The sequence below is a fragment of the Sorghum bicolor genome, chromosome 1, assembly GCF_000003195.3.
Source record: "Sorghum bicolor cultivar BTx623 chromosome 1, Sorghum_bicolor_NCBIv3, whole genome shotgun sequence".
Classification (NCBI taxonomy): Eukaryota; Viridiplantae; Streptophyta; class Magnoliopsida; order Poales; family Poaceae; genus Sorghum; species Sorghum bicolor.
In genome coordinates this window covers 80,353,207-80,423,137 of record NC_012870.2, presented here as the reverse complement: position 1 = coordinate 80,423,137, position 69,931 = coordinate 80,353,207, and the positions used below count along the sequence as shown (strand labels likewise).

Genomic DNA, 69,931 nt, shown 5'->3' with positions numbered 1-69,931 from the left:
GAAATCACCTTGAGAAGAAATAGAAAAAAATGACGTCCCATAAAAAAAAATCAGAAATCTTCATATACAGTGGAGGGAAAAGAGTAAAAAATGATATACAAATATGTATAGAAATTAAAAGGGGAAAAATATTACGTAAAGAAAGCATAAAAGCATCACATGAGGGAACAAATCCATTAAACAGCACGTCAGATCAGTCCACTTTTATTGTCGCTCAGTGCAATCCAAAGCAAAACCAGCGGCGCAGTTAGTGACAAAAGCCACAGCCACAACCGCCACATAATAATACAATTAATAGGTAACAGTTCTCAACATCCTTTCATCACAGCATTTGTTCGAGACATACATGAACAAAGCATATGTAATTCCGTATGATTAAGAGGAAGTACCTTGTGGCCAGCATTGATGCACCACAAGAGAAGGAACAGCCGATGAGAGGGCGATCATCTCCAATCTCGCTACACTCTAGGACAAACTCCCCAGCTTGCTTCACGACGAGTTCGGCCTCCGCCTATAGGTCTTCATCGGAATCCTCGTGGCAGTGCTTGGCCATCTCAATCCTGGCCTTGGCACGGGGCAGCGAGTACTGTGCAATGTCGACACGCGCCTTGAGAAGCTCCTGCGTGCCCTTGGTGAAGAAGGGGTACTGAATCTGCTCCTCCTTGCCGGTGCATGCAGCGTGGTCGTCCTCCTGCGCGCGGAGGAGACGGTCGACCTAGCCATCGGCCTCGAGCCGGACCATGAGGGCTCGGAGGCGGTCGTGGCGCTCCATTTCACGCTCGTCGAGGCGGCAGAGGCAGGCCCACACGGCCATGGCGTAGGCGCGGCGCTGCTAGAGGAGCTCCTGCACTGATTGCTCGTGACGCTCCCACGCGGCACGGTGGTCGTCGGAGACCTCGTAGTCGGCCTCGCCTCCGCCCTTGACGGAGGAAGTGGCGGCGGCGGGACGGAGATGGGAGCGATTGGCGGGTGGACGGGGACGGGGAGCGGAGCCATGGGAGGAGTGGGGGCCGGGGGCCACAAATTTTTTTTTTTAAAAAAATTGCTTTTCCTCAATTTGGTAATATTGCAACGGAAGAAAAACATCAAATAACCCTATAAAGTGATGACATAATGCTACATATCTATTTATATTTATCCTTTTTATAAAATTTAAAGTCCATAATTTATTTTATTGATAACCATAACATCTATGGTATTAGATAGTTAATATTTACAATAATATGTAGCTTAAAACATATTTATTTAATAATAAAAATAGAAAATAGTTAAATTTTATCTCACTCTAATATTACCTCTTAATATGCCTCAGTATTATATTAAAACATGAGAAGTTTGATGCTAGCATTATTTTTTAATTTAGATTAGGATTGCTATGAAATATGAATCAAGCATCACATTAAATAGGCTACCATTAAATTTTTATAATAATTGAAGCAAGATAACTATAATTTTAATTTTACAGTAAAAAGCATAGGCAAGCATTTCCAAAAAAAAGTGTACTAAAATTTGTGATAATTTTTGTTTACTGCATGGATCTACATATGTGGAGCTGAACAAAATTTGTTTTATAATTTTTAGATTTTTCTATGAATTACTATGTATTTATTAATTTTCAGCCGATTTAAAAAATAAAAGAAAAATAAATTGGAGATTTTACATTGGGAATTCTAGAAATTTTTTATTTTTTTCTCTCTTCCATCGTAACGATTGTAAGTAATATGAGATTTTGCATTAGGAACCCTAGAATGTTTTTTATTTTGTTTTTGGCTTCTAGAAACCTTGGAGGGAGGAGGCGATCGTAACCGAACACGCACAGGAGGCGATCCTAACCGGACAGGATTATGGGCAGAAGAAAGTATTTGGCAAACTGAAATTTTGGCTCTTTATAGATAGGTATAGATATATATATATCGTAAAATTTGATATGACAAAAAATCTTAATTTTTTTTTGGATTTTGAGGTGATCTATGAACCATGAATGGCCCATGCTGTAATAATGCGCAAGGGAGACGTGCATGCATGAGGTGGGCCGGGCAGTAACAAACCAGCAATGAAAAGTCTCATGCATGACGAAATCGAAGAGAGCGCCCAGTTGAAAGTACTGCATGCATGCTCTTACAAGCAGTACTACTGAAAATTGCTGGTCATCTCGTTCCAATAGTCCTACAATTAAGGGTCCAACTTATATTAGAAAATAAATATTGTTCCTAAACTTATTAGCTATAGGTATATCTATATCATCGTCATTGTTCACTAGCTATTCGATTCATGCATGCCAATTAAAAGACGACAAACTGAAAAGCTATGTAGGGCAAAGTTTATTTTGCCCTTAAAGATATGTACCATCACTCTCCCACCTATTGAATTCACTTTGATAAATGTATAAATATACATCTCAATGTGAAAATGCTTTGAGATGTGTATTTGCATACTTCTCAAAGCGAATCCAATGGACGAGAGAGTTAGAGCATGTGACCTTATGAAGAGCAAAAAAACCACCTTTATTTATGTAGAGAGAGAGAGAGAGAGCAGAGGCACAGCACACAGACACAGGTTCCTGCTCCAACACTCAACGAAAGCGAGGTAGCTGTTACTCCAAAAAAAATGAGCACAGGTTCCTGCTCCAACACCTTGTTTAGTTTCAAAAAAAATTGTAAAATAAATACGGTAGCATTTTGTTTGTATTTGATAAATATTGTCCAATCATAAACTAACTAGACATAAAAGATTCGTCTCGTAAATTATAGGTAAATTGTGCAATTAGTTATTTCTTTTATCTATATTTAATGCTTGATGTATATGCCGCAAAATTCAATGTAACGGAGAATCTAAAAAATTTTATAAATTTTTTTGGAAACTAAAAGACCCGAATATTATTACTTTTTGCGTGCCATGTAACGTCGTCACCCGTGACCTAATACGACCCATCATCGAGGGCTGAGGACGACGGAGGCCACATGCATGCATGACAATTGCCAAATCTGACCGACATATAGGGAGCGAGTACATAACATAGAGGAGGGGCCATGCATCATCCAAGCACCCCAGTACACGTACTACGTACGTACTCGCTAGGTGCCTATCGCTGCAAAATTGTTGGACTATAGTCTCACTGGCGATTTAACATAAGTTTCATAAACATTAAATAAACTGATACAACAGTAATAATATAGATGAAGAAAGAGATGACAAATTTTTTATGAATTACAGATTGAAAATTAGTTTTATGCGGAACAAAAATTTTCTATATTATTTCTAACACATGAAAATTTTAAATTTGAGAGATAAAGGTCAAGGCTGGTCTGAAAACTTTTCTATATTATTTCTAACACATGAAAGTTTTAAATTTGAGAGACTAAAATCAAGGCTGAAATTACTGTTGGCTAATTTATTGTGAGAGAAAAACACTACTGGCTGACAGAAAAAGTTCGACTGAAAAAGAAAAGGGAACAGGAAAGCGTAGCGTTGGTTGGCTGGTTTGCTACAGCTCCGTTCACAGCTTCTCCAAAGCAGATTTTGTAGAGCCCTATTTACATGCATCTGAATTCTAGTGGAAAGATGACAAGAATCAATTCTCCATAGAGCTGGTTTGGTAAGCTTCGCTCTTAGGTTTTTTTATAGTGGATTCTGTAGAGTCCTATCTACCAAATAAATAGTTAAAATGCATCCAAATTTTGGTGGAAAGCTGACAAAAATCACTGTTTTGTTACGTACAACTCCAAACAACAACAAAATAAATAAATAGTGGTCCGTCGTCGTCCTTGTACGACGACCTAGCTAGCTACCACCAATATATGCAAGCAAGGTCAGCCATTCAGCCAGCCTGCCCTATAGGGTGATTCACTTTTGGCATATACTCACTCTTTATCGGAGTCATTTTAGGATCTTGCGCTATGACCAAAGAGAAATTATTTTAACTAGTGAAAAGAGTTGTATGCAGATGATTGAATTAGACGAGTGAGAAGAGCCGCATGTGTTTAGGAAAATGTGAAAATAGTGATCTCTAGTTTAGATGTAAGGATGGGGAGGTGCTCCAAACTGATACTCGCGTTTCTTCTATAGTATAACTAGATGATCTAAATAAAAAAAATAAGAAAAGTAATTATCTATTTAGTTCATAAAATTACATTAGAGAAGAATCGCGGGTATCTATTTGAAAGACCACCCCCCATCCTTACTTGTCTCTGATTTTCGGAGGGTTTTGTTTCAGTAAGATGACTCTGATAAATGGATTAAGTGGCCGAGGGAATATATGCAAGGGCCAGTACATATATCACAGTAGTAGTACACTTAAGACTCCGTCAGTTTGCGTACAACACGCCTATCAGAAGCAGCTGGCAGATTTTCTCAAACTAATTGGTTGCACCTATCTATGCGAACGACATATAGATAAAAACAGCCAAGTTGTTTGTTATTACACTAACCAGCTGGGTAGGGTATTATGCCAGCAAAAGAGGCCAAAGTGTTGAGAAAGACTGCGATATGATGATCTTTTCTCGGCCGGAATTGCGCGCTATCATCATCACGTTCATCGCATACATACAAACAACACAAGCAAGTGTACTACTGGTGGTAACAACAACCGTGCCGCGCGCGGAATCAAAAAGATGACAGCCCATGTGACCCGACAGATGGATGACAGAGACGTCTTGCTTGCTGCATTATTTGTTCATTTTGTTGTATTTATTTATCTGCAGTACACATTGGCTATGAACCCATCGTTCCTAAGTCCTAACACGCACTCTCACAAACCATAATCAATATACTACCCCCTCCCATACCATCCCAAGAAAATCTAATTAATTTGAGGTTTTCCCTGAGTCAATCAATACACAATCTCGAGTTTAACCTAATCTATTAAAAAATAACATTTATCATACCAAACAAGTATTGTTGGATTAGTTATTTGCACAATAAGCTCATTTGCCATAGCTCTAGCTCTAAGAAATCCTTGGAATTTTTAGAGCTAGGTATTTGTAGCTCCAAGAAAATCGTAGATTTAGAGCAATAAAATAGACCGATTTGACATAGATGAATTATTCTATTACATATAAATATTTAAACCGCTTAATTTAAAACATGGACCTCAGAGTTAGAGCTTTGCTAATTAGATCGTAAACCTTTTTTCCAACGCCATTTTCTCATTTCATTGCACCTCCATGTGTGTTCAATCCACAATCTTTGAGTTTTTTTTTTAAAAAAAAACACTCTCATGTGTTTAGAATCTAATAGAATACTCTCTCCCCCTCCTCTATGTCACACACGCACATTCTTATTTGTATCTGTTTGTGATAGACTTTAGTAAATTTTATATATCTTTTCATCCTCATTCCTATTTATCATACTATTTTTTTTTCATGAGAACATGACTTCATACGTATTTCATTAAAAAGGAGAATTGAAAGAATGGCTTACACAATGCAACTACGGATGTACGTATAGTGCTGTTTATACATAACCACAGTGAAAGTGATTAAGAACGTAAATGACAAACATAACAGAGAAGAAGGACGGAAGGGGAGACCCACATTTGCATCATATACCTTCATGTGCGCTCAGTATATGTTTAGAAAAACCTTAGCTATAATCAGTGGCGGACCCAGGATTTAGTGAAGACTAGGGCCAAATTCTAGCGGTCAAAATCCAAAAGCTATAAATAAAGTATAGTCTATTGAACAACACTCTGTATGTGTTCATACTTGTTGATCGATTTGAATATATTTATATACTCATATTCTAGATCTTACCACACGAATTTTTTTCAAAGAAATCCATATTTTTTTTAAAAAATATTACTAAAATGCCATTAATGTAGTATATATAATAAGTATAACCACATACTCTATGTATGTATGCATACTTAATATACATATCATCCTAAATGGTCTAGTATAATCACATACTTCGTCTACATACATTTCGTCCGGTCATATGCACCCTAAATATACAAATATAGACATAGGAGTAACTACACGCTATATCACATATTAATAGTTCGCGAATTTTTTTGGTTTTTGCTACTATAGCATTTTCGTTTGTATTTGACAATTATTGTCCAAACACGAACTAACTAGGCTCAAAAGATTCATCTCGCAAATTACAGGTAATCTGTGCAATTAGTTTTTGTTTTTGTCTATATTTAATACTTCAAATATGTGTTCAAAGATTCGATATGACGGGAAATCTTGAACAATTTTAAAAAATAAACTAGGCCTCAAGAGTTGCTCCCAAAATTTTTGTCACGACTAGGGCCATGGCCCTAGTGGCCTTAGTCTTACGCCCGCCCCTGGCTATAATTAAATATATGGGCTTGGAAATCGACATGCTCTACTTCATGCATTTCATGAGTAACTACACGTACGTGTACAAAGGAATTTACGTATATATATATATATGCTTTGTTTAGTTCCAAAAAAATTTGCAAAATTTTCAGATTCTCCGTCACATCAAATCTTTAAATGTATGCATGAAGTATTAAATATATATATGAAAATAAAAACTAATTACACAGTTTGGTCGAAATTGACGAGACAAATCTTTTAGGCCTAGTTAGTCCATGATTGGACAATATTTATCAAATATAAACGAAAGTGCTACAGTGTCTATTTCTTAAAAAAAAATTTAGAACTAAACAAGGCCACCCTAACAATCGTCCCAAAAAGTTTGATTGGTCCAGCTCAGGCGCACGTCACCTCCTCCATCGATCTCCATTGGTAACCTCAGCCACTCATTCTTGTGGAAAATTAATATCTCCCTCCTGTAGACCGCAAAGTCCTCGTTGCGGCAGCGGCTCCCTCTCCCTCCGTCTCGTTGTGCGGCGGCGGTGCAGCACGGGCAATACACCTTCATTGCTGCTACTCGGATCCGATGGAGGAATTGTACTAAGGTCAAACGTAGTCGGATTTACATCAATCCGTATGTATTGAGGTGGATTGAAATGAAATTTGAACTAAATTTCATCTCAATCTACACCAACACACATGGATTAAAGTGAATCCGATAACATCCAAACAAGGTAAAGTACACAACACAACACAACAGGTCGACAGCACGAGGCCATCGTTTGGTCCGACTCGACTCCGCTCCACCTCAGCAGGCCCACATGCTTTATTGGAAGGCCCAGACTGGATTGGATTCGTTCCTGCGTGCTCTTCTCCTCCTCACGGCCCAGACCACCTGCCAACAAAATTAAATGGGCCTCCTCGTCCGACAATCCAGCTCAGCTAGCTACATTGTTTGGTTCTTTGTCACACCTATATAACACATTACACTTTTCTAGCACCCTTCCCATATGTCATGCTTATTTTCGTGCCAAACCTTGCCACAAGTGTTACTTCAATCTCAGTCACCACATTTTCTTTGGCACTCATAGTTTATCAAAGGTTAGGTATGGCAAGTTTTGATCACCAACCAAACAGGCCCAGGACAATTCAAAATTTGTACAAGCTCCGTCCGCCTCTTTGCTTTAGTACCCCCCTCTCTCTCTCTCTTTGAATAAATAGATAGATTTCTAGAGTTGTCTTGACCAAATTTCTAGAATAAAGTTAAGATTTATAGTACCAAACTAATACCATTAGATTTACCATAAAATATACTTTTATAAGATGCTCAGTTATGGTATAAATGTACCTTTTTTTCTATAAATTTAGTACTCCCTCCATACTAAAAAAATAAAATCATTTTGGACAGTGACACGGACTCCAAAATATGACTTTGAATTATTATTTTTATAAAAATATTTATCAAAAAATAATATATGTATATTTTACAAAAATCATTTTTAAGATAAAATCTATTCATATGGTTTTCATATTTCTGAAGTCCAAACTCAACAAATTCAAAGTTATTCATGATCTATATTTTCAATTTTTTATCTAAACATTATTCAAAATGATTTTATTTTTTAGTATAGAGAGGGTAATTTTTTTTTAAAAAAAACAATTAGTGTAGATTCTAGTAATTGATTTATTTAGAGACAAAGAGAATACCTCAGCTTATTGTGGAAAAAGAAAAACGACTTGTTAGTATAAGCATGGCCGTTGGTACTATAGTATACCGGAGATAAGACCGATCTTAGGTACTTCCTCCGTCCGTGTATAAATGCATGTCTTGTTTCTTGATAAGTCAAACTTTTTTAAATTTGACTAAATATATATATATATAAATATACTAATATTTATCATATGTAATATATATTATTAGTTTGAGTACAAAATATATTTTTATAATATATTTATTTGCATATTTATATTGATATTATTTAATACTCCTATTTTTAGCTAAACTTAATTTTTTTAACCCCTTATAGAAAATAAGACGACTACTTCACACGATGGACGGACACATGCGTGGATCCGTAGCACACCTAGGCCTTGTTTAGTCACCCAAAAAGCAAAATCTTTTCAAGATTCTCTGTCACATCGAATCTTACGCCACATGTATGAAGTATTAAATATAGATGAAAATAAAAACTAATTGCACAGTTTATCTGGAAATCACGAGATGAATCTTTTAAGCCTAGTTACTCTATGATTGGATAATATTTGTCAAATAAAAACGAAAGTGCTACAGTTCCGAAAACTTTCAGTTTTCGGAACTAAACAAGGCCCTATTCTATTTTACTCTTTTGACAGGAGGAAGGAAAGGAAGGCAGAAAGTACAACAAGGATGGAAGGGAACGCAAGATTTTGGAGAGGTGGTCAATTTGGTCACGCAACCAGGGAAGAAGAAAAGGAAAGCTAGCTTATTTATGATATATTGTTGATGTGACAACATTCGAAGAAAAAGGTAGAAAAAAATAAGATTTTAAGTTTTATTTAGACTCTAAGTTCACATTGTTTGAGATAATAAATAACTTTAAACTTTATGATAGAGTCTACATTGTGAGTGACTTAATATAAATCATGATATATACAATTAATTGCATGCATATGCATGGCGAAGCGACGACATCTCCAAGAGACTTTGTATATTCTTCCTAAATGCTAGGAATAGCAATTTTAATGAAAAACTACCCTCCAAGACCTTCTCTAAATGGTCATCCAAATATAGTCATTGTCTATTCCGGGTTTTTCGCTAGCCAAATATAGAAGACGAGAATAACTCTCTAGAGTGCGCATGAGATTTAGCAAAACTGTTGGAAAGTAAAAAAAAATATAGAAAGCGATTTTTATGCAAATGGCTCTCCAAATGATGATTTAGAGAGTGAGATTTAGAAAGGCTCTTGGAGATGCTCTAATGCGTTTATGATCCTGTTCAGACGAGCTAATAATTAGTTAACTATTTTTTAGTCTCTATAAATATCCAAACAGGCAGACTAATTCTTAATCTATTAATTATGAACTACTAGCAAATATGTTTGTACGTTGCAACAGGAAAAAACAAATAGATGTTACATATCTATTTATATTTATTATTTTTATAAAATTTAAAGTCTATAATTTATTTTATTGATAACCATGACATTTATGGTATTAGATAGTTAATATTTATAAATTAAAAGAGATGGACCAACTGGAACTGGAAAAAAAGAAAAAAGAAATAAAAAAGATTTGAACAAACAAATTTAAAAAGACATGAAAAAAACATCCGAATGGGAAAGGAAATTGGAAAAATTGTCTGAGCGACAAGGATTCACCTCTTCTTCCTGACGCATATTTTTTTTCTGAAAAAGGCCAAAACTAAAAAAACTACCCATGATTTAGTATTAGGTATATACCCAAGGATTTGGGATAAACCTAATTTGATGAAGCTCAGGATTAAGTTCATTTGCCACAAAACCAAAACATGTACGCCTTGTTTAGTTGGCAAAAATTTTGGATTTTAGGCACTGTAGCACTTTCGTTTGTTTGTAGCAAATATTATCCAATCATAGACTAATTAGGGTCAAAAAATTCATCTCGCGATTTACAGGCAAACTATGTAATTAGTTATTTAGTTTTTGTTTTTGTCTAAATTTAATAATCTATGCATGTGGCGCAAGATTCGATGTGACGTGAAATCTTAAAATTTTTTGGAAACTAAACAAGGCCCAAATATGAGAAGCCACACTTATTTCGCCATTAATCAAAGAGCCACTGACATTCAAGTTGTTCAATGCAGCTTAATGGAGCCTGGCGAAGGAATACCGAGCACAAGGTATGCCTAGTCAAGGAAGCAGTTTCCCTGCCATGACCATGAAGCAGGCGAACTTGTTGCTGCGCGAGTACTCGTAGATCACACCAGCCACCGTGAGCAGGTGCTCCCGGTCAGGCTCCGTTGTCTTGCAGTACTTGAGCAGTCGAGCTCGTAGCTGGTGCCGAAGTCGAACCGCGTCTCCTCGAGCTCCAGCACGAGGCCGCCGTCCTCATCCTCGAGCTCGTAGACGGTGCGCGCGCGTGTTCCTAAATCCACCGAGGCAGATGAATGGCGCGGCGTCCCCGCCGATGCCGTACTCGTCAGCGACGAGGTGGACGATCGAAGAGTCGAGCCCACCGAGACGGGTGGGGTCATCGGCGTAGGCGAGCGCAAGCGCGACGTCAAGGGCCGGGCGGGGCTCCTCCTCGACGTGGCTGTTGCTCCTCCTCCTTCCCCCGCCCGCGCCTGCCTGCCATCGTCGCAGCCGATGAGCAAACTATCTCTTCCTCAAATTCAGCCAACTATACCCAAATTAATCCCCCCGCCGCCGTTCTGTGACTCTTCCAAATTAATCCCGTCTCCCCGCCCGGTCGCCTGCATGTAGTGGTACGTCCTTCCACAGCCATGACAATGGTCCCCGTCGTCCAAGCCCAACTCGCAGCGTCTTATCACGGAGGGTGACACGGTGGTGGCCGGTGTACGAGTGCCACAACGCGGTGCGCGCCGGCGAGGTGCTCGGAGGATGCCGCTGCCGGGCCGGGGTGCTGTCCGCATAGGCATCGTCGTCGCTAGCTGTGGCTGTGGGTGCAGTCCGTGTAGAGCCCACCATGCATGGATCCATCACACACATCTAGAAAGATCGATGGCAAGGAAAAGAGAAAATGAGAATAAGAAATATTCCAGCAGCTTGTCCGCGGAAAAGCTGCTCACCCATGAGAGCTTCCGCTGCAGCACGGCCGGGCGGATGGATCCAGCAGGGCGTGCGGCAGTGGCGCCGCCGTTGCTGGAACCCGGATGACGTGCGGCAGCGGCGACGCCGCCGTTGGTCACCGAGGATGGAACAGTGCGCCTTGCGGCCACTAGTCACCATGGCGATGGAGCTGCCCAAAGCTGAATCACGTTGAAGAATAGGCTGGATCGAGGGTTCCTGATCATGAGCGGCAAAAGCGACTCGTGCCTAAAATGTCCACCACGCCACCGTGATTGATGGTCTATTTCTGGTGCTATATATAAAAGCTTAGGTCATTATAATCATTAATTAACGCAATTAATGGAAAGGCAAGCCCAGCCTAGCTAGAGCCTGGCTAGGATGCTGCGTTTGGGTTGGCTGGGACGCGTCGGATGTGGTTGCTCGGCTCTGGCTACAGAATAAAGTACTATTTTGTAGCCAGCCATAGAGAAACGTGGTACTTTCACTGGTTCACTATCTGTCTTAGGCCTTGTTTAGTTCATCCTGAAAACCAAAAAATTTTCAAGATTTTCCGTCACATCGAATTTTGTGGCACATGCATGAAACATTAAATATAGACGAAAACAAAAACTAATTACACAGTTTAGCTGAAAATCACAAGACAAATCTTTTAATCCTAGTTAGTCCATAATTGGATAATATTTGTCACAAACAAACGAAAGTGCTACAGTTCCGAAAAGTTTTTACTTTTCAGAACTAAACAAGGCCTTATTTGAGCCTCCGGAACTTTCGTCGATGCTCTCTACAATAACGGAAAATCGACAGCCGGCCTTGGGAAAAGGTGATGCACATCCAGCCGGTTGATGTGATCAGACGCGACGACGGCGATGATGCAGATAAAGTGCGAGATCGAATTAGATCAGCGTGGACCAACTCGTTGGTCCATCGATCTAATAATCTCCTACATATTACTACAACTAAAAAGACTAAAACTGGGACATTTCTTTGGTGCGGTTTTAGTTTTCGTCAGCCTGCCCCTCGCGCCGTGCGTCCGCAGCGGAATTGACTTAGAAACCCCCCCACCCCCCTCCGTAATCACCTCCCCCTTTCCCACCGTGAGCAACAGCGCCCCCGATCCAACCCCGCATCACCGCCTCGCGCAAGCCAGCCCCCAGATCCCCTTGCTCCGTGATCTGCGTCGTCCCTCGTCGCCGGTGGCGTCGTCCCTGGTCGCCGGTGAGTCCCTGGTCGCCGGTGAGTCCCCTTCCCTTCACTCGCCTTCTCCCCTCCTTCTGATCCCCTTCCCTTCGTCCCTGGTCGCCGGTGAGTCCCCTTCTCTTTCGCCGGTGAGTCCCTGGTCGCCGGTGAGTCCCCTTCTCTTCGCGTGGCCGCCGTGGGGTTTGCCTGGGGGAAGGCCGCGCGCACGCAGCCAGTCGACGAAGCAGTCGGGCGCGGCCAGTCGACGAAGCAGTCGGTCGCAGATTCGTACGAAGGGTCCAGCGCGGGGGCCGGCCGCGCGCGGGCCTCCGATGATGAGGAGGGGAGGAGGGTGTCGGCGTGGCAGGCGGCGAGGCGGAGGCGCGGACGAGGGCGCGGGCGGGGCCTGGGGAGGCGGCGCGGGGAGGATGGGAGGAGGAGTCGGCCGTGGTGAGAGCCCGAGACCGCGGCGGCCGCCGCCGCGGGGAAGACGGAGGCCATGGGCGTTAGGGATCCGGGCAATCGGGCGGGAGGAAGCGAGGCGACGGTTCGGACGGGGAGGGAAGTCGCGGGCTGACGGCGAACAACAGCGGAGGTTTGGTGGTGTAGATGAGAGGAGTGCGATAATTGGCCCAGGTGGACAGATACTATGCCGTAGGTTTCATATCATTTGTACAACTTGATTTCCATGCAGGTTCATTCAGTTTCTATAGAGATCAAAGTCATGTTCCTGTTTTTCATTTGAACTAAACACTACATAATGTAGGCATGTGTATTTTCAGAATGCTTGTTTTGATTATATGTTCTAATGGTTATCATCTTAAAAGGCCTTTTAGTTCACTCTTTTATTCTCCAATATTGTAACAATAGTATAAAGCTTAGGGAATTGGTCTATTCTTCAATAGCTTCTTAGTTCATAATTACATCATGCTTGTGCTCAAATTAAATTACAATGTATAATATTGTAACTATAGGGCTTTAGTCATGCTAATTACATCATGCTTCTGCTACGTGGAATTGCTTAGTTAATCCAAGAACCATTTGGTTGACATAGTATTTTAATTGATTTTTAGCAAAATGACATTTGAAATGAGCTGATCTGTTTGACATTTCTGTTTCAGTTCTTGTTGGTTCTAATATAATGTCTGAACCTATTTTCAGGTGGGCTGCCAGGTTGCTGGTGAAACAGTGTCAAAGCCCGCTTGCACGGCCGCAAGGTTGCACGACCCATGTTGCTACATTCCCAAAGTAATATGCAAGTCAACACTCCTTTTCAGTATGTATAAGTATGTATACTATAAAAGATCGCGGCGTTGCCGCCAATGGCTATGTATAAGTTATGGGCGACTAATCAATTTCAAATAATATTTATAGCCATGTTGCAGTCCAGAAATTACAATCCAGAAAGTAGAGAGATAGACAGTGTTCACCTTACCTGCATATCTGTCCTAAAATCCTAATACATGTATATGAATTGACTATCAATTAAAACACCAAAATTATATAGATTGCATGTCTTTACAGTTCCGAACTAATTGGTCATCCAATAGATTACAAATCAGAACTTAGTAAATTTAAATCATTGGTCATCACACTTACATTAAGTCATCACAGCAAGATCACCTGAATGCTCATACACCTATCTCGCAATGTAGCACTGGGAGGTATGCATTGTCTAACTTGCACAATAAAAAAATTAAATATTGCTGTATACCTGAAATCATCCATGAGGTAACTTAGAAAAACGTCCACACATCAATCACATGACTACCTGGAAGGCAAAAAGGCAAACCTAAAGTTCGTCTATAGTTTTCCAGTGTTGTACCAATTTATATTCTCAAATAATTTTACCCAGTAGATTAAAGGATACACATTGATTCTGACAGTTTATGCAAGTGAGGAAGGATGTCCAACAAATTACCCTTGGGTCTTTGGGGTTTCTCCTGAGAGCTTCAGTGTAATGCTTCACTGCTTCTGGATATTTCTGCTGCTTAAAGAACTCATTACCTGCACAGAAATAACAAATGGTTCAACACCAACACCACATGCAATTCTTGACAAGAAACAAACTGCAGACAACAGAACTCGCTGCATGAATAAGGATCAAGTGATATAAGTGATAGCAGACAGAAGTCATGTGGCATACCTTTTTCTCTCTCCTCGTCAGCAATTCTTGGGTCATAGTACTCTTGTTGATTTCTTCTAGCTACAAGCACTTCTGCAGTCCTCAGATTAGTAGATTACCATCTAGCAGAGACAATTTCTACCCTTCTATTCTTCAGCTCCTTTTCTGTGAGCTACCCAACAAAGTTTAATGTTGTCACCATTAAGCCTTTTGCATTGCCTAAGCATAAACCAACAATAGGAGTGAATTTATTCACGACCCGAAGTAAAAAAACATAAGGAATCACTTCAACAATAATGTTGTTATGGCTTGAGCCTACTCATCAAGCTCCAGTTGTCCCTATCAGAAATTTCAGGACTAGAGAACTCCCAAGTGGCATGTATCAGAATTTCATGACTGCGGAACACTAAATTATTCAGCAATCTACAATGTAGAATCATGCTTGACAGAATCTGAGATATGACATACAGCACCAGCAGGCCAAATTGCAGGAAGCAGTCATCAAGCAGTACTGCAATGGACACTTGTTTATCATTGCATCCTATTCTTGTTTTTTGTTTTTTGGCATTCCACTTAAGATGTATTTGTCATTCTAGCAGAAAACAACTTTTTTATGAACAAAATTAAACAGACAAAACTGATGAGGGTTATATGTTCAAGATTCATGTTTTGTTCCTTAAGCATTGATGGTGATAGATAGCCGTGTGTCAGTTCTCAGTGTGTGGCATCAATCTGAACTCTGAATCTTACTGAAATGCTGGAAAGCTAAATTGGAGAGGTTAAGGTATTTTTTTCTTTTGACAGGGAGAAGAGCTTGGCATTGGGCTATTAGACTGTAAAGCTTGCAGGTTGGTCTACACATCCAGGGTACATTAATTATCAAACATCTTTATGATCCCGGACCTGAGTTAGGCATTCTCTTGGAGGTAATATACCTTCTCTTTGATCCAATGCATGAGATTTCTTGTTGGTTATTTGTTTTCTCTCGTGATTGTTCTATTTCGAAACAAGTATTACTTTGCCATTATAGAACTCTCATCTAATGATACTTAAGTCACTGTCATCCCATATTTTTGATAAGCATCTAATGACAAATACCATGCTGATTCTGTTCAACTTTTGTTAGTTTCCAACAAATTTAACATACCAGCATCGAATTCGGTAGCTTACAGATGACTTTGAAAATGTCAAACACAAACCTCCCAATCCCAATGATCCTTCATGTCAAACAAAAGGAACGATTCGTCGCTGAGTTCATGTATCAGTATTTTGCTGCCCATATTGTCGCGTGTGTGTTGGGGAGGGGGGCTCTAAAAGATGCGGAGTTCATCTCTCACTTAATTTGCATTGCTTGCTCAGGTTCAAAATCCACACAGCATACTATTCTTTTAACCTGAAATTGGTTAGAAGCATTTACTTTTTTTACTCTTCTTTTATTTGTTCTCAGTGTCATGCAAAGCAATAATTTATTGTCGTCGCCTTTATCTATTTGTTTTTATAGGGGAATTCTGTGGGTTTAACGTCATCAGACTGGGGAAGGTACTCCATCGATTTGGTGTATATCTTTGTTGTACATTTATTATGTCTACTAACTTTGCTCACTTTTATAGAATAATTTGATCATAATGAAAGATATGCAAAATAATGAAGGTCGTACACCTTTTGAAGACTTGACAAACACCATCAATTGTGGTAATTGTTTTATTCTGATCCCCTTCTATGCTTTGAACTTATTTGTGGTGGTTAAGTTATTTTCAACTAATTTTGAAACAGGTGGCCAGTCAACATCAAATTCAGGAGAACAAATTGATGAACGTGTGCAACGTAAAAGGGAAAGAGAAAAAGCACGAAGTGCATCAATGACTCAAGAACAAAGAGATGATAAAAATAAAAAACTTAGGGAAAAGTATCATCAAGAAAAGTCTGAAAAAATGCAATACGTCGTGAACGATATCATCAGAAAAAAAACATGTAAACCTTGGTTTATGAATTCAATATTGTCATTTTTAAGTTTATTTAAAATATACTGAAGTATATGTTGACCAGTTGTAGTTGAATCAACCATGAAAAACTATGATGGCGATGAAGATAGTGATTGGCTACATCGAGACACCTCACCCATGCATATTGATAAAGATAACACATGTATCGATTTGGGCTTTTTTCCTTGTACTAATTTTATTTTCTTATGCTTGTATGATGTCGAGGACAAGGTTAATACAATTTTATTATATATATGTAGATGATTACTCCAATATATGTATAGATCAAAGCGGCATGATTGACATTACGGATGCATCACCTGATCTAAACCTAGGTACAATGTAGTTTCATTAATGTTAATTGTTTGAAAAGGAAACGTGACCTGCGCAATCCAATTATTGTTCATTCTGTATTATATTTAGGTCCTATAAATGCATCCACTTCCATCAACAATGTTGTCACGTGTCCAAAAGAGCGTAAGCGTGAGGTAGAAAGAGCACGAAGGGCTGCAATGTCTCTTGAACAAAAGGCGTTATTAAATAAGAGACGACGTGACTTGTATGCACAGAAAAATGCTGCAAGAAAACTGCAAATGACTCCACAAGAAAAGAAGGTGAAACGAAAAGAGAGCAAGAAAAAATACAATACGATGGTGAGGGAAAACCGAGCCAACAATTTGCATCCGGACTCAATTGCTATGGAGAGCCCTCACTTCAACCCTCAAATTATTTTTCCTGCTTCACCTCAATCGTCTGAAGCGCCTCTAGATGATATGGAAATACCTGAATTCGGTGGCACGCCTGTCCACATTGCACCAACTGTAGTTCAAAATCCAGAAGTTCAGACCCCTGAATTGGTTGCGGCACAGACCATACATAGACATCGAGTGACCAATGGCGAGAGAAATGCCCTTCTATCCCGTCGCAATCGGGTTTTTGAAGCAAACATTGGAGCAAGGGCTAGAGGGGCGGATGAAAAATGCAACGATTCGAACGGACTGACTCAACCGAGTGTTGTTTGCAACGGTAATGAACCTTCCTCGACCATATATTTGGAAGATTTTTTACCTTCCTAACATATTACAAAAACTCATACTTTCTCTTACTACAGATGGTGTCACCCAACAAACTCCAATTCAAGCACCTAATAATTGTAATGGCACACAAACACAACCGTCTGTAGCTGACGGTACCTCTTCAATGCCTCCATATAGTGCACAAGATCATACATCAGACTCTATGGTCGAGGATGGTATTTTCTTTATTATATTTTATCTCTTTCTGGTGTTTATATGCCATAATATTTCTTTCAACATATATGTGGCCATGTTAAACAGACTATGACGAAGATGTCATATTTGAGGAGGACGAGGAAGAGGATGAGGCATACTTTTTCGCCGGTCAAGGTACATTGCGTAACAGTAAAAAGTTTAATTTATAAATTTTCTTTCAACACGTAACACGTGAACTTTTTCTTAGAAGACGAGGATGAGGGAACCGATGTCGACACATATGAGCAAGAGAATCATGAGCCTGATGTCCCAGATCCATATGACCGGGTCTATGCTAATGTCCCATCAGAGTCGCACATGTTACCCTCGGTGCCGAACTGCAAGCACTGTAACGCAAAGAAATTCGATGGCGAACCCCCCGGATTCTGTTGTAGGGGTGGAAAGATTCATCTTTCAAGTCCTGAGACACCACCAGAGCTCATGAGGTTGTGGTCAAGCTCGGACGCTGATGCTAGGCACTTTCGTGCAAACATCAGATACTTCAACGGCCACTTCTCTTTCACGTCTTTGTACTGCCACCTAGATCGTATCACCACTAACATGCGAATCTGTGGTGTCTACACATTTCGTGCCCATGGTCAGATTTACCATAACATACGATCATTTGGTAAAGAGGAGGGTGTCGAAAAAAGACACCTCGAACTTTATTTTTATGATGACGACCCATCCCTCGAGCATCGCATGAGCAAGTGTCGTGAGCAATGCGCCCAAAAAGATAGAGAAGTTATACAACAGTTGGTCGGGATCCTTGAAGGGAATCCTTACTCTCAGCAACTAAGGAGTATGGGTCATGTTGAAAACCTCGAGGATTACCGAGTTGAGCTGAACCTTGACCAACGCCTTGATCAAAGAACATATAATGTGCCGTTGACATCAGAGGTGGCCGCCGTATGGGTTGAGGGTAGTGAGCGTCATGGCCAATTCGAGCATAGTGTTCTCCTCCAAGGGAAGGATCGGTCTATACATGGCATCCGCTCATATAATGCATGCTACGACTCACTATCATACCCGTTGTTCTTTCCAAAGGGTGAGCTCGGGTGGCACAATTGCATTCCAAAAGTGGGTGTAACTATGGCTCAAATTGATCGAGCTCGAGCAACCCGTAAAAGGCGTGCTGAGAATGGTGACGACGATGGAGGTAAATTGATCTTTTTTCAATTATGCAAAGTAAACTCTTTCTGCAAACTCATGATACTAATTCAAACAATGTCTCTTTGTAGAACCTGTTTCAAATACATGTGTCTCAGTACGCGACTACTATTGCTACAAGTTTCAGATGCGGCCAGGGATATTTAATCCTATACTCTATGGCCGACGCCTTTTCCAGCAGTTTGCCGTCGACACCTACATCAAAATTGAGAGCTCACGTTTAGACTACATGAGGAACAATCAGGATACATTGAGGGCTGACCTATACCAAGGCCTCGTGGATAGCATGCATTCGGGTGAAGGGTCTGCTGAGAATGTTGGACGGCGTACTGTGTTGTCTTCGTCATTCATCGGAGGACCCCGTGACATGAGGCGTCGATACATGGATGCAATGGCTCTGGTTCGAAAGTATGGTAAACCTGATATCTTTCTCACAATGACATGCAACCCTAATTGGGATGAGATCAAGAATGAACTTTACCCAGGCCAGACACCACAGGACCGCCCAGATCTCGTCACACGGGTCTTCAGAGCAAAGTTGGATGCAATGAGAAAAATGTTGATGGAGAAAGACATACTTGGTAAGGTGAAGGCCTACGTATATGTAGTAGAGTTCCAAAAGAGGGGATTGCCGCATGCACACTTCTTGCTAATAATGGAACGAAAGTACAAGCTCACATGTCCCGAGCAATATGACATGATCATTAGTGCAGAGCTACCAAATAAGAAAAAATACCCTGAGCTATACAAGATGGTCACGAAGCATATGATGCATGGTCCTTGTGGGACGCTTAATCCATCCTGTCCGTGCACGGCAGGCCGTGGGTCATGCAAGAACCGTTACCCACGACCATTCTGTGAGGCAACATCACAGGGAAAGGATTCATACCCCATATATCGGCGACGCAATGATGGTCGCATGCTAAAAGTTCGAGGCCACTACTTGGACAATCAATGGGTTGTGCCTTACAACCCTTGCTTGCTTCGTACCTTCAACTGCCATATAAACGTTGAGGCTTGTGGGAGCATTAAATTAGTAAAGTATTTGTTCAAGTACATATACAAGGGACATGATAGGGCATCAGTTGTGATGAGGGAGACCGACAAAGAGGACGGGAAAGGAAACATTGATGAGATCAAACAGTATAGAGACGCCCGTTGGGTGACGCCTCCAGAAGCACTATGGAGGATATATGGCTTTGACTTGAGCAAGAACCATCCACCAGTACAGCAGCTGCAACTTCATCTACCCGACATGCACATGGTGGCATTTCATAAACGGGACAAGGTCGAAAAGATCGTTAATAGGCCTGGTGTAGAAGAGTCAATGTTGACAGCATACTTCGATGCAAACAAGCATGATGAGGAAGCTCGCAAAATCTTATATCGAGACTTCCCAGAGTATTTTACTTGGCAGTCTGATGGTAAATTCTGGCAAAAAAGAAAAAACTCTGTTTTCCAAATTGGTAGAGTCATCTCGGCCCATCCTGCCGAGGGTGAACGCTACTTTCTTCGTGTTCTCTTGAACAATGTTGCTGGTGCTACCTCATATGAACACCTCAGGACAGTTGATGGGGTGCTACTACCTTCGTTTCGTGAAGCTGCAGAAAGGAGGGGTCTAATCGAAGAGGATAATACCCTAGATGAATGTCTAACGGAAGCTACTTTGTTCGAGATGCCTAACTCTCTAAGAAGGCTATTTGCAACAATATTGGTATTCTGCGAACCGCATGATGTGATGGGGTTGTGGACAAAACACTACGATGCAATGTCAGAGGACTATAGTCGCAATTATCCATCCTCAGATCTCGTGCAACAAATGGTTTTGATAGACATTAGAAACATGTTGCAGTCTATGGGAAAGGACATAAGGTCATTTCCTCTTCCACATATTGATCACTCATATGATGATGCCAGCCATATACCTCGTGAGATATTTGAGGAAGCTAGCGTTGAGCAGAATCCTCAAGATGTGCTATTGTGTGACTCACTCAACGCTGAGCAAAAGACTGCCTAAAATGAGATAATGGCAGCTGTCTACAGCAAACAAGGCGGGCTATTCTTTGTGGATGGACCTGGTGGGACAGGAAAGACATTTTTGTATAGGGCACTGCTCGCAAAACTACGTAGCCAGGATAAGCTTGCCGTTGCCACAGCTACATCTGGGGTCGCAGCGGCCATAATGCCAGGTGGGAGGACGGCCCACTCGCCTTTCAAGATACCCCTAACTCTTCAAGAGGGCGGTTGTTGTAGCTTCACGAAACAGAGTGGTACTGCCAAGTTGTTGCAGCAAGCAGCTCTCATAATTTGGGACGAGGCATCGATGACAAAGAGGCAAAATTTGGAAGCACTAGACAACAGCCTACGTGATATCATGGGTCGGTCACACCTACCCTTTGGTGGGAAGACTGTTGTCCTTGGTGGGGATTTCAGACAAGTCCTCCCTGTTGTGCGGAAAGGATCTAGGGCTCAAATAGTCGGTGCTTCTCTACGAAGGTCGTATCTTTGGGAATCCATGCGCCACCTAAAGCTTGTTCGCAACATGAGGGCTCAGAGTGATCCGTGGTTTGCAGATTATTTGTTGCGCATTGGTGGTGGAACGGAAGAGGTTAACGGAGATGGCAATGTTCGTATTCCAGATGAGATCTGTATCCCGTACTCTGGTGATGCCGAGAAAGATCTTCATAGTCTGATTGACAGCATCTTCCCAAATCTGAATGCAAACATGGCGGACAAAGACTACATCACCACCAGAGCGATTTTATCTACACGCAATGATTGGGTGGACATGATCAATATGAAAATGATTGATATGTTCCAAGGTGGTGAGACGGTGTATCACAGTTTTGACACCGCGGTAGATGATCCACATAACTACTATCCATCGGAGTTTCTTAATAGCCTGACCCCCAACGGGCTGCCACCACATGTCTTGAAGCTCAAGCTCGGGTGTCCTGTCATATTGCTTAGGAATATTGACCCCGCCAATGGGTTATGCAATGGTACAAGGTTGGTGGTACGGGGGTTCCGAAGAAATACAATCGACGCTGAAATCGTTGTCGGGCAGCATGCTGGGAAGCGGGTATTCCTTCCTCGAATACCGTTATGTCCGTCTGATGATGAGATGTTCCCATTCCAGTTCAAGAGAAAGCAGTTTCCCATCAGGCTGAGCTTTGCCATGACGGTCAACAAGTCACAGGGCCAAACCATCCCGAATGTGGGTGTGTACCTGCCTGCACCGGTCTTCTCTCACGGCCAGTTGTACGTTGCGATGTCCAGAGCCACATCAAGAACGAATATTAAGATCCTGGCCCTACCAGCTGATGCAGAGGCACAAGAGGAGGAGGCAAAAAATTTAGAGAAGAAAAATGCTAAAAAAAATACCACGGGAAAAAAGCCTAAGAATGCGTTATTAAATAAAAAAGATAAGGATAAGAAGACCCTAACAACGGATGGAACTTTCACAAAAAATATTGTATATAAGGAGGTCCTAACGCCATAGATGAGGTAACATTACTTTACTAACTCATAATTGTATTTTTGTGATTCATATTGTTTTGCACAAATAATATCTCACTATCTCTATATTTGTTATTCTTAGGTATTTTCAATTGGCTTATCAGACTCTACAGGGAGATGTTCTATACATATTTATATGATGGCATAATTACATTTTGAGTGTTTTGTTGTAAATAAATAAGTTATATTTTACTATTATTGGTTTACTACACAACATACTCATGGTTTTGTACGGAATAGCTATCTTTTTGTGCTAAAAAATTTACATAGTATTATCCATGCGACACACACTAATATATATACATATACTCAAATGTGTGACAGAATGGTATGGAGATGCGGCGAAACTTATTTGTGGATTTACTAGCGCACGAAAGAAATGGATATCGAAGATTTTTTCCTGCCGATATTAAACATTATCTTGGTCGTATCACCGAAAGGTCTATAAAGTAGAATTTGTGAACTTATAACAATTGCTCTCCGTGACTATGTTTGATTTTAGAAACTTTGCTTCTTTAAGAAAAATATCACTTTATAGCTGGTATTTAAGTTTTATTATAATGTTATTATCTTATTGTGCGATACGTGTATTTTTAATAAAAAATGTTAGCTATCCCGTAGCAACGCACGGGCACGCTACCTAGTAAAAGGAAGAAGAAGAAAAAAAAAACGTAACAGGAAGAAACCGAGATAATATTATTGCAGACGGAGCGTATAATTTCGGTTATTTGGAGGTTTATAAAATTGAGTGTTTGTTTAGACGACTTGTGTTTTGAGGATTTAGTTTTGTTAAATTGTGTCATCATCTTATCTTACTATTACTAATTAGAAGCCTTAACGAAGACGCCACGTAAATTTTCACTTAACGTGCTAACTAAAGGCCCCAACAGAGACACTATGTTAACTCTCATTAGACACGCTAAGAAAAAAGATAAATCCTAGAAATTCTCATAATAATCAGAAACATCTAGACTTTAATTTGGCAGACTCTAACCATCATCTCTAATAATAGCCATTGGATCTATTGTAATTTATAAAAAAATTACTCACCTCTGCTATTATAAAACATACATAAAGTAATCCCCTAATTTTACATATAAATTGCACACATCTACCATTACGAAAGATAATTCAAAATACCCCCCTAAATTTATATCTAAATTACCCATTTTGTTATTATGAACATAATTCACAGTAACTCTCTCACATTGCATCTAAATTACCCACTTCTCTCAAATCTATGTGTAAATACTAATATATACTATTACAAGAGACATATATATATATATATATTTCAACATTACAAACTTCTATACTATGAAAATTAAATAATCACAATGCTATGTTTGACCATCTATACCAAGTCAACATAGGATAAATATTTATTTTAATAGCTTGTAAGCATGGAAATGTTTTATTAACAAACCACATAGTAATTATGTAACACCGACAATTCCCCTTTAAATTATATTAGTACTTCATAATAATGAATTTCATAAGTTGTTTTCAATAACTTTATGCATTGTAATTGAAACATTATATCATATTAATATTGGTAATTAATTTTTAAGCACCCTATGATATATAAAATAATACTACACAAAAATAATCTATGATATAAAAAAATTAACAAGATTGGTGCTAGGGCACACTTTGAGTTTCATCTTAATTAACATGTGAAAAATAATATTACAAAGACCTAAACTCTTTTTAGTAAAAATAAATCTTGAATAAAAAAATAAAACACTAGAGCTTCTATTTAACAGGTGGAAAAATTGTACAACTTGGTTCAAAGTTGAAAGCTAAACTATAATTTCTGAAGTCATAGAAAGGGATGCAATAAGAGTTGTGTGTGTGTGTGTATATATATATATATATATATATATATATATATATATACACACACGTGTGTGTGTGTGAAAAAGTCTACTTAGCCCCCTAAAGTATTGACCTATGTCTAACCTAGGCCCCCAACTACAAAATCAGGTAACCTACACTCTAAAGTTTGAAAAACAAGGCAACGAAACCCCTAGGAGGTTTGGGAGGGCGGTTTCGCTGATGTGGCGTCCAGTGTGTCACTGGTATTGACACGGTGGCGTGGTGGATGTGGCTAGCTAGTGGGTCCCACATGTTAGGTAGGCTATCCCCTCAAGTACTCCATCTCTCACCTTCGTGTGTCACGTCGCCCGCCTCTTCGCGTCCCGCGACGCCGACGCCACACTCGTCCTCACGCGTGCCAACGCCGCAAGGCTCGGTGGCCCCGTCGCCGGCACGGCCGCCACGGGCTTCCGCGTCCGTATCATCACGCTCACGTTCCCACAGAGGCCGCTGGGCTTACAGGTGGCCACGAGAGCGCCGACGGCCTTCCCAACTGGGCCTTTCGCCATCGTTGTTGACCTTCTCGCGCCTCTCTTCGCTGATCTCCTGCGTCGCCAGCCTGCCAACGCCGTCGTGTTCGACAGCATCCTCCCGTGGGCAGCCACTGCCGCCTCGGAGCTTGGCATCCGGCGGTACGCGTTCATCGGCACGGGGAGCTTCGCGCTCTCGGTGCAGCGTGCTCAGCTGCTCCACAACCCACAGAATGGCGTCGCGTCCGACACAGAGTCGTTCCTCGTTCCTGGCCTCCCTAACGCCGTGCGGCTCACCAGGTTGAGGCTCGCCGAGGCGATGCTCCCGAGGCGGACTCGCGTGAATTCTTGAACCGCATGTTCGACGCCGAGCGCGCCATGACCGGGTGGGTCGTCAACTTGTTCGCTGACATCGAGCAGAGGTACATCGAACACTACGAGAAGGACATGGGGAAGTCGGTGTTCACCGTCGGGCCGGCCTGCCTCGCCAACTGCGACGACGACGACACCCTAGAGCACGGCCACGACGGGGAGGCCGATACGGCTGCCGAGGCCACGCATGTGCTGAGGTGGCTGGACACAAAACCTGCTCGGTCTGTGGTCTACGTCTGCTTCGGTAGCCCCACCCGGTTCCCATGGGATCAGGTTGCGGAACTCGGCATGGGCCTCGCCGACTCCGGCGCGAACTTCGTGTGGGTGGTTAGGGACAAGAACGCATCGCCGCCGCTCCCGAACATCGACGACACGGCGCCAGGCCACGGGCTGGTGGTCAGGGGGTGGGCCTCGCAGGTGGCTGTGCTGCGGCACGCGGCGGTGGGCGCGTTCATGACACACTGCGGGTGGGGCGTGGTGACCGAGGCGGCGGGGCGTCCCGGTGCTAGCGTGGTTGGTGTTCGCGGAGCAGTTCTACAACGAGGTGCTGGTGGTGTGGCTCACGGGCACGGGCGTCTCCATGGGCGCGGAGAGGGGGTACGTGTGGGGAGGCGAGGCGCTGGGCGGGGTGGTGGGCAGGGAGGCAGTGGGCTGACATGTTGGACCCACCAGCTAGCCAGATCCACCACGACACCATGTCAATACTGGTGACACGCTGGACGCCACATCGATAAAACCGCCCTCCCAAACCACCCAGGAGTTCGTTGCCCTGTTTTCCAAACTTTAGAGTGTAGGTTACCTGGTTTTATAGTTAGGGCCTAGGTTAGACACAAGTCAATACTTCATGGATGTATATACCTTATGATTTGGCCTAAAATAAATGCATGTTACGCTAAAAAGAGATTAATACTAGAAATGCTAACTAGAGGTACAAGACACAATATGATAAAAGACAGATCCTAGAAATTTCTCACAAAAATCTCAAACATTAGACCAACAATTCGGTATAACCTAATCACTAGTGATAATAATATTTACTGGATCTATTCTATTTTCTAAGTAATGATCCACCTCTTATATTACATAAAACAATAAAAATAACTCATAACTCTATATTTAAACTACTCACATATGCTACTAAGAAACATGATCTAAAGTAGACCTAAATTTGCATCTAGTTACTTACGTACTCCTATTATAATAAATAATTTATGTAACCCAATTTTCATATAAATACCAAAAAATTAAATATCCTGTCAAATATACATCTAAAAAATAATCAATACCTTCTATTAATAATTGGTTGAATAACCATAGAGCAGGTAGATGTTTGTACATTACACACTTTATCAATATTAATATATTAAGATTTGATTAATAATGTAAGCATATAGCCATTGTTTCAGCATGCATAAGCGATAAATATATATGTTATGTTTCATCAACAAAATATTTCCTTAACAACTCATATATTAATGATGGTAACAAAATTTTAAAAACCATATTAGTAACCATGACATAATTTATATAGGTTGTTGCTTTATCTATATTTATATATTTTAACTAAATGTTTAACACATTTATATTGATAGTATAACCATAGTTACACATAAAGTTTCTTGATAGGAAAATTCAATCATCTTAAGAATTGTGGGAGACTACTGATGGCTATATTTTTTGGGCCCTTTAACATTACTCTATAGTAATTTGATTGTTATAAGGCTTAATAAAATTTAGAATTCTCTTGAGGTTAGCACTGCTATCCCCATCCAAGAACTCACTTCGAGTTGTATCACTTATCTTAGGTGACATGTTACAAGTTTCAGATGATTGTATATGCTATTGTAGTATTTAGGAATATACTATACAACCTAAAATCTATATTTTAAAATAATCTAAAATGAGAGTTAGTAAAAGATACAATAAACACAACAAAAATAAAGTTAAAAGTTAGCCGTCAATAATAAAAATAAGGTTAAAAGTCAAAAATCAAATTTATGACTTGACTAATTACAAGTTTTGCCATGCAAATTAATAATATGAATATACATGAACAATATATAAGTCAGTCCCTTACAAAAAAAAACTAATAGTTTTGATTATTAGTTATAAACCACAAAGTATCTATTATGTCTATTTTATAAAAAATATACAATTTAATATAAGTATTTATTTTATTAATAAAATATAATAAAAGTAAATTCTAGCCTGTGCGAGAGTAGAGTTTTTTTTTTTTTTTTTTGACAAGGGTGCGAGCGAGTGCGAGAGCAGAGTTGAATTCGATTTAAAATTGAACTCCATACCGGAGATTTGATATGGCGACGGTAGGTAACACAACAGAATACACGAGCCGGCAGCCGTTTCCGTTTGATTCATATCCTCTCCTCTGCTGTCCATTCGGACTTTGGGAAAGTGAGCTAGCTCAGCTGGGCCTGGGCGGGCTTTGTGAATGAAACTACTAGTAGTAGGAGCAGGAGTGCTCGTAATAATATATAAGCAAGCAAACAAGGGCACCGCAAGTATCGCGCTCTGCTCATCGATAACTCAATAAGTCCAAGCCCTACACTACACCCCACGGATCGATTAGCTAGAGTGCGAGTGCAAGTAAAGTAAGGTGGTTAGCTATCGAGTGATCTGATCATCGCCATATATACCATCCATCAATCATCATATATATATATTACCTGGTTGCTGCCATGCATGCCATTGAGATTGAGGTAAGCCATCATCAGTGCTTCCTACTAATCCTCTCTTGAGCTTAATTACTAGACCGAACGACCGTCGACACATCGAGGGATGCCCCTCGCCGGAGCCGCGCCTCAGCAGCAGCAGCAGCAGGAGACGGCCGACGGGACACTACACCAAGACCTGAGACTAGTCGCCGACGGCAGCAAGCACCAGTCCTACTCCCACTCCCACCTGCAGGAGCTCGGCCCCTTGCCCCAAGCCCCGCTGCGACTGCGAGCACCAGCCCGCCGCCCACCACGCTGTCTTCGCCCCTCGGCATCGACGACGTGGCGGCCTTCGCCAAGAGCGTCTCCCCGCCCACATGGGACGACGACGACGACGACGACGACGCAGCCGGGAGGGAGGACTGGGTCCACCACCTCCCGCCCCTTGACATGCACATGCCGCCGCTCGGCCTCGGCGCACCAGAGGCCGCCTGGGAGGCCCACGCGCAGCCTCCTGGTGCCCTCTCGCAGTCGCAGTCGCAGGGCCACGACACCACCTTCCTCGGCTGGATCATTGGCGCCGGCGCCGACGACGTCGCCATGCCGTTGCCGGGCGTCATGGACGACCAATCGCTTCTTCACGACCTCGACCACATACCCTCCTCCTCCTCCTCGCCGTTCCAGCCGCACGCCGCGTTCCCGCCCTTCGTCACGCCGCCCAACAAGCTCCCCCTGGTGCCCGCGTCGCCTCCCAAGCAGACGCCTCCCGCCGGCCTCCTGAAACCCAAGCCGGAGGCACAGGGGACCGACGACGCTGCCACGGCGGTGGACCAGCTCGCCGAGGCCGCCAGGCTTGCCGAAGCCGGCGACGTCCTCGGCGCCCGCGAGATACTGGCGCGGCTCAACTACCTGCTCCCGCCCGCCGGCGCCACGGCCACGCCACTGCTCCGCTCCGCCTTCTACTTCAAAGAGGCTCTGCGCGCTGCCCTCTCCACCACCACCACCGCCGCCGCCGCCGACGCCTCCTCCTCGCCCGTGGACGTGCTCCTAAAGCTCGGCGCCTACAAGGCCTTCTCCGAGGTCTGCCCCGTGCTCCAGTTCGCGCACTTCACCTGCGTCCAGGCCGTGCTCGACGAGCTCGGCGGCGCCGCCTGCATCCACGTGCTCGACTTCGACATCGGCGTCGGCGAGCAGTGGGCGTCGCTCATGCAGGAGCTGGCGCGCCGCCGTCCGGGCCCCGGCCCCACGCTCAAGGTCACCGCATTGGTGTCCACGGCGTCGCAGTCGCACCACCACCACCCGCTGGAGCTGCAGCTGGTCCACGAGAACCTGTCCAACTTCGCCGCCGAGACCCGCGTCCCGTTCCAGCTGGCCTTCTTCAACCTCGACGCCATGGACCCCGCGGAGCTCGTCTCCATCGCCGCCGGCGACGCGGTCGCCGTCCACCTTCCGGCCGGCTCGGTGCACACCCCCGCGGTGCCATCCGTCCTTCACCTCGTCAGGCGCCTTGGCGCCAAGCTTGTCGTTTCCGTGGACTACCGCAGCTGTGACCGCGGCGAGCTGCCCTTCGCCGCGCACCTGTTCCAGGCGTTCCAGTCCTGCGTCTTCCTGCTCGAGTCCCTGGACGCCGTCGGCACGGCCGCCGACGTCGCCGCCAAGATCGAGCGCTTCTTGATCCAGCCGAGGATCGAGAGGTGCGTGGTGGAGAGGTACCGCGCGGCCGCGGCGGGAGACAAGACGCCGCCCTGGCGGGCAATGCTCGCGTCGGCCGGCTTCGTGCCGGTGCAGGCAAGCAGCTTCGCGGAGGCGCAGGCGGAGTCGCTGCTCAAGAAGGTGCCCGTGCGGGGCTTCCGCGTCGAGAAGCGCGCCGGCTCGCTCGTCCTGCATTGGCAACGCGGAGAACTGGTCTCCGTGTCCGCCTGGAGATGCTAGCACTAGCACCTCACCTGCCCCGCCGCTGGATCTGGATGGAGCAATCGCCGCCCGTGCCGTCAGACCAACTTAATTAAGTAGGCTAGTTAGGACTAATGATCCTAACAATATTTCTGCTGCTGCATTGATCTGATCGTCCAAAATTACCCGCCACGTCAGTCTGTGTCACCTTGCTGCTCAATCTGCCTTGCCATGCTGCTTGATTTAAGTAGATTGTTTGGCACATGCAAGGTCTGCTACATTGGTATATGACTGTTACCAGTGTATTTTAGTACTCATGTTCATGGTTTTCTACATGTATCTTAGATAGAATCCACAAGACTGCTCACTCTTGTACAATCAAATGGTTATATGGTGTATGCAATGTTTTCCACTCAGGCATTAGATGTTTGTTTTCTGTGAAGTTCCTGATCATGAGATTTTCAGAACTATGAATGGAAACTAAGTTGTTTTGTATTGTATATCCTCCTTTTTCTTGTTCTTGTTAATATATATTTCACTACTAAGGATGGGGACGGTGCTCTAAATGAATGCATAGTGTAACTAAATGAACTAAATGCAAAAAATAAGGAAAATAATTGTCTATTTGGCCATTTGGAGGGTCATCCCCATCCATATTCAGTACCATCCTGTTTCCTCAAAAAGAAAAGAAAAAAAACGATTTTTGTTGGACATAATTCACCAAGAAAATAGGGAGCCTTTAATAACCAAGAAAAAAAAGGGGAACGCATTCAAAAACTAAAAATGTCACGAAGTTACCTTATGCTAATTGGCTGCATGTTTCATGGACTGTAATTGACCATTATGTCCAGATTTACTACTCCCCATCTGAATTTATCAACCATGGTGGACTTGCAGAGGAAAGTTTGTAAATAAAAGGTTACAGGCAAGTTATAGATGCCGTCCTCTCTCTGTAATCCGAAGTTCTCTTTGCCAGTGGAATTCATGAAAGTTATGGCCCAATATTCTACAGAAGCATAATTCCCACTGTCATTTCATTTTGACTAACATTTCCTACCTGCATAGGCTTCTAGACTGACTTATCCTCTGTTGAGATCAATGCAGTAGATGATCTACCAGTTTGGTGAGTTAGTTAAAATGATTACAAACTTGGTACTTGATACTACAAAGTACTGATATGCTATTTCAATCTGTCCAGATGCTTTGTAAATTGGAATCGAATCGGTGTGACTATATACCGTAACTACTAATTGACTATTCTGCCATATATTGACAGTTGATACGTGCTATCAATTTATGAGTAGCGAGGCACAGCTTGTGCTTGGCACAAATCTCTGTGATCAGGGGGGGTACCTTGAATGCTTTTGCCTTCAAGAAAATCAGACACCTGTAAAGCAGAATTACACGAGAAATGCATGTTTTTAAAAATAATGTTGTATATTAGAAGAACATTTTCAAGTTGACAATTGCTGAATGCAACGGGGATTTGGGAATAAAGTGGAACTGGAAGTTAAGAGACAAGCATAAAGCAATATCATCTTTTTATTTGTGAGTGAGATTCTGATTTGCATTATACTGTCACCAGGGTGTGGCAGAAGAGCTAAGACTGGTATAGCTGCTGACAACTTCTAAAAAGTTTTGCATCTGCATGACTTGATATCCATTGTCACTCCATGATCAGATTTTATCATTTGTGAGCTATTCCTCGTAGCATAGCAAGTTGGCGGTTTTGCATCCGCATTGGCTACCGTTCTCATTCTCTCCAGTCATAATAAAATAATTTGGTATCTGTTTTTTTATGTTAATTTGGTATCTGTGACTACTTCAGTACTTGCATGTTAATTTGGTACATGTGACTACTTCAGTACTTGCAGGCTTGCAGCATCTTGCATATTGTTGTTCCGCGGGCTTGGTTGGTTCCTATTACCAGTGTCAAGTTAAAAAAGGAAAAAGAAAAATGCTAACACATAGTACAAAAGGACTAAGTATTCAATTGCAATATGATCATACAATACTAATCAAGGATGACAGGTGTGATATCGTTCAGCTCAGAAATTCAGAATATGTTCTATAGCCGATATGGACCACAGATGTTGTGTCAAGTGTCAACCATGCTCAAAGATGACAGCTTAGTAGTGCAGTCCCTGACTTTTCCTCAGGAAGGAGGAAATACATATCATGACAGTGTTAGATTCTTGTTTTGAGTGGATAAGCGAGTAGTTTGTACAACAATCTTTTCCTTGGGAGAATTTGTTTGCATGACAGTAGCTAGGGGGTGAATTGACGTCTAGCTAGCCGTTTATCCTGACAGAATTTCTGGCTGCTGCAACATGAACCAAATCCTGTTTGTTCTGATGGGGATGCAGGGAATGGCAATCAGAATGTAAAGTGGCTGTGCTTTTACCTCAGTGGTGGCAAGCATCTACCCGTCTCATCATCAGCAATTTATTTAATTTTTGCAGCTAATCTGAGTACCCAATTCCTCCACGTTGGGACTGCATGATATACATGCTACCTGGCCGGCCCCTGATTCTGTCTGCAGGAGATAATAAGCCTAGTCGTTCTTTGCTCTCACTATATACTTTATTTATGGCCCATTTTGCAATGTGAGGATTTTCATAGGATTCGTGCGGAGTTACAGGTTTCCGTTGAAATTTCCTCCCTATGAATATGAATAGGCCCTCTGGTTTGGTGATTATGACTATGAATAGGCCTCTGATTTGAAATTACCATGCTGATGCCGACATATATGAAATTACAATGTTAATGTGTCGGTTCACTACCCACAAATCCATATACTACATATGCATGTAACTGCAAAAGCAAGAAGAACATAAATTATGCCTCAGCCATCCACTCTGCATCCAATAAAAACAACCCTAGGCACATGTTTTAGCCCCTATAAATTACTTGCAAACACAAGCATCTACTGCTTTATTCCCTGCCCATCAGCCTCCCTTCAATTATATTATATATGTATGTACTTTAGAGTAGTTTAGAACAGGAGCAGTTAAAGCGTTATGAACCACTAGATCACAAAAGTAGAGCAATTTTCGAAAGGAAAGAAAAAAAAGCCATCAGGGAATCGATTCTCGCACGAGCGATGAGAAAGGTCATAACATATCGCCATTATCTACCGCAAAGAAGAGGTTCTAAAGCTTGAGACGAAGTCAGTGCTACTACACTAGTAGTGGTATGTGGGCACCAACACAAGGAGTGCCGTCCTTGGAAAGGGCTAGAGATGCTTCTAAGGCCCCTAAAAGAACAAAGAAAAGAGGAGGTTGTCTTGTGTCATAGTGAAGACGCCTCTGACGGTGAGGTTCACATATGCATTGCCCATAATTTTTCTCCTCCACTCTTTTCCCTATGTTGTAGTACAGAGAAATGCAATGGCTAGTTACAAATTCAAATGAGGACCGGAAACAAGATATGAATAAGAAGATACTTCTCTTAGGAAAAAAATCATGATTTCTAAGGGAAAATAAAGCCAAGCTAATGTATAATGGTCATTTGATGTGTGGCACTTTAATTTGGGCCTTGTTTAGTTCCAAATTTTTTTGCAAAATAGGAATAGTAGCACTTTTGTTTGTATTTGACAAATATTGTCTAATCATGAACTAACTAGGCTCAAAAGATTCGTCTCGTCAATTCCGACCAAACTGTGCAATTAGTTTTTATTTTCGTCTATATTTAATACTCCATGCATATGTCTAAAGATTTGATATGATGGGGAATCTGAAAAATTTTGCAAAATTTTTTAGGAACTAAATAAGGCCTTGGCAGATATGGTCTATGATCGGTGGTTATGGGATTTTCTTTCAATATATAGGGCCTGTTTGGTACACAGCTCATAACAGCTTCATAAGCTGTTATGAGTTTTTTTTTCAAACACTTATTTTCAAAACAGCTTCATGGGTGAAGCTGTTTTTTCTTTCCTCCTTACAAAGACATGAGTTGGAATGAAGCTGAAAAAAATAGCTTATTGCAACTCTCTCCCTCATTTCTCTCTCAACTATGCATGAAGTAGTTGGTGAAGCTATTTTACCAAACACTTTTTACAAAATAGCTTAGCTTCATCTAGAAAGTTGTTCATGAAGCTATTTTCTAAAAAAACAAAAACAGCTTTAGTAGTGAAGTTGAGCTGTGCCAAACAAGACCATAATCAGTTCTAGCTTGGACAGTTATAGGATTTGTCAAGTTAGACTCTCGAGACGGATCCTTGGGTGATTTGGCTACAAAGATAGTAGCTTATATTGGGCCCACTAAGTAATCCTAGTTGTCAAATGTCAAGCTTAGACTTCATCACCTTCTACACGACTCCGGCTGGACAGGAAGTAGAGTAGCAAAGGTGGACAGTTATTAATTACCATGTTTCCGTGTACATGTCCAGAAGTACACGCCTCAGGCTCCAAGTCGATGTAAGTAAGAGAAGGAAACCCAGACGAGCCACTTATGTGGCATCACAGATCGAATCTTCAGAGGTTCTTGCTGTAGCTGACAAAAAGAAAAATGACAAACAGTGATGCTGTGATCGTCTGGTCTGATCGAACAAGCTAAAAAAAATACTTGGGTAAGCAAAGATAGGAAGAACCTTGCCTGAACAAGAACACCAGCTGTGTGTGAGATATCTCCAACCGTTTTGCATAATTGGTTTGGCAAATGAGAGAGTTTGCCAAGTCTCAAAAAAATATGGCAAATGTGAAAAGAGGCAATCTCCAATGGTTTGGCATTAATCACTTGGCAAAAAAAAAATTATAGACCCACACAATTTTTTTATCAAGCTTTTCTCCTCCCCGCGCGTCGGGTGAATGTTTGTGGCAAATTTATTTCCGCCGAGGCGCTGAGGTCGTAGCGTTTGTGCATGGCCGCTCGGAGTTTGGCGGCTAGAGTCTTTGCCGGCAAAAACGATTCGAAGGGCATCGATGGAGTACCTGGCGTTGATGGAAGACCGATAGGCAAAAACACAAACAATTGAGAGGGTATCGATGGAGTACCTGACATTGATGGAAGACCGATGGACAGTTCGCAGAAAAGTCTGGCGACGGGATGTCGTCAAACTCGCACGACCTCAACCCGTAGCCGCGCGCAGACTTCGCGCCAGTTTCCCAATGCCAAGTGTGAACAAGACTTGGCATATATGCCAATTCTTCTACTCTTTTTGCCATTGCAAAGTCCAAATGCCAAACCGTTGGATAGGTGTTTTTAAGACTTTTTTGCAAATACATAAATGCAAAGCCTATTTGCAAAACGGTTGGGGATGCTCTAACTTGGCATTTAAAGTCAGATGAGAGAACCAGGAACCAGCATGATAAAATCTCCCCTGTACAGTAACTGCACGATGGAATCAACTAAGGTATATATATAGCAGTAGTTTTATATAATAAGAGAAAGGCTCATCACGATTTTTCATATTTTGGTATCAGAAATATCACATCTTGATTGAGCAACCAAATGGTGCGACCATATTTTAGCAGTATACATCAGTAAAGTAGGAGAGGGGAATATATATCCCTGTAAAGATGTAACAGCTGCTGTATCTACACTAAACCACATGTCTTCCGTGAGGCATCTAACAAACGAGAGAAAGGAGATGCTCTTTTACCTTGGCGACGAAGGTTTGTCCTATTCTAAGCACAGCAATCTCTTGTCCATCTACATATGTTTTCTTATATATATATATATATATATATATATATATATAGGGATGGGAATCTTAGGCAAAGAAGAAAAGCTGTAGATAATGGGGCTAAAGGTTGTAAGACACATTGCGCGTGGAATGTTTGATAGGGGTGTTGGGTCCAGGCCACTACAACTAGGCAGGGGCACCGGAGAATGACCTGCAATATGTATTGCCTGCATAATTGCATTCCCCATGACAAGGAAGGCCACGGATAAAGAAGCTGAATATGAAAGACAGACGCGTACAGCAGCAGTAGTAGCAGCCACATGTTTGGCGTATTGGTATTTTGTGTTTTATAGAGACGCGAACCACCCGGCCATATATGCTGCAAAAGGCAGCAAGAGTGAATGTGAACGACACGCACGGTACGCCTGTGATGTGGAAGAAAAACTCAAATCCGGTACGTAACAGAATGCGCGCACGTAATATTTCTTCACCTGGGGGTTTTGGTACACACCACAGGGATGTTTTGTCATAATAAAACGGCCTTAGCCAACACCACAAGACAGACGACCTCTGCCATTGTGCGTGATCGAAGCCCAGCCCAGGTGCTTAACAAAATCACACGCTAGTCGGTGATGGGCAGGCAGCATCGTCTTCTTTTCAGGTACGAGTACAAGATAGCGGCAGAGGATGTGATGCTGAAGAAATGATGTCCATCTACCCACCAAGCTAATTGCTAATGTTGCAAGCAACCATGTACGCTGAATGAAATCATCTTGTCAGACATTCATGCAGCTTCCAGCTTGCCAACACATCCAGACATGACATGTGATAGCAGACTCAGCATATTCATCATTTTTACCCATTCATTCAAATGAAGATGATGTATTATTTCAGCAAGACGGTCGAAAGGAGACACATTGACACGAGCACACATGACCACAGTTACCCATGGCACTGGGTTTGTTTGCGACTCCGACAGTTACAACCACAACGTCCAACATGAAGATGACAAGGTCACTGGGGATACAAAGATAACAGACTTGAGCAGAGTATAGTTCAACACACTTCACTCACTTCACTTCAGGAGGGTCTTCACGATGGATTTCACGTTCAGCTTCTTCAGGTCCGTGTAGGACTGACCACAGCCGACGAACATGACTGGAGCTCCAGATATGTAGACCATGGAAAGTGCTGCTCCAACCTGCAGTTGATATCAGAATACCACATAAAGAAATACCACTTGATATAACACGAACTAGTGTACAAGTTCTGACCTTGTCATCGATGGTGTCAAACTTAGTGAGCAGGATACCATCAATCAATCTAGCTGTAGGAACAGCAGATAGGTCTGCTAATTTCTGTTTGACAAATCATGTTCAAAAAAAATACTTAGTAACAGAAACCAGATTCCATATAGAACTAAGAATGAACAAGCATCATTCTAATGATATGATAATATTCATCTGTCCTTGAAATGCAAGTTATATACCTGGTTAAATTTAGTGAGCTGATCCACAGCATCATTTCCAACCAATGCTTCTCCAACAAATAAAACTAGATCTGGGCTATTGAGATTGATTAGCTTGGAGAGTGCCCTCATGAGTGGTTCATTGTCCTGACATATTCAGTTAGAGACTTTCAGGTAAAATTTAAAGGATTATGTCCTCCAGTACAAGGACAGAAAGATACTAGATATTTCAAACTAAACCACTTAGCCAACCTGCATACGTCCAGCAGTGTCAACCAAAACAACATCTGATTTGTTCCGGGTTGCTTCCTGAATAGCCTCCCTCGCTACAACTGCTGGATCTTTCTCATAACCCTTCTCAAATATAGGTATCTGCACACAATAGCATCACATCAGTTTCAATGTACAAATAATAACCCTGGAGCCAAAAGACATATAGTATCATGTATAACCAAAGAACACAGTTCAATGCTACATCAGAGAAACTAGTCCCTAAATGTGTGTTTCTGATCGACAATCTGAAAGAGCGCATGGACAAAGTTTTACCAAGAGCATCAAAAGGGGGTGCCCCAACTGTTTCGTTTCAAAAAAATGGCAAGGCAATTACAGCTCGAAAGATGCCATGTGCTATATATAACCAATAATATAGAGGGTGTGCCCCTCCTGCTTCATTTTTTTAACGCCAAGGCAGTTACGGCTCGAAAAATGTTACATGTCATTAGGTCAAAAAAATGGCATGGTTTTGTACAGTATGGCCAAATTTCAATGTTACGCCAGAAAAATCTGCATTGAAAAACTGGGGCACAAACCAAGCATATACAATTCTTAACACTATGGGCGCTAAGCAGTAAGATAAAATGACCTAGAAGATTTTTTTTTCTTGGCTTCATGATAAAAATAAGTGCTACTTCAGAAAGGTATATAAAATCCAGTGGGGCAAATTTACAATTTGAAAACTACTCTTTCAAAAAAAACATAAAGAATAAACTGTCAAACGGAATTCGATTTAATAACTGATGATAATAAAACAGGGCATCATTGGATTATTGGATAGCACTTAGATAGTTATATCGCTACCTGAAGCCTCCTAGCATGAGTTCTCAGCTGCTCAACAGCACCAGATCTGAAGGTGTCACATGCTGCAAGTGTTACACTGAGGTTATGCTGAAGAAGCCAATAAGCAACCTGTGAAGTTCCAATGCAGACAATGAATGAATATCCCAATGAAAGTTTCTTGTTTTCTTTTTTTGGCAGTGGTGTGGTGTCTGGAAATGCATACCTTTGCAAGATTGGTGGATTTGCCAACTCCATTCACCCCAACGAAAACAATGACATATGGCCTCCCACGCTCCTTAGCAGCGTGCACATCCCTCAGTATGTCAATAGAGCGCCTTGGGGTCAAAATCCGAAGAAGAGCATCCTCCATAGCTGTCTGTAGGATAGGAGTAACCAACAAATGAGGAATATTACCAACCTATAAGATGTGTAGATGATATAAGATAAAGATATTTTGATGAGAAGATGTGCTAAAAACCTGGACTGTAGATGATATTCTGGTGAAAGACCCTAGCTTTTTGCCCTCAAGGCTAGCTGCAACAGATTCACAAAGCTTCTCTGCAATTTCCTCTGCCTGCATAAGTAAGGACAGCCTTCTTTATCCAGACAGGATAAGGCTACCTATTAAGTATATCAAATAAACAACTACAGAATGCACACATACCACATTCTTTGCCATCAGCCTATCTTTGAGAGCTTTGAGCGCAGGCTGCAGATCAGACTTCTCCAATACATTGTTACCAGCAATACTGAGCACAGAAAAGTGCAATGTATTATATTACAGGATATGTACATAAATTTGGATCATGTAGAAGTTGCAGGCATAATGCAATATGTTGAAGAGAAACAAAAGCCAGCACATGAGCTGTTTAATTGGTGCCAGAATGCAATATGTTGAAGAGAAACAAAAGGCAGGACATGAGCTTTTTATTTGGTGCCAGAAGGCAGAGAGAGAGAGAGAAGGCTGAAAGGTTGCAGGTGGAAAAAAAACAGCCACTACAAAACCTATGGTCAACATCATGATTCCTTATTCATACTTACAAACATATGGTCAACATATGATAGAACATAATGCTAGAAAAGTGACCATGGTTATGTATCTAATGAGAGCATGTGGTCATCTATAGGTTAAGCCAAAAGATTTGGAGATTTGCAGAGATGGTTCAAAATATTCCCATTGTTCCCATCCGCAAAAAGAGTTGTATAGAAATGTACGTACATGCACAACCAACCCAGTAGCAATGGACATTCAAACAAAGCTAATTCTATATCATCAAAGAGTGAACATCAAGGATACCCAATGCTCCAATCAAGCAGCAGCACATTCTCATCTCTTTTTCTAGGCGAAAGGCAAATCAGTATATAGGACTGATAATTCAAGTGTATCATTAATGAAGTGAACAACAGAAAACTGTAAAATCCAGGCTAATCGAGTAGTATATAGATTATTGAGCTCAAGCTATCAGTAAACAGGAGAGCGCATGGATTTACCTCTGAAACATTGATGAGAACCATCCTTTCTTTTTGGGTCCATCTTCCACCTCTTCGTCCTCACTGTCGCTGCTCAGATCCTCATCCTTATCCATCATGCTTTCTCCCTCAATGACCGCCACATTGTCTGTCACCTCGTCCCCTCTCTCATCAGCTGGGTCTGTAAAATCCAGCTTCTTGTTGGAAGGTTTGTCGTCCCACACCCTGTCTTGCTTCCCTTTCTTCTTTGTGTCAGGTTTAGTCAGCTTCTTGGTTCCATTGTCAGCGGCAACATTCTTTTTGTTGGTCCGTAGCTTCTGTAGTTTACTTACATCGAAGGCCCCATTATCCTTGGGACCTCCATTCTCCTTTCCCTTAACAACAACAGGGCGGGCGAGAGAATTCTCCTTACGGACACCATTCTCTTGGCCCTTGAAGGCACCATTCACCAGAGTGTTCTGGTCCTTGTTTCCAGAGTCGTCGCCATCAGAGTCATCCTTGGCACCAGAGCCACCCTTGTTGGCAGCAGCACCGTGGGAATCGCCACGGCGGCCCTTGGGACCAACCTTCTTCTGGGAGAGGGCAGGCTGTGGACGGGACGAGAGGGCCTGCTTGGACTTCTTCATCTCCTCGGCGCGCGCCTCAGCCTCACGATGGAGCTGGCGAAAGATGTCCCCAAAGTCATCGTAGGAGGTGCGTTTGGGGTCGTAAATCTGGGAGAACTCCCTGCGGACAGCGGCGAGGAGGTCGTCGACGTAGAGTAGGTGGAGTATCTTCTGGTAGACGGCGACGAAGACAAGGCCAAGGTCGTTGTGGAAGGTCCACTTGAGGGCGTAGTTGTCCTGGGAGAAGCTGGCGTCGGCAGAGCGCTCCTCGAGGAGGCAGGAGCGGATGAGGGCGTCGATGGGGGAGCCCTTGAGGGCAGCGGCGCCGAGAGCCCGGCAGGACGACCAGAGGATGAGGCCGCCCCGGGTGAAGATGAGCAGCTCCTCCAGCATGGTGGCGAGCCTACGTCTACCTGCGGATCCGACCGATGAATCATCATCATATCTATCGTATTCGTATATATATAATAAGAAGAAATAAAAAAAAACAACAAGACGGATCGATCGGTCGGTCGGTCGATCGATCGATGAATTGGGAGCGCAGGAGCTACGGGCGCGCGTAGCATGTATGGATTTGTGAAATCAGGATCCAACGCCAATTAGAACGAACAAGTCGCAATTGATAAGGGGAGATCCAGATGGAGTGCCCCTGGATCTAGACAGGAGCGTGATCGAGCAGCAACGCCAAGCCCTACTAGAGCCACAACGGGGGAAATTCCTAAATTGGGAAGGGTTCTACAGTTGGATTTGACATGGGGTCCGGTCGATCGGGGATTGTTCGTAGCGTACCTGGATCGGCGCCTTCTCGCGGAGGAAGAGGATGATCCTGGGTGTGGGTAATCCCTATCCCTAGACTAGAAAGGGGCGGGGCGGGGCGGGGCGGGGCTTTGCCTTGGCGGTGGAGTGGAACCCTATATTCTTCTGTGGCTGGCAATCGCGATCGAGGCGGCGGCGACCGTGCCCGTGCCCGTGCCCGTGCCCGTGCCGCCTGCGTGTCCAGTGTCCACTTCCGCGAACCCGGAAGAGGCAAACGCGGTCAATTCCGCGTGCCGAGCCGACCAGCCAGTGTTGACTCAGGCCTTTTTTTTTTCTTTCAAAAAAAATACTCAAATTTACTGTGGTATTAGGCCTTTTTCAGGTCAGGCAAAATTTTAATTTTAACTACTGTAACATTTTCATTTATATTTGATAAATTTTATTTAATTATAAACTAACTAGACTCAAAAGATTTGTCTCGTAAATTATAGAAAAACCATATAATTATATTTTGTTTTTATCTATATTTAATGTTTAATGCTTACGTCCAAAGATTCGATATGACAGAGAAATTTTGAAAACTGAACAAAGCCTTACTAGTATATATATACAAAATGAACTACAGCGCTACCATTGTTTAGCCCTTGTTTAGTTCCGAATTTTTGGGGGGTTTTGGTTATTATAAAACTGTTGTTTTTATTTGACAATTATTATTCAATCATGAACTAAGAGCAACTCCAACAGTTCTACAATTTTTGTTTGACAAATGTTATTATTTGTCAACTCCCAAAACGATATGGGGAGAAAACAAAAGGGGCATCTCCAAGTGTTTGACAATTTTGACTTGGCAACAAAAAATTTACTGGTTCCAGAGATCAACAAAGAAGCATCAGATTATCAGCTTGCTATAAAAGCGCGCGCATGCAGAATGCCAAACCTATTTTAGGTGCGCATAAATGCCAAGTAAAGAGAAGAATTTGCCAACTTGCTATAAATGTCAAGCCAAATTGCCAAACTGTTGGATAGGAAATTTTGAAAGTTTTGGCAAAAAATAAGAGTGACAAACCTATTTGTAAAGCTGTTAGAGTTGCTCTAACTGACTCAAAAGTTTTATCTCACGATTTACAGATAAACTGTATAATTAGTTTTTTTTCGTCTATATTTAGTGTTCCATACATGTGTCACAAGATTCGATATAACAGGGAATCTTGAAATTTTTTTGATTTTGGGTAGAAACTAAACAAGGCCTTAGGCTATACTAGCAGTGATCTACAGTAATTTTTATAAAAAAAAAATTCTACCTGTCACGAAATGAGCTAGCACGAAGAGAAGCAATAAATCGCAGCAAGCCTTACCAGAGATGTTCTCATTTTGTAATGCACTTCTCAAGCACTGACGATACAAGTGTTCAACTCAAGGACGCAGGTTTTAGACTCATCCCACATAATTCCAAAATAGATTAGGGGTGGATACTCTTTCTCGATGTATAGCTATCACTTGATCTACATCTCTGTTGCGTGTCCCGCTCGCGCAAGCCTCTGATGGTGTCAGCACCAGCGGGACTGGGGCCTTATTTAGGCCTGGTTTAGTCTGTCTCCAATAGAAGACCTATTTAGAAATCCAAACCCAAAATAGGTTTCTAACACAATACCTATAGCCTCCAACAGACTACTCATACAGAAGACCTATTTTAGGTATCATGAGAGGCATAACCCAAATTTGGGTATTCTCTCTCCTCGAGACCCATTTACAGAGAGTGTTGTCTTTTAGGTCTTGTTGTTGGAGAATACTAAAAATAGGTATGGAACCTTTTACCTGTAGCGCTACCCAAAGGACAAATGGGTCTTGTATTTTGGGTGACGATTGTTGGAGATAGTCTTAGTTCGCAAAAATTTTCAAGATTCTCCGTCACATCGAATCTTTGGTCGCATGCATGGAGCATTAAATATAAATAAAAATAAAAACTAATTGCACAGTTTAACTGTAATTTGTGAGATGGATCTTTTGAGCCTAGTTACTCCATGATTGGACAATGTTTGTCAAATAAAAACGAAAATACTACAGTAGCCAAAACCTAAAATTTTTGCGAACTAAACAAGGCCTTACTTGCAATTTTTTTTTTTTGCAAAATGTAAACAGTAGCACTCGTTTGTATTTAACAAATATTGTTCAATTATAGGCTAACTAGATTTAAAAGATTCAACTCGTAAATTATATGCAAACTGTATAATTAGTTATTTTTTAATCATATTTAATGGTCTATGCATGTACCGCAATATTTGATGTAACAAAAATCTGAGTAAACAAGACCTGAGAGAGCTGGGGAATCTCTCATCGGTTCCTAAAATAAAAACGTACGTACTCCCTCTATCCCTTAATGTTGGTCGTTCTAGCTATATAAGTGTCTCTTAATGTTGGTCGTGGGCATACTAATCGAGTACCCATATAGGTGTGTCATGCTACCAGAGCACTTTACATGTCACCAGTGCAGCAACCTTTATCCCTTCACCTTCTCACAACAGCACATTAATGACAATGTTCTACAGCTAGCGAAGGACTATTCAGGGTTGTTCAAGTCCTGTCTTATAAATATTGTTTTTTATACAGAATGTTTGGACGACGAATATAAAGGGACAGAGGGAGTACTCCGTAGGGCTCTCGTTGTCTCCTTCACACGTTCCTCTTCATCAAAAAGAGAGATGTTGGACCTCAAGTTATATTTCCTTCAAAATTACTGCTATGGATCAGACCATTTCATCGGAATTTTGTAGGATTCCAAAATGGCCAATCCTTCACTCCAAAGAGCCACAATTTCGTAGGATTACAGGATGACCAATACTTAATTCCAAAGAGCCACATAGAAAAGATTTCTATAGGCCCACAAAAGTCCTTTATCAATCCTCCTTTGTTCTAAAGGAGGTCATAATATTGGAGTTAGACTAGTACAATGTAGTCTCCAAAAAAAAAAAAAAGACTAGTACAATGCAAGATTGCAGGGGCGCAGGGCTTGAGAGCAAGGTACATAAAAACATAAAGCAGTCCGGCGAACCAACCACTCGATAAGCAGTTCGTCACAAAAGTTTAGCCGAGATTAGCGAAAATGGAGTTCGATAGTCTACTGTGCTAACTTAGGGGCGTCACTAAATACATCACGACTACAGTGGTAACATGCTAGCTACTTCACCCTAGTACCATTATAAGGTGCTCTGGAGCGTGAAGTTAGTCCTGTCCGAAGGGACAAGGAAGGGGGATTAAATCCCCTACAAGTCAAAATCATCCTAAATCCCCTCCAACTCCCATGGTTCGGGCGCAAAACAAACAGGGCCGTACATGTTTCTCCATTACGCTCTTGGCTGCTGGTAGCCCAACCGTTTCATATTCCTCCACTTATCCTTCAAGTCCACCTAGAATACATACAACCAGACAACCAGTCACTACCTTGATTGGCAACCACAGCAACTTCACTGTAATAACCAAATGCTCACCGGTGTTCTGCCCATAAAAACATCAGGATTGTTATCTAAAATACCCTTCCAGTTACCCATACCATACCTACACATGAAACAAACACAATATTATGATGAGGAACATACAGCAACAGCAATTTCAACACCAGCGTTTTAGAACAAGAAAGCTGAGATGTCAAACAATAATATCTGAACATCAACAAAATAACATACTGTTCAACACCCTTTCTCAGTGTTTCTTCTTCAAACATGCTCCACTTCCTTGCCCTTCTGCGATTACTTTTGTTTTCTGGCGGTGGCAAAGGAGAAGGTGGTATTCTCCTTGGGCTAGGCAATTGCAGTCTGGGTGATGATGATTCTGACCCCTCAAGATCAGGTGAATCGTCCCACTGCAAACAAGTGTTTTACTTTTAGAAACATGACCAAAATAAAAAATTTTGCATAAAATGGTATGAGGTATCTTGATTGAGCTCAAATTAGACTACAGTAAGTTTACTTTTAAGTGTCATGCGAACAGGGACTGTAGTAGAGCATTCATAATCCAAAGTCCTAATTTCAGGAGCTAACTTACTAAAGTGAAACAAAATCCTACAACTATTAGGTTTTGTAACCAAATTTGATTATTTCTTGTCATGGTCAAAGCATCCTACCAAGGGCACGTATGTCCTCAAAATACTTCATAAGACATATCATCCCGATTTTGCAAAAAACACAGGAAATGTGGGCAGGAGCAGAAACATGACAATGTAGAGAACAATTCACACGAAAACTCAATCAACAGAACAATCCAAATAGTACACACCCAATGTTTAATGCAAAATATTGGCATGATATAGGTGCTGATACCATTTTCAATCGCAATCGAGACAAAAGCTAGCTATTACAATCAACAAATTCAATTTAACAACCAAAGCAAGTTCAGCATGGGCAATGTTCAAAAGCAAAGAAAAATATTGTAAAAAGAAATGCAAACCTGAGAGGTCCGTGCTGTTGGGTTCCGATCCATAAGGTTCTGACGTTTGCCTCTACTTGGACCATGGTCTTTATCATTAAGAGTACTCGGGCCTGCAGCACCACAAGCTGTTGGCTGACCTCCTAATTCTTCAGCATTCAAGCTAACTCCTTTATCCATCCTTGCAGCCAATACCTCATCTGCAACTGCCTTGGCAGCTGGAAGTGGATCCTCCACAACACTGTGGAGGTCAGCACAGCTTGTTTTGAGCGCGTCGATCATCTTCTCAAAAGCTGGTGTTGAGATTGGATTTGCGCTGGAGGTTGTTTCTTCGAGTTTGGCAAGAATCTCGCGGGTTTTTTCTTCCCCAGCTGTAAGTTTCATATCATATAATCAATTATAGGCTATGAAGTCCATGAACTTGTGAACACCAGAATCATAGCAAATTAGAAAAAATAAAAAATCTAGCATCGTAATGACCTAGAGCTGGCCCAAAGAGATGAAACCCAAATTGTTCTACATGGAGTGCATAGAATTGCAAAATCAATAAGAAACATAGATGCAGACAAACAAAAAGATACTAAAATAACTGGTGTGAGTGGTATAAAGCCATTAAAATATTGTTGTGGCACCATCAAAAGTATTTGCAAGATCCATGGCAAACAAGAAACTAGAAGCAGCAAAGTTAGCAAGGACAGAGCACACTCCAATAACAAAGTCTGTTTGGGATAGCTTCAACTCATGGTTGTTTCAGAGATTACACTATAAGGCAAACAGATTTATAGACCTAGATGAATATGACCTCTAAATTCCGACTCAGGGCTTGTTTGACACAGCTCAAGTTTTTTTTTTAGAAAATAGCTTCATGAACAACTTTATAGGTGAAGTTAAGCTATTTTGGAAAAAGTGTTTGGTAAAATAGCTTCACCAACTACTTTATGCATAGATGAAAGAGAGAAATGGGGGAGAGAGCTACAATAAGCTACTTTTTTCAGCTTCATCCCAACTCATGTCTTTGTGAGAGGAGAAGAAAAACAGCTTCATCCATGAAGCTATTTTAGAAATAAGTGTTTGGCAAAAAAAAAAGAGCTCATGAAGCTGTTGTGAGCTATACCAAACAGGCCCTCAATGTTGCCCATTTTTTATTATAATCACAAAAAATACAGAAAAGCCCCACTGCACACTAATTCCTTGAATTGCACTTAGGCCCTGTTTAGTTTGTCATCCAAAATTTTTTCATCCATCCCATCGAATCTTTAGACATATGTATGAAACATTAAATTTACATAAAAAATAAACTAATTACACAGTTTGGTTGAAAATCGCGAGACGAGTCTTTTAAGCCTAGTTACTCCATGATTAGCCTTAAGTGCTACAGTAACCCATATGTGCTAATGATAGATTAATTATGCTTAATAGATTTGTCTTGCAGTTTCCTGACAAGCTATGTAGTTTGTTTTTTTTATTAGTTTCTAAAAACCTCTCCCGACATTCTTTCGACACATCCGATGTGACACCCAAAAAATTTTCATCACCAATCTAAACAGAGCCTTATACCATAGATAAAGCAATCTACTCAAATCACAATGCTGCTGCAAAATACAATGTATGACAGTTTTACATTGCTTGTAGAGTTGCATCTGCGTTTATTCTACACAAAGTTATTTTCTCTGCTTCATCTGGGTCCGGGATGGAGACAAATGGCATGAGTGAAATTATTATAGCATGGAAACGCATCCAATTCGGAGGCTACCAACAAATTGTACTCATGAAACCACAATCGTCCTTACCCAAGATGCGTAACTTGGCACGGGTGACCTCATCCGCGGCACGCCATGTCTCGAGGGCCCCATCCCCGACGATCCGCTCAGCCGCCGTCACGAGCTTCGACGGCCCAATCGCGGCCCATTCGGCGGCGACGAGGTCCCTGACCCGGTCCTCCGCGGCGGCCCGGTTGCCCCACAGGCCCCTGAGGATGGTCTGAGAGGAGGAGTTGCCGACGGCGGCCTCGAACTGGTCCACTGTGGCCATGGCAACATCGGAGGCGAGCGGACCTCCCTCGTCGACCGCGCGGCGCACGCGGCCGCTGGGGCGCTCGAAGAGCTTCATGGCAGCGGCATCGAAGTCGGGTGCGGAGGCCGCGAGGAATGCCGCGACGGCTATGTGGGCGGTGGCGATGCGGGAGGCGGCGGCGGAGGGGGAGGCGGTTAGCGAGGCCAGGAAGTGGAGGTTTTGGAGAGAGGTTTCGGAGACGGGGTCTGCGGCGAGGGCGCGGAGGACGACCGCGCGGCAGAGGCGCGGGGTCGGGTCGGAGGGATGGGGGAGAGCGGCGAGGAGCGCTTTGGCGACAGCGGCGGGGAGCGAGGGGTCGCCCAGGACGTGGTCCAGGATGAGGGTCGCTTGCCCCGGCGTCACCGGCGGCATTTCGTGCGGATTGCGGTCGGGGATTCGAGCGAAGGGGGGGTCTCCGGCGGTTTTAGGGTTTTCGGGACTGGTGGTTCCTTTCCTTCCGGGGGAGGGGAGGCGAGGCGAAGGGAAAGGGGGGGCGAGAGGGAGACGGACCCAACAACCAAAACCAAACCCGTGCTCTGGGCCGGGCCAGTACTCATCAACAGACTGGACGCTGCGAGCCCAAAATCACCCGACCGTTGGAGGGGACCAGGGTGGAGCAGGCACGCACACTGCCCCAGGACTGGTGACTGGAGGGCCCAGCCTGGCTGTGGCTGTTGGCCGCGCCCTGCCCTGCCCTGCCCCTTCTCCAACAAATCCACAAATTTTCAAAATTCGAATCCCTTCTCCTGCTGCGGTGCGGGCGGCTCCGATGGGATGCAATGCAATGCAGTGGACGGCGTTCTCTTCCCGTTGCGCCCTTGCCGTTACTAGCAGCAGTATAAAGCAAAGGCAAAGGCCCCCCCAAACCCTAACACTCCCCTTCTTCTTCTTCACTCCCAGACCCAGATCTCTTCCCCACCGCCGCCGCCACCGGCCCCAAATCTCCAAATCCCCCAACCGGCCGCCATGAGGGAGATCCTCCACATCCAGGGCGGCCAGTGCGGCAACCAGATCGGGGCCAAGTTCTGGGAGGTGGTGTGCGCCGAGCACGGCATCGACGCCACCGGCCGCTATGGCGGCGACTCCGACCTCCAGCTCGAGCGCGTCAACGTCTACTACAACGAGGCCTCCTGCGGCCGCTTCGTGCCCCGCGCCGTCCTCATGGACCTGGAGCCCGGCACCATGGACTCCGTCCGCTCGGGGCCCTACGGCCACATCTTCCGCCCCGACAACTTCGTCTTCGGCCAGTCCGGAGCAGGCAACAACTGGGCCAAGGGCCACTACACCGAGGGAGCCGAGCTCATCGACTCCGTGCTCGACGTCGTGCGAAAGGAGGCCGAGAACTGCGACTGCCTGCAAGGTTGGTTCGCCATCTTTACTCTTTCTTTTTTCTTCCCTTTCTACGCTAGAGATCTGCGATGCCCTTGGATCTGGTCTCGACTCACTCCATTTCTGATGCCATGGGCGGCAGGCTTCCAGGTGTGCCACTCCCTCGGCGGCGGCACCGGGTCCGGCATGGGCACGCTCCTCATCTCCAAGATCCGCGAGGAGTACCCCGACCGGATGATGCTCACCTTCTCCGTCTTCCCCTCGCCCAAGGTCTCCGACACCGTGGTGGAGCCCTACAACGCCACGCTGTCCGTGCACCAGCTCGTGGAGAACGCGGACGAGTGCATGGTGCTCGACAACGAGGCGCTCTACGACATCTGCTTCCGCACGCTCAAGCTCACCACCCCGAGCTTCGGCGACCTCAACCACCTCATCTCCGCCACCATGAGCGGCGTCACCTGCTGCCTCCGCTTCCCGGGCCAGCTCAACTCCGACCTCCGCAAGCTGGCCGTCAACCTCATCCCGTTCCCGCGCCTGCACTTCTTCATGGTCGGCTTCGCGCCGCTCACCTCCCGGGGCTCCCAGCAGTACCGCGCCCTGACGGTCCCGGAGCTCACCCAGCAGATGTGGGACGCCAAGAACATGATGTGCGCCGCCGACCCGCGCCACGGTCGCTACCTCACGGCGTCCGCCATGTTCCGCGGCAAGATGAGCACCAAGGAGGTGGACGAGCAGATGCTCAACGTGCAGAACAAGAACTCCTCCTACTTCGTGGAGTGGATCCCCAACAACGTCAAGTCCACCGTGTGTGACATCCCGCCCACGGGCCTCAAGATGGCCTCCACCTTCATCGGCAACTCCACCTCCATCCAGGAGATGTTCCGCCGCGTCAGCGAGCAGTTCACCGCCATGTTCCGCAGGAAGGCCTTCTTGCACTGGTACACGGGGGAGGGCATGGATGAGATGGAGTTCACCGAGGCCGAGAGCAACATGAACGACCTCGTCTCCGAGTACCAGCAGTACCAGGACGCCACCGCCGACGAGGAGGGCGAGTACGAGGACGAAGAGGAAGGAGACCTCCAGGACTAGATGCCTCCCTCATCGTTTGCCGTGCTGGTGCTTCAGTCATCAAAAACTAATCATTTGCCTGCCGTGCTTCATCTAAATTATTCATCTTGCCGTTCTTAGTGTGGGTCAATCATCAAATACTTAGTGTCGTGGTTGGAGTTAATTATTAGTCCTAGTAGTAGCTGCCGGGTACTTGTTCCGTTTGTGGCACAACACAAGGGAATAGGAATTGCAATACCCTGTTGCTTTGCTTGTTTCTGTTACTGTATGTTAGTTATTCAGTGTCATGTGTCTGACTGTCTTGAGTCTGACCATTTATTGGTATCGTTATTATGTTAACCTAAGGGAATCCAGACTTGCTTGTTATGAAATTCTGAATTGTACTGCTCCTGTAATCCAATTCGGCTGTGCCTGTGACAAGGGTTGTTATCTGCGATTTTTTGTCAGGGCTGGTGTTTTGTGTTGTGACAGCTTGTGCAGGGCAGCTTGAGATGGCATTTGCTTGACAGTCAGTTGAGTAGGCTGATGTTGACAACGCATACTATTTGTGTCTTTACCATCTTTGCATGCAGGCTGATCTTGATCTCTCTGCTGCTTGTGCTGTGTTAGCCATGTGATTTTTTTTTTATCAGAAGTGAGTGATTTACTGTCGGTGCGGCTGAAACTTGTTCTTTTAGTGGGATGCCAACAACATGGTGTTGGCCTGATGTGACGGGCAATCTTGAAATTCGTTGCGGAACAGTGTCTTGTTTAGATGTGAAATTCGTTCGGATTTTGTTACTGTAGCACTTTCGTTTGTTTGTGACAAATATTATTCAATCATAGACTAACTAAGATCAAAAAATGTCTCGCGATTTACAACTAAACTGTATAACTAGTTTTTATTTTCGTCTATATTTAGTGCTTCATGCATTTGCCACAATATTTGATGTGACGGGTAATCTTGAAAATCGGTGCGAACTAAACAAGCGCAGATCGATCTTGATCTGTCTTCCCAATGCGTTGCTGTTGGTAGCGGGAGGTGTCTAGATTGGTGGGTGCATCCATAGCTGGCACATCACATGCCGGACGGCTGCTCATACATGTGCACTGCATGTGTCCATTCGACTGTCAGATCAGAAAAGCCATTTCCTTAGATTTAAAGGCCTTGTTTAGTTCTCAAAATTTTTTAATTTTTTTCAAATTCCTCATCATATCGAATCTTACGGTAATTGCATGAAGTATTAAATATATAATAATAATAATAATAATAATTATATAGTTTATTTGTAATATGCGAAAAAACCTTTTGAGCCTAGTTAATTTATGATTAAACAATATTTGTCAAATACAAACGAAAATCTTACAGTATTTATTTTGCAAAATTTTTTAAACTAGACAAGGTCTACAATTAGTTATTATTTTTATCTATATTTAATATTCAATGTAAGTGCCGTAAGATTCGATGTGACGATGAATCTGAAAAATTTTATAAAAAAATTTGGGAACTAAACATGGCCTAAAATCTAAGGAAATGGCTTTTCTGATCTGACAGTCGAAGGACACATGCAGTGCAGCACATCCAGTCCAGCTAGGACCTGCAAATTCTAGTGTCCCATGTTTTGACCGGTCTTGCTCCCATCTCAAGAACTTGAGATGTGCGTTGCGAGGCTGTGACATCACATGGCGTACATGGTCTCCTTGTTAATTAGTTCATCTATTCATTTTTTTATCACTGATGATTCGATCTGTCCAAATCTAACACCCAGCGCCTTCGAGAGTCATGTAAATAGTGAACCTAAGTGTTATGTTGTTTCTTCTATACTCCCTCGGTATAGAATTTAGAAATCGTTTTGATAAGATTTGGCTTAAATATTAGAAATATAAATCATTAATAACTTTTAAATTACTAAGTTTGCAAATGCAAAAATTATATGAATATATTTCTTTTGAAAAATATTTACATAAAAATATACATATATCATTTTTTTCTAAATAAGATATTAAAATTGTGTTTTGGAGACCGAGTTGATGTTCTAAATGACTTCTAAATCCTATACGAAGGTAATACATTTGCGCCTTCAAAGAGATGCACATCTGTATGCGGATATGCTTTGTCTTCAGCACTTGCGATTTAGCGGGGCTACTGCTACTCCCCCGGTCTCAAAATAATTGACACTTTAGTTATGAGTTTGGATCAATCTTTATTCAGATTGAGTTTCAACTAGGATGTTTGGTTTGAAAATTCACTTTACATTTGGTATTTATACTATTAAATATTAGCTTATGGGGAATGATGCGATGATGATAATTCATTGTGTTCCATGGACTCAAAAAGAAGTGAGAAATGAGAAAATAATGGACTCTCCTGTATTCCTTACACCAAATACACACCGCTGCTTCGAGTTCAAGGCAAGCAGGCAGAGATGCTGCACACTACCTTATTATCTAGGAAAGAGTCAAATTTTCCTCTTTTAACTTTTGTAAAAGTCTGTTTTTTCTCCCTAAACTCTCGGACAAACCATCTCTCATAACTTTTGGAACTGTGCATTTTATCTCCCCGGCCTGGTTATAAGCTGTTTTGAAGATAGTTTTATCTTTTTCTTTTTTTATTTATTTTAGCTGAATTTTTTAAAAAATCATAGTAAATCATAAAATAGAAAATCTAATTTTGTTGGACTCCACATGAGCAAATCTACACAATGAAAATATAATATGGTATGCCTTAGTACAAAGTTTTTGTTACAGATTTTGATCTATTATTTTCTATAATTAATTAGAACAATTCATAATTGCAGTTTCTATAGTCCAGTTATTGTAAAATTTTTATTGTGGCCTAATTAATGTCTGCTTGAATAGTAGTAAAAATTTCATACTCATTGGATCATGTATAACTTAGCTATAGAATTATTTAGGGTTTATGTTTGTTAAATCTAAATAAATCTATAACTAAGTTATACATTATTCAATGAGTATGAAATTTTTAACACAATCCAAGCATACAATAGTTAGGCCACCATAAAAAGTTTATCATAATTGAACCATAGAAACTGCAGTTATAAATTATTCTAATTAATTACATAAAAATAGATCAAAATTTACAACAAAAACTTTATACTAAAGTATAACATATTATATATTCACTATATAGATCTATTCATATGGAGTCCAACAAAATTGAATTTTCTATTTTATGATTTTTTTTAATTGTTTATTATGTCTTTTCAAAGATTCTACCAAAATAAATAAAAAGGACAAAAGACAAAACCGCTTTTAAAACCGGACCAGGGAGATAAAACATATGATTTCAAAAGTTGATAGAGATGGTTTGTCGATTTTGAAGTTTAAGAAGAAAAAATAGATTTTGATAAAAGTTAAGGGAGGAAAAGTAGATTTTCCCCCCTTATCTATGGATACCTCCTCAATCAAACGGCCCATTAGCTGACACCGGATAATTAATGGATAAAGTTTACCTCAAAACCCAAAAACTTTTCAATATTCTGTCGCATCAAATCTTGCGGCAAATATATGGAGCATTAAATATAGATGAAAACAAAAACTAGTTTCACAGTTTACCTATAAATCGCGAGACGAATCTTTTAAGCCTAATGTCAAATAAAAACAAAAATACTACAGTGTCATCTAAACAAGGCCTTACCATACAAGAGTCTTCACTCCACGGCTGGCTGCATCACTGACCCAGCCGAGCCGACCGTCCCAAAGTTACAGACAGAAAAACAATGACAGGGACTAAACTAAACATATCACATCTTTCTACCTAGTACAAACATTCAATTCCAACTCATTGGTTTAATGGCATGGCATCTACCATATACTCACATAATCAGTTTCTCTTGCAGCCGAGCCAAGATTCTGCTTACTGCACCAGATACGCCTTTTTCACCAACTGCCTTTGTAATAAAGCTCAATTCAGCGCAACGAATACTTCGGCTATGTTAAAGTTTCTGATCTGATACACCTCAGCACAAATCTAACACTGTTAGCAATTAAAGCTATAACAAACTGCACCGCAATTCTCAGTTGGGAAACCCAACACTACAGTGTCCCTACAAAGGACGCAACTGCTGCTGGACTACTCCCTACAGCCCCAAGAGATACCTTGGTCATCCACAAAAGCATATCATCTTTGATGTCCACGACATGTACATCTCTATTGTCTTCAGAGGAAAACATAATGCTAAATCACCTAAAGTGTTGCTAAGTTAAGCCATCACTTGCGAGGGCTTCAGATCGATCTCACTCGGTCCACCATGTTCCACTACAGTGAAGGATGCATATTCTGGATTGGAACCTTCAGAGGGTGGAACGCTCCTCTCGTCAACAGCAACCTTAGAATTGGGGTAACTGGAGCTTCCGTTGCCAACAGAAACCTTAGAACTGGGGCAACTTGTGTTCCCATCAACAAGGGTGTCCTGCGAATTGCCCTTATTTGTGCTCCCATCTCCTACCACGACCACAAAATTGGCGTTATTCATGCTCCCATCACCAACGGCAGGCAGAGGCTCAGGGTAATGTGTGCTTCCATGACCAACAATATCCTGAGAATTGACGTTACTTGTGCTCCCATTGCCAACAGTGACATGGGAATTGTCTTGATGTTTAATCCCATAGCCAACAGTAGACTGAGAATTGGTGATACTTGTGCTTCTGTCACCCTTTGCGACATGAGAATCAGATTGATATTTTCTCCCAGTACCTACGGTAACTTGTGAACTGGGGTGATGTGTGCTTCCATCACCAACAGCAACTTGAAAATTGGAGTGATTTGTGCTCCCAACACCAATGGGAAACCAAGAACTGGGATCATGTTTACTCCAACTGCCAATGCCAACCTCAAAACTGAGGCAGTGCGCACTCCTAGTGTCAATGGTAACCTGAGAATCAGGGTGACATGTGCTTCCATTGCCAACAGTAACATGAGAATTGGGGTGATGTGTGCTTCCATCACCAACAGTAACTTGAAAATTGGAACGACTTGTGCTTCCATTGCCAATGGGAAACCAAGAACTAAGATCATGTTTTCTCCGACTGCCAATGGTAGCCTTAGAATTGACGCAACACATGCTCCCAGTGCCAACAGCAACCTGAGAACTGAGGTAAGGTGTGCAGCCAGTGCCAGTGTGTGTGATCCCATAACCAGTGGGAACATGAGAACTGGGGTAACATGCAATGAGCTTAGGTTTCTTGTTTGCCTGGAAAGCATCATTGTGGAAGCTTCCAACAATTGCCTGCAAGGTGTACATTAGGTTAGATTTTTATTTTTTGGTATGGGTGGTGGGTGCGGGGGTACTGTAGACAGATCCTTAGAACTCAGAAGAAAGAACCATTACATCTATATGGTTAAAAAGCAGAGCTAAGTCAGATAAAAAGTTCCTTCTCCGATTCTTAACAGATCCACATGTCCAAATATTAAGTTGGTTATGGTCTACTATTTACACATATATGCTTCATGGAAGTATGAAACACACAACATGTATATCAGTATATAGAAAAATGGAACAACGAAGCAATTAGGAGAAAAATAACTACATTATTCTTCCTGTGACAAGGCAAAACAATTTTAAAGACTAAAGAAACTGTCTGCAATAGTTTCACAGGTTCATGTATCAAAGTATCGAATCGAATAACTCAAAAGTCTGAACATTTGATGTACCTGTACAGGTGTTGCAGCTATGAGAGGTCCAACTGCAACACCACCGATAACAGAACAATCACCACAAGCAAGGGTCACAGATAAGCACCCAAATCCAGGGCTATCAGATGTCAAAATGGACCCAAACACATGAATGATTTCTAAAGGACCCTGCAAAGATTAGAAATCAATGAACAATGCGGCATTCGAAAGTTTAAAAACTTTGGGCATTTGACCTTATTTAAGAGAGTAAATGTTTAAACCTTGTGATTTAAGATGACAGCAGAGTGGAGTAGATAGCAATCTTGAACGGCCCCAAACACTGAGAGAACACAGACGGCCTTCCCAATTATTTTTGAGACCTGCACAATCCTTGATACGATATCCTGTGCAATCATTTTCAGATAATCAAATTCCATAGATCAATTTGACAGAAAATAACTATAGCAACTACTTGGGTGATTAGCTATGAAATTGGGCCGTGTAGATCACAAAGTCCATACAGAAGGCAACAAGATCAGTAAGGGCATAAGCAGAGTTGGGATGATCAAGCATAAAAGATCGATGGGCAATGCCCCCACAATATAAACAAAGCTACGCCTTCTGGGCAATGTCATGGTTGGTTCCATGGTTCTATGCCCCATATGGCCATATGACTGAAAACTAATAACCTGACAGCTTAAAACCCTGGCAGGTTAGGTACAAAGGTGACTGACGCTATCATGTGTTCCTCAAGTTATGCAAATTTGTGTCTAGAATGTAGTTGAGCTGCAACTTTAGAAGACAACGACATTGCCGTTTGCAAGAGCACAAGTAGATGCAAGACTTGCTGCAAACAGAAATGGAGCAGCAACATGGTCCTTTACCACCAAGGCTATTGTGGCAAACAAGACAATTCGTTGATTTGACAGCAATTGCCACCTGGGTAGTGTTATACTACACTTATCACCTCTGCAGTCTGCAATTTCTCTTCACCCAATCGCTGCAGATATATGACTTGCTTAGGAAAGCTCAGACTGAAAAATCCAATTAGCATCCCACAATGCCCAAATCCATCGACAAGAACCCGCTGACCTAGCAGCTAGCTATAAGGATTGAGCAAAGCATACCTCTCCCGCATGTATTTTGAGGACGTGCGGCTGGAGCCCACCCAATTGGTCGGGAAAGGGATGCCCCCCTGTCCGCAGCAACACACCAGAATTCATCAGCAAATTAGTGGGCAGGAAACAAATTAGGACGGCAGCCAAGTGCAGTTAAGAGTGATTACTAGAGGAAGGTTGGCCGTGGGCAGGCAGCGCCGGCGGCGGCGGTGCCCGTGGGGACGGAGCGAGGTGGAAGCCCGGCGGCGGCGGGAGGAGACGGTAGCAGTTGCGCGGGCGCCCCCGCCGCCGCTTCTCCGGTATCGGCGGCGGTGGTGGCAGCGGACGAGGACGGGGAGGGGCCGTGAGCGGCTGCGGCGGCTGCGGGTCGACGCGGGTGCCCATGGCCCGCACGAAGGGGGAAGGCGCCCGCAGGCCTGGGACCGAGGTGGGCATTGGCCGGGCCAAAACCCTAGCGGCGGCGGAGGTGGATGCCGAGGCCGAGGAGGAGGGAAGACCGAGGGACGGCGGCGACATGGGGATGGCGGCGCCATAGCCGTCGCCCTCCTCCTCTTCTATTTCCTTCTTCATTTTTTTGGTATTGATCTTTGTATAGCTGCTGCTTTGGGCTTCGCTTTCTTTGTAGTGGGACTAGTACTCTCTCCCGTTCTTAAAATAATATAATATAGCATATTTTATGATACTACCTTAAAAAACTAATAATTTTTTTAATAAATTTGATAAATGTGTTAAGCTCAACCGGCCAAAGCAGCGAGCTCCTTCCGACCTACTCCCTACCTTTTTAATTAGCGCTGTTGGTATGCGTGTTACAAATTTGATTTGATTTGTAGAAAATACGTACGACATTTATATCTTTAGATAAATTTATTCTTTTTAAAAAACTAGATTCAAAAATCTTTCTAATAATACTAATTATATATTTTAAATATTAATATTTTTTAATATATAATTGTTGGCAATTGTTTTTGAAAGTGCAAGCGACAATTAAAAAAGAGCGGAAGGAGTAGGTTCGACACTTGACACTTTCTTAAGACATGGTTTTTTCTATGATCTATTTTTTTAAAAAAATATGTTTTGATGCAAAATAAATAAATTAATTATATCATATATCTTTATAATAAAATACTCGAAATACGAGATGCATATTAAATTAGCACATGGAGTAGTTATATACTAATATAATTTATGTTGCTTAGGTCAGCAGGGATAAATGTCTACCACGTCCCTGAAGAAAACTGGCAGTTCATCGGAGGACCGATACGATAGGGATGCTGGCCGTTGGATGACAATCGGATGGATTTGGACCTTGGATCTCAACTGCTGCCTGGTAGTCGATGGAGTAGTGCCAAACCGGTTTGGGCCGAAGAGAAAAGTTTTGTGACACTGTAGTACTTTTGTTTGTGGTAATTATTGTTCAATTATGGACTAACTAGACTTAAAAGATTCGTCTCGTAAATTCCGACCAAACTGTGCAATTATTTTTTATTTTTTCTATATTTAATACTTCATGCATGCGTCTAAAGATTCGATGATAGAGAATCTTAAAAAATTTTAGGTTTTTAGGTGGAAGTAAACAAGGCCTTGATGAAGATGAACTACAAGTCTCATGTCATCCCTGGTTTTCACATCGCCGGATCAACTTCAGCCTTTTAGATTTCTTTTTGGAATTTTGACATTGTAGCAATTTCGTTTCTATTTGATAATTATTATCCAACCATGAACTAACTAAACTTAAAAAATTTGTCTCGTAAATTACAAATAAACTATGCAATTAATTTTTTTATCTATATTTAATACTCAATACATGTGTGGCAATAATAAAGCGACGGAGAATCTTTTTTTTTGATTTGTGGGGTAAATTAAACAAGACCTTCTTTTTTGTTGTTGTCAGTCATAGTCAGCTAAAATCTAGCACTAGCAGTGTGTGGGTGGGTGTGAGGGATAAATAGATTTGTCTCGATTTTAGGTCTTGTTTAGATCCAAATATTTTTTGCATTTTGCTACTATGGTGCTTTCATTTGTATTTGATAATTATTGTCTAACTATAGACTAAGTAGGCTCAAAAGATTCGTTTCACAAATTACAGATAAACTATGCAATTAGTTATTTTTATCTATATTTAATACTCTATGCAATTATGCATGTGTCTTAAGATTTGATGTGATGAAGAATCTTAAAAAGTTTTTAGATTATGAGTGTAACTAAACAAGACTTTATTTTTACCAGATCGTCTCACATGCAGAAATCCTCCAGGGCGCAGGGAAGTAGTGTGTGACCTCAGCGTGGGCACTTTTCAACCGAAAACCGAACACCGAACCGAACCGAACAAATGTTTTTTTCTGTGTTGCTTAACATTGTTATTTTTTTCTGTGTTGCTATTGATCCTCGGTTCAAGCTTTCTAATTATGTGAAGATGGCAACTATGGTCATGTTTGGTGATGACATAGGACCAAAGCTGTGGGAAACAGTGAACAAATGTTTTCGTGCTTTGTTTGAGGAGTACAGGGAACTGTATGCTCCAACTCCAAGTGACAAGGTGCCTTCTGAAACTCAAGAAGCACCAGCAGTGAGCTCTGGGCTGATGAGCTCCATAATTGCACAACAGATGAGCAACACAGGTGGTAGCACTGCTACTGTGAAATCTGAACTTGACAAGTACCTTACAGAAGATAATGAGGAGCTTTCTAAAGGCTTTGACATTCTGAAATGGTGGAAGATCAATGCTACTAGATTGCCCATAATGTCTCACATGGCCCGTGATCTTTTGGCAATTCCTATCTCAACAGTAGCCTCTGAGTCAGCCTTCAGTGCAGGTGGAAGGACACTTGATGATTTTAGGACCTCACTGACATCAACAATGGTTGAACGTCTCGTTTGTACAAATGATTGGCTTCGTGCAAATGACTACATCACCGAGGTTGAAGAGGACCATGAAGCAATGGCCAAGCTTGAGGAAGGTAATTTGTTATCAGTTCTAATTTGTTATCAGTTCTATTGCATAAGAATAGAGTACATGTACATTGAGAAGTAATTGAAACGTGATTATTTATTGCAGAAATGGGTGCCATGGCCATTACTAAGGATAGCACTACAGCAACTACTGCATCTTGAATTCTTGATCCACTATTGGACAGTCTGGACTGCACATCTGCACTCTGCACTACATCGACTATTTTCTTCCTGTTGTAGTGTTGTTGATCCCTGTTGCCCTGTTGGAGAGAAGGCTGAATGCCTGAATGACTGAATGGAGCTTCTTTTTATTTGTTGTTCTAATCATGTTGTGTAACTTCAACTTGTGTTCTAATAAACTCCTGGACCATTCTTTATTTCTGTACTGTTGTTGATATGAACATGACGCCTGGACCATTCAGATTGTTATTCTGACTATGCTGTATGCTGTACTTTGATGTGTGTTTTTTCTGTGTTTGGTCGGTTCGGTTAAAACCGAAAAACCGAAGTAAAAAACCGAAACCGAAATTGTCGGTTTCTGAATTTTTTGCAAACCGATCGGTGACCTGTTTCTGGAAACCGAAGTTTAGCCAAACCGAATAAACCGAACCGAAACGTCGGTTTAAACTGAACGCCCAGGTTGAGTGTGACCTACCTGTACCACAGTCCACAGAAACAGTACCACCACCGGGTTTTTTTTAGCAGGGTAACTATTGTATTATAGGAGTATTACATTGCACTGACGGTGGAAAATCGGTTATCATCACGAGCAATGGATGTGCATTGTTGTTGAAAAATGGTGACTATCTTGTGTCAAAAAAGAAAAAAACAAGCAAGAATAGTACTAGAACAAACAAACAGTAGAACTATGGTAAGGCATTGATTATTTCTCCACCCAGAAATTTTTTACTCATTACATCAAATTTTTAGACACATGCGAGAATTAAATGTAGACGAAAATAAAATTAATTATATAGTTTATCTGTAAATTACTAGATAATTTTTTTAAATCTAATTAGTTTATAATTAGACACTAATTACTAAATAAAATAAAAATACTACGTAATCAATTCCAAAAACTTTTAGGAACGGCCTAAATCCCGGCGCGCAGGAAAGTGAAAAGGCCTCCTCTTCCTTTTTCACTGCTTCAGATCCCAGGAAAAGCAAAGGGCAGGCAGGTGGTCAGATCAGACCTGACCTGAGTCTGAGAGGCATACAATACAATACAAATACAAAAGGCCGACTGAAATTCCAAATCTTGGTCAACATGGTCCACCATCTCCAATTCTTTGTCCTTGTCTTTCGGCCTTTGCCCTTTGCCATCCATAGCTACAACTACAAATCATGCTGCCTTTGGCTCGTAGCACTACTCCCAAACCAGCAAGAATGTATAGTACTCCATCCGGTTGGGCAGAATTTCCTTCCAGTCAAACCTTAGGATTCCGTTCTTCAGCACTACGCATAGTAGTACACATACATGAGCCAACAACACTCAAGATCCCGACAACATTTCGCACTGCCTTAACTCCTACCTCCTGGCCTATATAACCCACTGCTGTTAAACAAATCACACCACCAAAGGCCTTGAACGGGCACTGCGTTCCAGGAACCCTAACACATAGTACTAGCATTAGATTAACAATGGCCACAACTGTCAGTTCCAATGCAATGCACCTCCAGTTCAAAGTGCAAATTTGAAATGCGCAATCAGAGTGAAAACTGAACACTACTTCATGCTACATTTTGTTTCAGCTGATGTTTACATACAGAGGCGACAGCCAGCTTTTCTCCATTCACTTATCTTCTTCCAACTGGAACATGCAACTGCCTCCTAATTTTTTTTCTATTCAACATCTCAACAGTACATTATGACCTTACTGCCTGCTAAAATCTAACACTACATGCAAGTATGCAACCCCCCCATCCTTATGAACAACATGAATTTGCCCCTTCAGTAAAAGGAAAATATGAACATGAGGACAAATCTTGACCGATAGTAAACAATGTTACACACAATGGGTCCTAAAGCTTCAGCCGCGCCCTGCCTTGCTATACTCTTCCAATGGGAGAAAAAGGTGGGTCAAGCAGAACAGATGGAGGTGCCTTTTCTCTCCTCTTCTTCTTCTGCTGCTTCTTCTCTTCAGCTGTAACGGCCTCGATTAGGTGCCTCACATCCTCCTCAAGGAGCAACTTAAGTGAGCTGGAATACAGTTTCTGCTTCCCCTTCTCGAGACTGATGGCGATCGAAGCTTCAGAACAGTGCAGCAGAGAGATGCAAACTGAAAATGCCTGTAATGCTGATAGTCGCCCATGGAAATCCACCAAAAACTGTCCTCTCCCATTCTCCTTCATAGAAAGGACAGGGAGCTCTTCTTTGCTACCCTGTTTCATCAATGAGCACACATCAGTTTTTCAAGCAAAGAAAAAGAATGCACATCACAACTGCTCTCATTTGGACCTATAGATCAATACATGGAAGGACTGGTGTGCATAAGCATATACTCTACTTGCAAGCAAAATTAGATTCAGGGCCCAACACCACACCTGTTTTGCTTAACTTAGTAAGGTTGCAAAGGCTTAAATGTTTTTAGTTTCTAGGATGCCAGCCAATAAGCAAGCTTCGATATAGTATACAAATAATTTTATAGCTAGAGAGAATTACTGCAAAAACTCATGTCATAAATTACTAAAAGAATAGGTACTGTGCAATGTACCTGAACAAAGAGCTCCATGGGATGTTTCGCATTGGTGGTTACAGACTCAGCCCAGTTATTATCATATACATTGCCAAGAATTTCAATGGGACAAGCCATGTCCCATCCACCACAATCACAACCCCCACTATACCTCCATCTATCTAGCAAGGGAGATGGGCTTGCTTCATCATCACTAGGTGAACCATGCAGTCCACTAGGTGTAACAACTTTGACAGTACAAGGAGATGAACCGTTCTTCATTTCTTTGGACTTGTCTTTACTAAATGGAATCTCTATCACAGTTGCTGCAATCTCAAAATGAGGATAAAGATCTTCTTCAGACCATGGGCAAGATGTAGATACATCCGAGTTATTTCTCCCAATCTTGTTCTCTTCCATCAGATTAATCCTCTGTGGAGAATCACCGGAGATTGATTTATCAACGACACCACACAGTGGTTGTTGAGGGGTCTCTGTACATTGAGTCTTTTCCTCAACAATCCGCCTTGCATGAGCAATATCGTATGAAACAAACTCAGTGACGACAGAGTTATTCACCGTACCATCTTTTCCAACTTCAGAGCATAAATAAGATGAAACCTGCACCTGGCCTACAATTGGCGGTAAATTCAAGCCTCCATCTTTGGAGATCCTTCCAGCAGCACTGGATCGTTTCCCACCACTATGGAAGGTGTATATAGAGTTCAACTCATCTCCAGTTTTCCAATTCCTGGCAGAAATGGATTCTTCTGGGCCCTCAACACAGAATTCAAAAACCTGTACACCATTCTTGGAATCCAATCTAAGAACCGCTTGAAGATGAGCAGGTGACAAAGCAGATTTGACACGCTGTGCTTGTCCATTAGGCTGGCAATTAGATGCTTGTTCAGTTCTTGAAAAATCACCCAACAGTGATTTTCGAGACATGGAATTTTTCTTGCTACCTGTCCCAGTTATAGAGTTGGAGTCTCCTTTTTCCATGAGAGACGGGCTCCTAAGAGATTTGGACTTCATGATAGGGTCCAGCATCTTCTTGAAGGGGCTTGATCGAGCTTTAGTGCTGTTCTCTATGATATGATGTTGAACACCGTTAGATTGACAGGTACCATCAAAGGAGCTTGCTTTCACAGGTGTTGATTTGGAACTGCTTGCTGAATCCCTCCCCCTCTCACCACAGTCGTTCTCACTGGGGCATCCCCTCATCTTGTGCAGGTTATTTGTTTCAGTGCATTTACCTGATTCAGTGCTTAGCAAGACAGGAGCTGCATTTCTGCAGGGGCCACCCTTCGTTATCTCTTTCTCAAGAGAAATCTCCAAGAAACCATCATCTCCATCATTTTTCAACAAGGTACTGTCCAAGCGTGGTCGGTCCAGCTTAAAATTCTCATCAGGAAGTTCACGGAACGAAAGGTCCAGGAAGTCCTTTGATGCTCGATTAATCTTACGAGCAGTTTCTACAGAAGGCTTAGCACCTGACCTCCGGTTCTGATGGGAATGCAGATAAGCTCCACTTGTGCTAGGGCGAGAGGATGCATCAACAATATCAAAGGACAGAAATGCATCCCCATCAAATGCAGAATCTATTTTCCTCCTGCCCTCCTGGATTTTTCTGATTCTGCTAATTTCACTAGAGCTCTGGTACATAGAACCACGCTTCCCTATGACACTTTGTTCAGCATTCGTCTTGCGGCTTCTTGTTGGCAAGCTCTTGCAGTGGAAATTTGGGATGTAGTCCAGGTGTAACTGCCCCGAGTTGCTCTCTGAGCCTTTCAACTGATGGTATCTTCTGTTTCGACTCTCATTTTCTTCACTGGTACAGCAAGAGGTCTTCAAAGTTTCAGGACCTGCTCCCAATCCAGAATGACCCTCGCGCTTGAAGCCAGCATCTTGCCCCATAGATGAAACCTACAATGTGAGCACATGATGTAAGATTAAGTTCCATGGAATTGTGATGTAGAGCGTTGCCAGAAGTGGGGATGCACTCAAATATTGTAGTGTGCCTGTGCCACCACCATGTTTTCTTTTACTTGCAAGCTAGAATGAGATAGCAATTTTGATAGCGCATTGCTGTGAAAACATACATAATTGTTTAAGAGGAAATATGCTCGCTGTTACCCCCAAAAAAATGATGATACTAGAATCCGGAGGATTCAATATAAACCAAAGGTTATCATGACGGGTAAGTCCCCACTGATGAACATTAAAAAAGCCAAAAAATAAGAAAAAGGAGAAAGAGAGGAAAAAGGGGGGGGGGGGGGGCATACATCAGATCTCTTGCTTTGTTTGACGGCAAGGCCGTAGAACCAAATGAAATGGAAAAAAGGGTGCACTTGAATGAAATTCTGAATGCGCCACCTGAAAAAATTCCAATTGCGCCCAATGTGCTCGAAAACGGAGCCTCGGGAAACAAGTTTGCTCCCTTTGCAAGGAACAGACTAGGGCGGTGTACTAGTTTATACGCCAGATCTCATCCAAGAGGCCAAAAATTGGAAAGCAAATGGTTGAAAAGAAGAGGAAACAGGCAAACATTTTCGTGTCGTCTAAATAAGGAAATCTCAACGATGTAGACTCTCTCTCTATCTCTCTCTTTTTTTTTGCGAATTCAACGATGTAGACTGTAGGAGTAGTACACATCTTCGTTTAGAAAACGCTAGCCATTTTCAGCGGCACATGAACCTGCTCTACATTCAGCAAGTAACAAAAAAAAAATCCCATATTTTGGCACCCAGATCACACTAGCGCGAATCAAATCTCGTGTCGGTGGGGGGAAAATCGCAGAACCAGCACGTCCGCGGCGCCTCGCGCACATAAGAGAAGAAAATCACATCTTCATTCGCCGTGGAGGAACAAGCACGGAACACCGGGTCCTCCAAATCCAAACCAAATCCGACGCTTGAGACATTGCAAAGCAACCAAGAAGCGCCATTACCTGTAGGGGGGGAAGAGAAGGGGTTGCCGCCGGGAGCCGGCAGATCAGGACGGCTAGGCGAATGGGGGAGAGATTCCCCTTCCTTGTCTTCCTCAGCTGGCCCTCATGGAGGTGGAGGTGGAGGTGGAAACGGAGCAGACGGGCATGGGGCGCGCGTGGACTGGAGAGTGGAGAAGTGGAGATGCTCGTGCTTGGTGCTCCCCTCCTCCTCTGGGCTCTACTAGCTCTCACTACCACTCACTAACACTGCTTTGGCGGCTGTCTGCCGGCTGAGGTAATCACTCGCTCGCTGTCACGCAAACCTCTCGTCTCCTCTCCTCCCTCCCTCTTTTTGGAGGTACAAGACTTGGAGGCGAAAGCGAGAGCACACTCAGAGCGAGTGGGGAGAGAGGCGACAAAACGAAAAGAAAGGAAAATGGCACGCAGGGACAATTTGGGAAGAGTGACGAGCTACCCTATCTATACTCCCTCACCGTCACCGGGTCTCCAGGGATCTTCTCCCCCCCGCACCTTCATCTTCATCATTAGGTTAGAGGACCTAATAATGATTAATTAGTGCCCGGCTTTAATTAGGAGGGAGGCACATACACACAGGGTGGGACCACCCCTGCACACCGTTCACAATGACAGTAGTCGGAGTAGCGATTACCATTTTGGCCCCTGCCCATAGTCAATAGAGTCGACTAATCCTTTCTGGCTGCCAGGTGGGTCCAATCTAAGCCAGAGGAGATAGGAGAGCTTCTTTCCAGTTAGGCCTTGTTCAGATCCAAAAAATTTTTTAGATTTTGACACTGTAGTACTTTTGTTTTTATTTGACAAACATTATCCAATCATGGAGCAACTAGGCTTAAAAGATTCGTCTCGTGATTTATATGTAAACTGTGCAATTACCTTTTTTATCTATATTTAATGTTCCATGCATGTGCCGCAAGATTCGATGTGATGGGAATCTTGTAAAGTTTTGGGTTTTTGGTGCATCTAAACAAGGCCTTAGTTCATCCCAAAATTCAAAAACTTTTCAAGATTTCCCGTCATATTAAATCTTGTGGCACATGCATGAAGCACTAAATATAGACAAAAAAAAACTAATTGCACAGTTTTTCTGTAATTTACGAGACGAATCTTTTGAGCGTAGTTAGTCTATAGTTGGACAATAATTGTCAAATACAAACGAAAGTGCTACAGTATCAAAATCTAAAATCTTTTCACAACTAAACAAGACCTTAGTTAGGTTGTGTCGACCTTCACTATAGCTTTGCTCGCTCAAGATAGGGTCCGTACTAGAATTGCAAATCTATAATTAACTCCTATAGTTAGATTGAAGCCCTATGTCCAAGAGCAACACGATCACAAAAAAATGGAAATAGCACATCTAGCGAGCGTAGTTGGAAGTTCTTTTGGCATACTACAGTAACATAATTGAAGTCGAGTAACAATATGTCTACTAATTATCAGTTTGTTTGGCTGGCTTTTTGGCAGCATTGTAGCTATAGTGTTTATGTGTCTTGAGGTATCAACAACAATATTCTAAATGATAGGTTTCAATCTCAAAGGAATAGGCCCCATATTACGGTTAGAGGAGCCACCCCATTCTTTGTTGTTGAGAGCACGGTAAAAAAAAATTGTTCAACACAACGAAGCTATGTACGCGTGGTGGTAATAAATGTAGAATGAGAGTGGAAGGAGGACAAGGGGTGGCAACACTCACGGTAGTAGAAAAAGAAGAGGAGAAAAGCTTAGGCCAAACCCTAAGGATGCAACGATGAGAAACATATTTTTGGTTGGTTCTTATAGGAGAATATTTTTCCCTGCATTATGATTTAATTATTAATTCTTGCGAACATTTTTACTACATCATGCAATTTATAATTATTTTTTTGTTCTTGATCCTATTTGCATATATTTGTTCTTAGAAGAACTTTATCCATGATAGCTTTGTTTGCTACACAAAGTTGACTCTGGGATTCTTTAATACTAGTACTACTAGAAGTGGTGGTACGGGTTGCAAGTACGAGTACGAGTGTGTGTGTGATGGTGGTCGCCCGCTGGTTGGTGGCAGCATTGCGTCACTGCCCTGGTAATGCTACCTGCGAGTTGGAGGTGGAGTTGCAAGATGAGTCAGACTCGGGCCTTGTTTAGTTCGTCAAAAATTTTGCAAAATTTTTCAGATTTCCCGTCACATCGAATCTTTAGACGTATGCATGAAGTATTAAATATAGATGAAAATAAAAACTAATTACACAGTTTGGTCGGAATTGAGGAGACGAATCTTTTAAGCCTTGTTAGTCCATAATTGAACAATATTTGTCAAATACAAACGAAATTGCTACTATTCTTATTTTGCAAAAATTTTTTGAAGTAAACAAGGCCTCGGTTAGATAGGCGCCGGAGAGAAATGAAAAATCGACAACTGCCTCACTGTATAAGGAATTAACCTTCTCTAGAGTTTAAAACAAAAAGATCATGAGCATTTGGAGATCTAAACTACCGTTAAAGATCAGATTTTCCCTTTGGTCCATCTAATCAGACTGCCTCCCGTCAGCAGAACAGTTGGTCAGGAGGAACTGGCCTCGAGACGAACATTGCAAAGTGTGCGGGCAATTAGAGACGAATCAACACATTTTCTTTGAGTGCTATCTTGCAAACTTTTGTTAGTGGACTTACCGTGATGTTCTTTTCTGGACACAAACACCAACAAATCTTTAGTATTTTCTAAACCTTAGTTGTGGCAGAGGAGATTCTCCTAATCCGAAGATGATCTTTTTGCTTGCTTGCATATGTTGGAGTTTATGGTTAATTCGTAACGATTATGTTTTTAATAACAAAGTTGTTTCGAATCCTAATATTGTTGTACACCGGTCAATAATCTTTATCTTAGTGTTTTTCCTTTTGTCTGGTGGTTTCTGTCGTTGTGATATATGGAACGTTTAAGAGTTTATTGTTAAACTCTCTCTCTATCTCCGTTTGAGGAGTGTGCTTAGGACACCTCTTTGAATTGGTTATTATAAGCTGGTTTACTCAACAAACTTAGGGATTGTTTGGTTGCTAGCCACACTTTACCTTAGCAAGTTTGACCAAGTTAGTAAACGTTTGGTTTGTAACTAATAAGCTTATGCATGATTCTTTTGGGCTCCACATGTCATAGAGTTAAAAAGTATGACAAGATTTTCTTAGACATAGTAAAATGTATCAACCAATTTGCTAGCCATACTTTTTATAGCTTACCACACTCTGCTTCGTTTAATCCGAGACATTAACCAAGGTGGTTCAAAATCGTGTCCGCCTCTAAGGGGGTTTTGAAAGGTCTTGGTTAAGTTTTTCTTTGTAGTAGTGTTTGACATAGGATTTTCTGGCCTAGTCGTCCAAGATGTTATGTATGTGCATTCATTGAAATGGGTGTCATTCCTAATTTTCACCTCGGTTTCAATAGCCACTAGTTCACTACGTGCATCTACTTTACGAATTGGATGGTCAAAATTTATCACAAATGCTCTTTGATAACCCGACAAATGGTCTTGGATAACCCGGCGCTAAAATTAGTGTTACTAAATGTTTTTTATAGTTATGTCCAATGTGGGCATATTTTTTACTCTATCCATAATATATATAGATAGACACGCACTTCTACTTACAAATTGGATAGTCAAAATTATAAATATATAGACAAAGAGGAATATTCGCTCACGGGGTGGCAGAACCTAGGAACTCAAGTGCTAATGAGATCTTTTGTAACTACTATGCTACATGTTGTTTCGCTACTCGTGATGTCTTTAGGGCTTGTTTCAAGCCAAAAACTAAAAACTTTTCAAAATTCTCCATGACATCGAATATTATGGCACATACATGGAACATTAAATATAGATGAAAACAAAAACTAATTGCACAATTTGCCTGTAAATCGCGAGACGAATCTTTTAAGCCTAGTTACTCCATGATTAGACAATGTTTGTCAAATAAAAACGAAAGTGCTACAGTAACAAAATTCAAAAAAATACGCAACTAAACAAGGCCTTAATCAAATTAGGTCTTGTTTAGATGCACCCAAAATTCCAAAAGTTTACAAGATTCCCCATCACATCAAATCTTGCGGCATATGCATGGAGCATTAAATATAGATAAAAGAAATAACTAATTGTACACTTTACTTATAAATCGCGAGACGAATCTTTTAAGCCTAGTTAGTCTATGATTGGACAATGTTTGTCAAATACAAATGAAAGTGCTACTGTGTGAAAAACCAAAAAAAAATTTTGCATCTAAACAAGGCCTTACTGTAATTAAAGTCATTTTTAGGGAAATATATATCTTTTTTTTTAAAACTGAAACATATACCTAGCGTGTAGTGTGAGCTGCAGCCTGTTGCATGCAGCTGCAGGTATATATATATATAGGAAGACGTAAATAAATACACAGATCATAGGAGTATATACTCAATTGATTTTGCGCGTGTACTGTATGTGGCCATTCTTCAGATCAAACACGGATGGTCGGATGCCGGAATTATAGCTGCCGTGCACGGGCAGTAAGTAGTACTCCGTACAAGCTTTGTATCCCAGATCAGAGTACATGAGCGTACGTAGTCATATGCATGCTGGACCATCCAGCAGTAGCACACGTACGCACTGTGCACAGCACTCTCTACAATCTCGTACGAGTACGACCAATAATTAAATCGAATAATAGGAGATACTGTACGTATTACGTGTGTGTTGTACGTACGTACTGATGATAAAATTAATCAGGCCGGCCATTGGCCATTGGGCCATTGGTACCGTAGCAAGATTCATCTATTTATACATTTATTTATTTACTCGAGTTTCAGACCCCAGGAGTAGTTACTCCCATATATCAGATCTAAATACTTAATCTACGGATTCGGATGTAGTATATATATTTTGTATAGATACTATCATTCTTACATCCATGCATACCATGTACACCACATCCTAGCCAGTAGCCCAGTATCCTCTTCTTCGTACCAAATAACCTCCCCTCTCCTCCACGCGCAACACAACTTATAACAGCCCCAACCATCATGACTCCAACAATGCTACTCAACTCAATACAATCCATAACAACCATTCTGCTTCATAAGGTAACCCAAATACTACGCACCATCCTTCTTTGATACATGTAAATACTCAACAGAGCCACTATCCAAGCACAACCACAACCAGAGATATGACATTCTCCACTAC

At 42.2% G+C, this 69,931-nt stretch overlaps 10 protein-coding genes across 10 annotated transcripts; 6 read left to right on the top strand and 4 right to left on the bottom strand.

Moving 5' to 3' along the window:
• On the top strand, nt 11,971–18,921 carry LOC8081547. The gene is made up of 9 exons (XM_021453746.1): nt 11,971–12,283; nt 13,388–13,474; nt 15,156–15,277; nt 15,853–15,890; nt 15,962–16,043; nt 16,125–17,359; nt 17,445–17,585; nt 17,671–17,739; nt 17,813–18,921. Exons 6-9 carry the CDS (start codon nt 16,846–16,848, stop codon nt 18,919–18,921), a joined length of 1,833 nt encoding a protein of 610 aa, XP_021309421.1. The 5' UTR covers nt 11,971–12,283; nt 13,388–13,474; nt 15,156–15,277; nt 15,853–15,890; nt 15,962–16,043; nt 16,125–16,845.
• Nucleotides 20,787–22,614, top strand: LOC110431045 (ATP-dependent DNA helicase PIF1-like). The gene is made up of 2 exons (XM_021449587.1): nt 20,787–22,281; nt 22,376–22,614. The coding sequence occupies exon 1, from the start codon at nt 20,801–20,803 to the stop codon at nt 22,274–22,276; it is 1,476 nt and encodes a 491-aa protein (XP_021305262.1). The 5' UTR covers nt 20,787–20,800; the 3' UTR covers nt 22,277–22,281; nt 22,376–22,614.
• Nucleotides 24,247–24,993, top strand: LOC110432832 (UDP-glucose flavonoid 3-O-glucosyltransferase 7-like). The gene is made up of 2 exons (XM_021453738.1): nt 24,247–24,279; nt 24,433–24,993. The coding sequence occupies exons 1-2, from the start codon at nt 24,247–24,249 to the stop codon at nt 24,991–24,993; spliced, it is 594 nt and encodes a 197-aa protein (XP_021309413.1).
• LOC110432831 (anthocyanidin 3-O-glucosyltransferase 4-like) lies at nt 25,302–25,668 on the top strand. Its single transcript, XM_021453734.1, is given in 2 exon segments — nt 25,302–25,504; nt 25,506–25,668. Coding segments are annotated over 2 exon segments (366 nt in total).
• LOC8059527 (scarecrow-like protein 6) lies at nt 27,382–30,039 on the top strand. Its single transcript, XM_002468644.2, has one exon. It carries the CDS (start codon nt 28,136–28,138, stop codon nt 29,615–29,617), a length of 1,482 nt encoding a protein of 493 aa, XP_002468689.2. The 5' UTR covers nt 27,382–28,135; the 3' UTR covers nt 29,618–30,039.
• On the bottom strand, nt 36,039–40,835 carry LOC8059526 (signal recognition particle receptor subunit alpha). Its single transcript, XM_002465985.2, has 10 exons — nt 40,593–40,835; nt 39,220–40,216; nt 38,393–38,477; nt 38,207–38,302; nt 37,952–38,104; nt 37,750–37,857; nt 36,925–37,044; nt 36,694–36,819; nt 36,479–36,562; nt 36,039–36,405 (listed from the first exon to the last, which is right to left on the bottom strand). The coding sequence occupies exons 2-10, from the start codon at nt 40,194–40,196 to the stop codon at nt 36,280–36,282; spliced, it is 1,875 nt and encodes a 624-aa protein (XP_002466030.1). The 5' UTR covers nt 40,197–40,216; nt 40,593–40,835; the 3' UTR covers nt 36,039–36,279.
• Nucleotides 43,403–47,540, bottom strand: LOC8081546. Its single transcript, XM_021446556.1, has 5 exons — nt 46,769–47,540; nt 45,000–45,349; nt 44,240–44,415; nt 44,045–44,111; nt 43,403–43,963 (listed from the first exon to the last, which is right to left on the bottom strand). Exons 1-5 carry the CDS (start codon nt 47,400–47,402, stop codon nt 43,901–43,903), a joined length of 1,290 nt encoding a protein of 429 aa, XP_021302231.1. The 5' UTR covers nt 47,403–47,540; the 3' UTR covers nt 43,403–43,900.
• Nucleotides 47,887–49,844, top strand: LOC8059525 (tubulin beta-1 chain). The gene is made up of 2 exons (XM_002468643.2): nt 47,887–48,390; nt 48,502–49,844. The coding sequence occupies exons 1-2, from the start codon at nt 47,997–47,999 to the stop codon at nt 49,446–49,448; spliced, it is 1,341 nt and encodes a 446-aa protein (XP_002468688.1). The 5' UTR covers nt 47,887–47,996; the 3' UTR covers nt 49,449–49,844.
• On the bottom strand, nt 53,000–56,778 carry LOC8059524. The gene is made up of 5 exons (XM_021452053.1): nt 56,327–56,778; nt 56,169–56,236; nt 55,323–55,445; nt 55,081–55,230; nt 53,000–54,655 (listed from the first exon to the last, which is right to left on the bottom strand). The coding sequence occupies exons 1-5, from the start codon at nt 56,727–56,729 to the stop codon at nt 53,630–53,632; spliced, it is 1,770 nt and encodes a 589-aa protein (XP_021307728.1). The 5' UTR covers nt 56,730–56,778; the 3' UTR covers nt 53,000–53,629.
• Nucleotides 60,767–65,159, bottom strand: LOC8059523. The gene is made up of 3 exons (XM_002465982.2): nt 64,734–65,159; nt 61,823–63,709; nt 60,767–61,490 (listed from the first exon to the last, which is right to left on the bottom strand). Exons 2-3 carry the CDS (start codon nt 63,698–63,700, stop codon nt 61,158–61,160), a joined length of 2,211 nt encoding a protein of 736 aa, XP_002466027.1. The 5' UTR covers nt 63,701–63,709; nt 64,734–65,159; the 3' UTR covers nt 60,767–61,157.

Coding starts and splice junctions, on each gene's coding strand:
- LOC8059524 (XM_021452053.1), bottom strand. CDS start 56,729: ATGAAGAAGGAAATAGAAGAGGAGGAGGGCGACGGCTATGGCGCCGCC. Junction 55,231..55,322: donor CTGTCATCTTAAATCACAAG/GTTTAAACATTT, acceptor TAATCTTTGCAG/GGTCCTTTAGAAATCATTCA. Junction 54,656..55,080: donor TAGCTGCAACACCTGTACAG/GTACATCAAATG, acceptor TACACCTTGCAG/GCAATTGTTGGAAGCTTCCA.
- LOC8059527 (XM_002468644.2), top strand. CDS start 28,136: ATGCACATGCCGCCGCTCGGCCTCGGCGCACCAGAGGCCGCCTGGGAG.
- LOC110431045 (XM_021449587.1), top strand. CDS start 20,801: ATGGCAGCTGTCTACAGCAAACAAGGCGGGCTATTCTTTGTGGATGGA.
- LOC8059523 (XM_002465982.2), bottom strand. CDS start 63,700: ATGGGGCAAGATGCTGGCTTCAAGCGCGAGGGTCATTCTGGATTGGGA. Junction 61,491..61,822: donor CCATGGAGCTCTTTGTTCAG/GTACATTGCACA, acceptor TTGATGAAACAG/GGTAGCAAAGAAGAGCTCCC.
- LOC8059525 (XM_002468643.2), top strand. CDS start 47,997: ATGAGGGAGATCCTCCACATCCAGGGCGGCCAGTGCGGCAACCAGATC. Junction 48,391..48,501: donor GAACTGCGACTGCCTGCAAG/GTTGGTTCGCCA, acceptor CATGGGCGGCAG/GCTTCCAGGTGTGCCACTCC.
- LOC110432832 (XM_021453738.1), top strand. CDS start 24,247: ATGTCTAACCTAGGCCCCCAACTACAAAATCAG. Junction 24,280..24,432: donor GCCCCCAACTACAAAATCAG/GTAACCTACACT, acceptor CATGTTAGGTAG/GCTATCCCCTCAAGTACTCC.
- LOC8081546 (XM_021446556.1), bottom strand. CDS start 47,402: ATGCCGCCGGTGACGCCGGGGCAAGCGACCCTCATCCTGGACCACGTC. Junction 45,350..46,768: donor TGCCAAGTTACGCATCTTGG/GTAAGGACGATT, acceptor TGAAACTTACAG/CTGGGGAAGAAAAAACCCGC. Junction 44,112..44,239: donor CTGAGAAAGGGTGTTGAACA/GTATGTTATTTT, acceptor TTTCATGTGTAG/GTATGGTATGGGTAACTGGA.
- LOC8081547 (XM_021453746.1), top strand. CDS start 16,846: ATGTCTCTTGAACAAAAGGCGTTATTAAATAAGAGACGACGTGACTTG. Junction 17,586..17,670: donor AGACTCTATGGTCGAGGATG/GTATTTTCTTTA, acceptor CATGTTAAACAG/ACTATGACGAAGATGTCATA. Junction 17,740..17,812: donor ATACTTTTTCGCCGGTCAAG/GTACATTGCGTA, acceptor ACTTTTTCTTAG/AAGACGAGGATGAGGGAACC.
- LOC8059526 (XM_002465985.2), bottom strand. CDS start 40,196: ATGCTGGAGGAGCTGCTCATCTTCACCCGGGGCGGCCTCATCCTCTGG. Junction 38,478..39,219: donor TTCTCATCAATGTTTCAGAG/GTAAATCCATGC, acceptor TTCTGTGCTCAG/TATTGCTGGTAACAATGTAT. Junction 36,563..36,693: donor AGCTCACTAAATTTAACCAG/GTATATAACTTG, acceptor TTTGTCAAACAG/AAATTAGCAGACCTATCTGC.